Raw genomic sequence first — 72,089 nt, forward strand, 5'->3', positions numbered from 1 at the left:
ACTTGAAATAATTCTAACTATAGCACGTGAATTTCTATGGTTTTGTATGTTCACAATGTGAGCCTAACTATAATGTCACTGTAACCTATGTTTTTTTAAGTAAATTGCTATTGTTTATTTAATGCTATTTCCTAACTAAATCGTCCCTGTAACCTTTGGTTATTTCAGTGAGTATCTATTTTTTTTTAATGTAAAGTAATTTTAATTACTATATGTTAGATCTGACAGCCTTAGGATGGTCAACCCTAACTTTTTGCCTGCCTCCCTCCACTTTGAAGATACTGTTTTTGTTGGTTTTTAGACTCTAACCAGTGCTAAAGTTCATATGCTCTCTCCCTTTAAACATGGTAACATTGGATCGCACCCAATTTGGCTATTTAATTTACTTATAAGTCCCTAGTAGAGTGCACTATATGTGCCCAGGTCCTGTAGATTAAAAGCTACTATTGGGCCTGCAGCACTGATTGTGCCACCCACTTCAGTAGTCCCTTAACCATATCTCAGCCCTGCCATTGCAATGCCTGTGTGTGCGGTTTCACTGCCAATTCGACTTGGCATTTAAAAGTACTTGCCAAACCAAAAACTCCCCTTTTTCTACATATGAGTCACCCCTAAGGTGTGCCCTAGGTAACCCCTAGGGCAGGGTGTTGTGCAGGTAAAAGGCAGTACATGTACCTGTGTAGTTTTCATGTGCAGGTAGTGTAAAACTCCCAAATTAATTTTTACACTACTGTAAGGCATGCTCCATTCATAGGCTAACATTGGGGCTGCCCTCATACATTGTTTGAGTGGTAGCTGCTGATCTGAAAGGAGAAGGAAGGTCATACTTAGTATGGCCAGAATGGTAATACACAATCCGGCTGACTGGTGAAGTTGGATTTAATTTTTCTATTTTAAAAATACCACTTTTAGAAAGTGAGCATTTCTCTGCACTTAAATCTTTCTGTGCTTTACAATCCACGTCTGGCTGGGTTCAGTTGACTGCTCCTTGTGCATTCATTCAGACACACCCCAAACACAGGATACTCAGCCTCACTTGCATACATCTGCACTTTAAATGGGTCTTCCTGGGCTGGGAGGGTGAAGGGCCTGCTCTCACACAAAGGACTGCCACACCCCCTACTGGGACCCTGGCAGACAGGATTGAACTGAAAGGGGACCTGGTTCACTTCTAAGCCACTCTTTGAAGTCTCCCCCACTTCAAAGGCACATTTGGGGTAGGGCCTCTGCCATGCTGCCTCAGACACTTCCTGGAGAAGAAACCTGAACCAGAACCTGCACCCTAGCAAGAAGAACTGACTGGCTGCATTAAGGACTCACCTGACTGCTTTCTGAAGAGCACTGCTGCCTTGCTGTTGCCCTGCTGTCTTGCTGCTCTCTTGCTTTGCTGCAGAAGAGCTCTCCAAGGGCTTGGATAGAGCTTGTCTCCTGTTCCCTGAAGTCTCCGGATCAAAAAGACTTCTCTCCTGCATCTGAAATCCCCGTCCGCTCGCGGTGAAAATGTCACTGCACGCTGAGTACGGAATGACGCAGCCTAACTTCATGACAGAAGATCGACTCAGCACCACGACACGCCTGGAACTACAGGATCGACGCAAACCGACTCAGAACAATGACGTCCGACTTCCTGAGAGGAATCAACGCAACAACTGCCGCGCGGAAGAAAATTCCACGTATCGCCTACCGGAATCAACGCAGCCCCTGTGACTTTGCTCCACAATCCCAGGATTCCACGCATCGTTCCCGGGGCGTCTGCAAACCCCGTAACCCAAAGAGGATCTAAGTCTGTGTACCGGATACTGATGCAACGCCTTCCCCGTGTGGAAAATAACGCAAGTCCGTGTGTGAAGGGGCGAAACTGACGCACACTCACTGTTTTCCATGCATTTCCTCCTCTGCGGGCCCTTGCGAGGATTTTTTAAACGCAAACCAGGTACTTTGCCCTGTGAGAGACACTTGTTGTTTCTAGGAGAACTTAAGACACTTTTTGTGCTTTTACAGTAATCTTTTAACTCTAAAGAAACTTGATTTCACTTTCAGTGATATCTCTACATTTGCTTATTTCATCTTGAATCGTTTTGACCTGCATTTATCCAGATACATATTATAGATTTTTCTAAATACTGTGTGGTGTATTTTTGTGGTGTTATATTGTGGTATTGTATGGTTTGTTGCACAAATACTTTACACATTGCCTTCTAAGTTAAGCCTGACTGCTCAGTGCCAAGCTGCCAGAGGGTGGGCACAGGATAATTTTTGGATTATGTGTGACTCACCCCTAACTAGAGTGAGGGTCCTTGCTTGGGCAGGGGTTAACCTGACTGCCAACCAAAGACCCCATTTCAGCGTTGAGAATAGGACTAGTATTTGTGCAGTGATACAGTAGTTGAGTATTTCACTACCTTCTCACAGTTGAAAGTCAACTTGCTATTTCTCTCTTTTTGCAAATTTGTTTCTTTCCTGACAATTTTCTAAACTTAAACCCTCACTCAACATGTCTCAGGCTGGGTCTCAAGCAGGAGATTTTGACCTGGCCCTGTTGGAGACATACACTGTCAAACAACTAAAAGGGTTCTTCAAGGAGATGAGTGTACCCACACAAGGGGCCTCCAGGAAGTGGGACTTTCAAGTGGCGCTGAGGGCCTGGGCAGAAGCCCATTTAGAGGATGATGCTGAGGATGAGGAGCCAGAAGGTGGCCCCTCAGAGGATTTTATGCCATCAGTGGATGAAGTTACCACTGCAATGGTCAAGGCCTGACCACAGAGGAAAGGAGAGAGGAGAGGGAGTTCCAATTGCAAATGGCAAGACTGAAAATGGAGGCTCAACAGGAGGAAATGAGGGCAGAGAGAGAAGCGCAAGCAGCTGAGAGAGCCTTGGCTGAAAATAAACTTTTGTTGGCTCATGAACTGAGTCTCAAGGAGCTGGATCTTAGGTGAAGCAGTCTGAATCCAGCAGTAATGGTGGCAGCATACAGGCAGAATCTGCTGGAGAAAAGAAGGTTCGTACACCCGAAAATGTGGTGCACAGTTTTTTGGTGGGAGATGACATAGATAAATCGCTAGCTGCTTATGTAGTTGCACTAAGGGCTCATGAGGTTCCTGAAGGGCAATGGGGTATAGCTATGTGGAGTTATGTGTCAGCACTGGGGAGGGACACACTTCTCACATTGGACTCAAAGGATCAAAACACATATCCACTTATGAAAGCCATTTTACTTGCCAAGTTTGTGCTGACCCATGAGAAATACCATAAGAGGTTCAGGGACAGCACCAAACAGTCCACACAAACATGGGTAGATTTCTTTGACTTTTCCAGTAAGGCACTGAATGGATGGGTGAGGGGCTGCAAAGTAGATGATTACATAGGATTGTATAATTTGATTCTGAGAGAGCATATGCTCAGTATTTGTTTTACAGAGTTGCGCCAGCACCTAGTAGACAGTAAGCTGACTGATCCCGGGAAGCTTGCTGAGGAGGCGGACCTCTAGAAGCACCAGAGTTTCCCGAAAGGTATCTGGGGGTACCCACAAAGGTGGTCAGGGTTCCCATCAGAGGAAAGAGGGGGGAGAAAAACTTAAAAACAAGGAGTTCTCAAAAGGCACCCAAAATAGTTCCCAAGGGAGTAGTGGTAACCAGTCCCAGTCTGATTCCAAAAGGAGAGGTTTTACTGACCATAAGACAGGGAGGTTTGTACCCCAATGTGCAGAGTGCAATAAGTATGGGCACTCTGAGGGTGACTCCAAGTGTCCCAAGAGGGCACAGCCCCCCAAAGGAAGGCAGACACCTGGGTTGGCGAGTGTAACGCTCGGGGAGGAGATGGTCCAAGACAATTTTGGGGCGCAGACAGAGGTAACCCTAGTGTCTCTGGGGGATGCAGAGGTGGTGCCAAAAACCCACATGCCCACCAATACTTCCAAGTATAGGCAGTAGGTCACCATCAATGGGCAAAGAGTGGAGGCTTTGCGTGACACAGGAGCCAGCATGACTAGTGTCAAGGGTCTGCTGGTGTCAGCAGAGTAGATCCTCCCAAATACATTCTACCAAGTCATAGTCGCCCACAATTGTGAGAGTCACCTACCAGTAGCTCTGGTTCCCTTTGAGTGGGGGAGTCTCTGGTACTCTAAAAGTAGCTGTGAGTCCTGCCATGCCTGTAGATTGTCTTTTAGGCAACGACCTTGAGCACACTACCTGGAAGGAGGTAGAGCAAAGGTCTCACTTCGAGATGTTAGGATTGCCTGAGTGGGTCTGCATGACCACACGGTCCATGGCTGCCCGGGAGGGAAGTCAAGGGCGTCTGGAGCCTAGAACAATGGCCCAGACAACTGCCAAGAGGAGGGGCAAGGGGTGCGGGAAACCAGTCCCAGAAGTTCCTGCAATGGTTGACGGGGTTCCTGAGGAGGAGGCCCACGAGCCAACTGGGGAAGACATTGCTGCCCTAGGTGACCTACCTGAGCTTGCTGGCTGGCAAGTTGAGGGTGTGCCTACCAGGGAGGAATTCTGCAAGACACAGAAGGAATGTCCCACTCTATGGGGCATGAGGAAGCAAGCCTCAGCCCAGATAGCAGGTGATTCCTCTGGCGATCACCACATATATTGGGAGAATAATCTCCTTTACAGTGAGCCTAAGGTTCCGGCCATTGGGGCAGAGCGTGCGCTGGTGGTCCCCCAGTGTTACCGAACCTTCCTACTGGGACTGGCTCACGACATTCCCCTGGAAGGACATTTGGGGCAAGACAAGACCTTCGCCAGGCTTGTCACCCACTTCTATTGGCCCCGAATGAGGACAAACTCTGATACATTCTGTAGTCTGCTCCTACCTGCCAGGCCAGTGGTAAAATAGGAAAAAGGGTTAAGGCTCCCCTGATTCCACTTCCTGTCATTGGCACCCCCTTTGAAAGGGTGGGCATCGACATTGTTGGTCCATTGGACCCCAAAACCGCCCTAGGCAACAGGTTCATCCTGGCTTTGTTGGACCATGCCATCCGTTACCCAGAGGCAATCTCTCTGAGGACCATAACTGCACCGGTGGTGACCAGAACTCTAATGGGGATATTTACCCGTGTGGGATTCCCAAAGGAGATAGTGTCTGACAGAGGCACTAACTTCATGTCTGCATATATGAAGTCTATGTGGGATGCATATGGTGTAACCTACAAGTTCACCACACCCTATCACCCCAAATCTAATGGTCTTGTGGAGAGATTCAACAAGACCTTGAAAGGCATTATCACAGGCCTTCCTGAGGTGTAAGTGGGACGTCCTCTTACCATGCCTTCTCTTTGATTACACAGAGGTACCCCAGAAGGGGGTAGGGTTCAGTCCCTTTGTGCTTCTCTATGGGTAGGGTCAGGGGACCCTTAAGCATTGTCAAGGAGAGGCACCGCGTCTGGAAAATGGCCAAAAGTAACCTTGAGGCCAGTCAAGAGGTAATGAAATGCTGGTATGACCAGAAGGCCGCCCTGGCAGAGTTTCAACCTGGAGACAAAGGGGCATATTTATACTCTGTTTGCGCCGGAATTGCGTAGTTTTTTTTTACGCAATTCCGACGCAAAACTAACTCCATATTTATACTTTGGCGTTAGACGCGTCAAGCGCCAAAGTCCATGGAGTTTGCGTAATTTTTTAGCGTGGACACCTACTTTGCGTTAATGATATGCAAGGTAGGCGTTCCCGTCTAAAAAATTGACTCCGAGGCATGTGCGCCGTATTTACACTCCCAGGCAAAATTCACGCCCGGAAGTGGGCGGGTCAAAAAAAATGACGTACGACCGCTTTTGCGCCGTTTTTTTAGCGCCTGGACAAGGCAGGCGTTAAGGGACCTGTGGGCTCGGAAGGAGCCCAGAGGTGCCCTCCCATGCCCCCAGGGACACCCCCTGTCACCCTTGCCCACCCCAGGAGGACACCCAAGGCTGGAGGGACCCATCCCAGGGACATTAAGGTAAGTTCCGGTAAGTATTTTTTAAATTTTTTTTGTGGCATAGGGGGGCCTGATTTGTGCCCCCCTACATGCCACTATGCCCAATGACCATGCCCAGGGGACAGAAGTCCCCTGGGCATGGCCATTGGGCAAGGGGGCATGACTCCTGTCTTTGCTAAGACAGGAGTCATTTCTATGGGGGTTGGGAGTAAAATAAAATGTCGCAAATCGGGTTGAGGCGAAAAATTTGCCTCAGCCTGACTTGCCCCCTTTTTTGGCGCCCAAGCTCCATATCCCCCTACGCCGGCGCTGCCTGGTGTACGTCGTTTTTTTCCACGCACACCAGGCAGCGCCGGCGCTATTTGTTTTGACGCAAAACTGCGTTAGCGCAGTTTTGCGTCAAAAAGTATAAATATGGCCCAAAGTGTGTTTAATGGAGCCAGTAGAGCCTCGAGCTCTCCAGGACCGCTGGTCTGGCCCATTTGAAGTAAAGGAGCGGAAAGGGGAGGCCACTTACCTAGTGAACCTCCAATCCCCTAGAAACCCCCTAAAGGTGCTCCATGTCAACTGACTGAAGCCTCACTTTGAGTGGTCTGAAGTCAACATGCTTCTGGTGACAGATGAGGGTATAGAGGAGGAGAGTGAACCTCTCCCCGACCTCCTCGCTGCCAAGGAAGGTGATGGGTTAGTGGAGAGTGTCATTCTCTCTGACTCCCTGACCCTAGACCAGAGACGGGGCTGCTATCAATTACTGGAACAGTACTTCTCCCTGTTTTCTCTCACCCCTGGACTCACATACTTGTGTGTCCATGATATTGACACGGGAGACAGTCCCCCTGTAAAGAACAAAATTTACAGTTTGTCAGACAAGGTGAAGGTCAGCATCAAAGAGGAAATCTCCAAGATGTTGGCTCATGGGGTTATTGAGAAGTCTAGTAGGCCAGCCCTGTGGTGCTGGTACCCACGGCTGCTGACCCTGGTGCCAAGCCAGAACTTTGGTTCTGCGTGGACTACCGGGGTCTCAGTTCAGTCACACGGACTGACGCTCACCCCATCCCCCGAGCTGATGAGCTCGTAGACAGACTAGGCGCTGCCAAATTCCTCAGTACTTTTGATCTCACATCAGGGTACTGGCAGATCGCCTTGACTGAGGGGGATAAAGAGAGATCAGCATTTTCCACACCTGGGGGCCATTACCAATTCTGGATGATCCCTTTTGGGTTGAAAAATAACCCTGCTACCTTCCAACGGTTAGTTAACATGGTCCTAGCTGCCAAGAATGCCTTCTGCGCAGCCTACCTGGACAACATTGCCGTCTACAGTGACAGCTGGGAGGAACACCTGCTCCACCTCAAGGAGGTGCTTCAGGCTCTCGAACAGGCAGGCCTGACCATCAAGGCCAGGAAGTGCCAGATTGGGCAGGGTTCCATGGTGTACTTGAGACACCTAGTAGGTGGTAGCAAGGTGCAGCCACTTCAGGACAAGATTGAAACTATCAAGGCCTGGCAACCACCTAGAACCCTAACAGAGGTGAGAGCCTTCTTAGGCCTCACTGGTATTACCACAGATTTGTAAACGCTATGGAACCACGGTGACACCCTTGACAGAACTCACATCCGAAAAGTAACCTAGGTTGGTGAATTGGACAGAGGCTTGTCAGAAAGCCTTTGACTCCCTGAAGGAAGCCATGTGCACGGCCCCCGTGCTCAAGGCTCCTGACTACTCCAAGGAATTTATCGTGCAGACAGATGCTTCAGAGCATGGCATAGGGGCGGTCCTAGCACAGCTAAATGAGGAGGGCTGACCAACCAGTAGTCTTTATTAGCAGAAGACCACGGGAACAGAGGTGGAGTGCTATTGAAAGAGAAGCATTTGCTGTGGTCTGGGCACTGAGGGAGCTGAGACCGTACCTATTTGGGACTCACTTCCAGGTTCAGACAGACCACAGGCCCCTCAGATGGCTCATGCAGATGAGGGGTGAGAATCCTAAACTCTTGAGGTGGTCTCTTTCCCCACAGGGGAATGGACTTCACGCTGGAGCATCGCCCGGGGATTGACCACGCCAATGCTGATGGTCTCTCCAGATACTTCCGCCTTAGCGCTGCGAGCTCCCAGTAGGTTGGGTAGCTCTCCCCACTTTCAGCTTGGGGAGACACATGTTAGACCTGGCAACCTTAGGGTGGTCACCACTAACGTTTTGCCTGCCTCCCTCCACTTTTAAGATACTATTTTTGCTGTTTTTTAGACTCTGTGCACTTTACCACTCCTAACCAGTGCTAAAGTGTATATGCTCTCCCCCTTTAAACATGGTAACATTGGATCACACCCAATTGGGCTATTTCATTTACTTATACGTCCCTAGTAGAGTGCACTATATGTGCAAAGGCCTGTAGATTAAAAGCTACTAGTGGGCCTGCAGCACTGATTGTGCCACCCACTTCAGTACCCCTTAACCTTATCTCAGGCCTGCCAGTGCAAGGCCTGTGTGTGCAGTTTCACTGCTAATTCGACTTGGCATTTAAAAGTACTTGCCAAACCTAAAACTCCCTTTTTTCTACATATAAGCCACCCCTAAGGTGTGCCCTAGGTAACCCCTAGGCAAGGGTGCTGTGTAGGTAAAAGGCAGGACATGTACCTGTGCAGTTTACATGTCCTGGTAGTGTAAAACTCCTAAATTAATTTTTACACTACTGTGAGGCCTGCTCCATTCATAGGCTAACATTGGGACTGCCCTCATACATTGTTTGAGTGGTAGCTGCTGATCTGAAAGGAGTAGGAAGGTCATATTTAGTATGGCCAGAATGGTAATACGCAATCCTGCTGACTGGCGAAGTTGGACTTAATATTACTGTTTTAGAAATGCCACTTTTAGAAAGTCAGCATTTCTCTGCACTTAAATCTTTCTGTGCCTTACAATCCACATCTGGCTGGGTTTAGTTGACAGCTCCTTGTGCATTCACTCAGACACACCCCAAACACAGGATACTCAGTCTCACTTGCAAACATCTGTACTTTATATGGGTCTTCCTGGGCTGGGAGGGTGAAGGGCCTGCTCTCACACAAAGGACTGCCACACCCCCTACTGGGATCCTGGCAGACAGGATTGAACTGAAAGGGGACCTGGTGCACTTCTAAGCCACTCTTTGAAGGCTCCCCCACTTCAAAGGCACATTTGGGTATAAAAACAGGGCCTCTGCCCTACCACTTCAGACACTTCCTGGAGAAGAAACCTGAACCAGAACCTGCACCCTGACAAGAAGAACTGCCTGGCTGCCTAAAGGACTCACCTGACTGCTTTCTGAAGAGGACTGCTGCCTTGCTGTTCCCCTGCTGTCTTGCTGCTCTCTCTTGCTTTGCTGCAGAAGTGCTCTCCAAGGGCTTGGATAGAGCTTGCCTCCTGTTCACTGAAGTCTCAGGACCAAAAAGACTTCTCTCCTGCGCCTGAAATCCCCATGCGGTGAAAATTAGACGTACAACCTGCCATGAACGACGCACAGACTGCTCATGGTGAAAAAATCACTGCACGGCGAGTCCGAAACAAGGCATTCCGACTTCGCGACAGAAGATCGACGCAGCACCAGCGACACGTCCGGAACTTCAACGCTTGGCCCTACTGTATCGACGCAAGCTGACTCAGAACGACGCCGCCTGACTTCCTGAGAGGAATCAATGCAGCGCCTGCCATGCTGAAGAAAATTCCATGCATCACCTACAGGAACCGACGCTGCCCCTCTGACTTCGCTCCGCAAGCCCAGGATTCCATGCATCGTCCCTGGAGCGTCTCAAAAACCCCACAACCCAAAGAGGAACCAAGTCCAAGTGCCGGAAATCGCCGCAACATCTTCCCCACGTGGAAAATAATGACGCAAGTCCGTGTGCGAAGGGGCAAAACCGATCTACACTCACCATTTTCCACGCATCTCCTCCTCTGCGGACCCTTGCGAGGATTTTTCAACGCAAACCAGGTACTTTGCCCTGCAAGAGGCACTTGTTGTTTCTAGAAGAACTTAAGACACTTTTTATTGCTTTTACAGTAATCTTTTAACTCTAAAGACGCTTGATATCACTTTCAGTGATATCCCTACATTTGCATATTTCATCTTGAATCGTTTTGACCTGCATTTATCCAGATAAACATTATATATTTTTCTAAACACTGTGTGGTGTATTTTTGTGGTGTTATATTGTGGTATTGAATGGCTTATTGCACAAATAGTTTACACATTGCCTTCTAAGTTAAGCCTGACTGCTCAGTGCCAAGCTACCAGAGGGAGCGCACAGGATAATTTGGATTGTGTGTGACTTACCCTGACAAGAGTGAGGGTCCTTGCTTGGACAGAGGGTAACCTGACTGCCAACCAAAGACCCCACTTCTAACACTATACGTTAATCCAACCTCTGCGTCTGCAACGGGGGTTGGTAGAAGGACCTTGCAACAAACCCCCTTTAACCACCAACCACCCACCACACATGGCATTATAACCACCCTTCCATGCGCAGCAGGGGTTGGGTCTCAGCAGCAGTTGACAAGAAGAAACCCACTCATCACAGTAACTACAAGTGATATTGCGCTCGAAAAAACAAGGATGCAAACATCTCCATCAACCAGAGTACTTTTTACTGGGTAATTACTAAGTGCTACCTCGTTTTGTATATGTGTAGTGCATCTTCGACACTACAACTGCTTAAAAGATGTCATGATAAACTCTCCAGTGAGTGTGTATGTAGCTCTGCCAATCTTATTGTTCTTGAGCGTCTTCATCAGATAACCTTTCAAGGTGGAACTGCACATCTGCAGTTCCACCTGGAAAATATATTTATTTACTTTTTATCTCAGGGCCTGCAGGGGGACCCTCAAGGTCCCTGTGGTCCCAGCCACCTCCGATCTCCTGCGGGGAGCTGCTTTAAATAGTAGCACCCTGCTTGCAGGAGTAATGTTTTCATCTTTTTCCCTGAACGCATGTTAGCGTACAGGGAAAGAGATTAAAACTCTGCTTTCAGGAAGCGGGAGCTTTTTGACAGCTCCTGCTTGCTGAAAGCCAAGTTATGTTTCGTATTGCTTGGCTGGAGCTGTCAGCTCCCACCAAGCACAAGCAAACAGCTACCTCCCGAGGGTGGACACCTCAGGAGGTAGCAGGAGCCAGCCCTGGGGGTGGCGTTCCCCAAGTCCATCTATGGCTCTAAGAGGGGGGCTACATGGCCCCCTCCATCTTTTAACTTTTGCGCTGGGGAGGTGGTGGTTCATCGGGCCAGGGTCCACAAAGGCCCCCCTTCCTATATGTAATTGTACTCTCAGAAATGTGGTGGTCCCCAGGGTCGAGGGGGTCGACAGGACCTCCTTATTATTTTTTTTCTTGTTTAGCCCCAGGAAGGTGGTAGTCCCAGGGGTGCACACCCTACATATTTGCAACACATTGCCCCGGGGTGGTGGCGGTCCCCAGTTCCAGGGGGGGTCTGCAGGACCCCCCCCAGTAAATGTTTATGTTGCACAGGGAAGTGGTGGTCTCCAAGGCCTGAAGGGGGGGTACATCTAAACTTTATTTTTTGCCCTGGGAAGGCGGCAGTCCCTGGAGCCTGGCTGTTGCATTTTACATTTATTCCTGGGAGGTGGTGGTCCATGGGGCTTTTCAAAGCCCAAGCAGGAGGACATGGCCCCCCCCCAGCATATTTTATAAACATAGCCACAGGGAGGTGGTGGTCCCTGGGCCCAGGGTGTGTCCACCGGGCCTCCCCATTATTCCATTTTAAAACTAACCCTGGGGAATTGGTGGTCCACAGGGCATGGGGTGGCCACAGGTCACCCCACATATTTGCAACACATTGCCGTGGGATGGTGACAGGCCCCAATGGGAGTCCGTAGGTCCCCCCTATTAAATTAATATGTTGCCCCAAGAAAGTCGTAGTCCCCAGGGCAATGAGGGGGGCACACAACCCTGCATCTAAACTGGCCTTTTGCCCTGGGGAAGTGGCAGTCCCTGGTGCGGCGCAATTTACATTAATCCCTGGGGAGGTGGTGGCCCCTGGGGCTTTTCAAAGCCCAAGGAGGGGGCAGTGCGCCCTCCCTTAATATTTGTGCAAACAGTCCATATCAGAGCTATAATCTCTGCCTATTCTTTTGTGGCGAATATTCCTTCTTGGGATTGGGTCCCTAACTTTGGGATACCCATACATCAGGGAGGAGTGGAGAAGGGGAGCCTTGCAGTCACACAGTCGTCAACGGTCACCCCGTGCCTAAACACCTATCTATTATTCCTTTTGGGGAGAGAAAGTTAGGGACCCAATTCCAAAAGGAAATGTTTGCTAGAAAGGAATGGCCAGAAATTATAGATCTGGTAAATACTGTATGTGCATAAAAAGTGTGTATGTGTGTTACGAATACCGAAACAAGGGTCACATAGGGTCTGCTTGGTCCTGATAAAAGCCCTGGATCCCTTGGAGGACCACATAAGGGCTAAAAAAGTTGACCTAAGGGGAGGGGGACAACGATATCATAATTGCCCGCTGTTTGTTTTAATCATTCCTCCTTCGCCCCTAAATAAAGTTTAGATTGCACTTCTGATAGGTGGTAGGGATCTTTTATTTGGATAGCCTATTTTTCTCTGATGTTCCCTAGCTAGTGCCCCTCAGTTGGACAACAGGGGCCCACCCACCATTAGAGTTTGCTTTGGTGAGCGCAGGATGGCAGATGATAAAGCATGATACCAGGCGGTATGTGAGGCCATCCTGAACCTTTTTGGCAAATGTCCTCGTCCTTTAACAGTGAGTGACAAGTTCACATAGTAGGAATAACTCACTTCAACATGTCGATAACAATATCCCATTGTGTCAGACTCTTACTAATCCTGCGATGGAAGTAGCAAAAATTCAACAGTAACAAGTATTTTTGTCTTCTCATACTGAGTGGTTAGACAAAACCACATTTTCTGCCTTGTTTAACCAAACACACAAATCATGTGGTTCACAATTAAATTCAATATGAGAAGAAGGGGTACATATTAGCTAAGTGTGAGATGTGTGTATGTTCCATAGTGTATCAAATCTGGGTTATTAGTTAAAGTTCCATTAAAGTAGCGGGTGTTGAACAAATCCTGTGTTCCTAAGGAAATGTGTCACACATGAAAGCAAATATAGAGGTTGACCAAAGTATCGGGAGCACAAATGGAAAAATAACTTATAAATTCCATGTATGTCATGCCCTTTAAGTGTAGCATCAAATCATGCGTAAATGTCAACTGAAGCTATAGATATAACAAAAGTACAAAGTTCACATGTGTTTTAGCCATTCCAACATTCTAGATCTAAACATATATATTGATAAAAATAAACATTGACATGCTTCATCAATGTGATAGGTGACCAGTTTAGTGGCTCAAGTTGCCTACATTTCCTACATCTCAGTCCATCTATGTAAAAACAACACAGTCGCTGAATATGTTGTTCAATATTCCATACACTGGGAAATAACATAGGAGGAAAGGTAACCAAGGTAGGGTATTATAGTATACTCAGGAATCTAAATGAACCGTCTCATGCTACATCAATGATGTCAGAATCAAGGCTCATAAGTATTGGTCATCTGCAAGGCAACATCACATACATACATGTGAAAACCGAAAGTGTTGCGTATAGATCTATATCATAGTTATCTTTATCCACATCATGTTGGCTCATATGAGAAAGGCCCACATTGCCATACCTATGTATCTAACTACAGTACAACAACTTACCATATAAAAAACATTAGCTGATGTTTGGAAAAACAAAATTATATATCCATGTCACATGTTTGAAATTGCTTCTATTTACTAAGCAACTAGCCATGCGAAATTACGTAAACAAATCAAAGGCTGTGAAAATGTCATGTAGGCAATGAAAGACAACACAACATAGGTGACAAAAGGACAAAAGTATGTGTGAGTGACAAGAATGTTAGCACTGTCACAAGCTATATAGGCCTCAATTTATGCAAGAAATTCTGATCATAAGTTTCTTACTTTGCAGACATATTGAGTACAAACAACACAGAGCTGATAAGAACATTCAAAAGTACTTATCATAGTAATCTATTGCCTAAACTTGAAAGTTATCATGTAGATGTGTTCTATGTTTCACAACATGGACAATATGTGCAATAGAAGTTGTACATGCATGCGTAAAGCAAAGGTCAACAGTACCTAACACATTTGTTAAAAGTGAAAGAAATGTGTATGACTTTGCCTGCATACATAATACACATGTTCAGTTATGTCTAAGAAACAAAGTACAAAATCATTTAATGTTGGTATGTTCCACTTTTTAGGTGACCAAGGATATGAGTTGCAGTCAATGCTCATGATCCCAGTCAACAATCCACAGACGGAGGCTAAAAAAAGATTTAAATCTGCTCTGAGAAAGACATGGAATGTTGTCGAGAGGATGTTTGGGGTCCTGAAGTCCTGGTTCTGCTGCCTAGACATGTCAGGAGGAAGGCTTTTGTACTCGCCTCCTGTGGTGTACAAAATCTTCCTTGTGTGTGCAGTGTTGCATAATATCTGCTTAAAAACAAAAGTGCTGTGAGACTATGAGCCACAAGTTCCACAGGAACTGAAAGAGGATGCATACAATGATGTAGACATATGTGAAAAATAGATTTCTTAATTTGTTGCGAGGGATCCATTTTGTCCATTTGACTGTACTACGAACAGAATTGTATGCCTTCATCACCTGTTTAATTTCATTTGTTGCAGATATGAAACTTTATAGATGTGTTAAACCGCCCTATGTTCTAGAAATGATATCTTTGTGTTTGAACATCCTGTTCTTGTGGTTTAAAGGTGCTACATGAAATGTTTGCTTGAAGGCGTCTGGGAATTGTGATGCATATATGGTGTGGTAAAGTGGGGGGGGGGCGTTTTGCAATAAAAGACATCAAAGGCTAAGGAAAAGGTCGGTTGCGTTGGCCAAAGGGTTTCATTTTGATACTCTTTGGAGGTGACGGCTGCAGCCAATAAAATGCTATCTTGAAGCATAATCCAAATCCTTGTATTCTATCTTCTACAGATTCAGTCTTTTTACAAGAAGAGACTCATACATTTATTTCACAAACTTGGTGGCCCGACGGAGACTCATGGAGAGAAATTTGACAGACTAAAATGCTGTGACAGAGGAAGGAGACCGGAGACCGCGGAATGTGGGGGCCCCTGCTAAAAGAGAAGTATCTTGCAGCTGCCATCTTACGTCCCCAACTTCCATCCCCTGTAAAGAATTTCTCCCACTGAGACACAGTAGGAGGCCGAGGAGACATTTGAACTCAAGAATACGAGGATCCAGGCCCGACATATTTGGTGAGACTGTTCTATGTCACTTGTAACTTGTAAACTTGTAAACTTGTAAACTTGTAAACTTGAATCCTGGTATTGACGTCATATTCATCTTGGTATTTGATCTTGGTACTTGTTTGTAACCTTTTTCATAGGCAAAGTCTGCAATTAGGACTACCATGTGTAAGTTCAAGTAATGCATTTCTAAAGGTTGGTCTTGTTTCTGGACTCTTCGCCTGGACGAGTCTATACCCCTGCCAACTGAAGGTGGTCCAGCATGGATAGTAATGAAAAAATATGGTGCGTGCCCGACCCTCTGGGGTCCAGTTTGGCACAAGAATACAAAGAAAGGGGGAGACAGACAGTGGTCATTAAATGGATCCTTTGACGATGGCAAATTACATTTTTTACAACAGACATTATTTAAGGAAAATGTTAGACAGACAATGTGGGACAGTTATTAGACCTGGGAAAAAGAGGCTAGAAAAAGGGCCATGAGAGAGGCCAGGAATTTGAAAATAAATAAATAAATGAATAAAAAAAAAAAAGGTCAGCCTTGTAACTGAGAGAACGTTAAAAGAGGGAGACATGGAATTTAGAATGACTACAAACAAAATGTATCGGTCAGAAAATGACATACGACTAGGGACTACATAGGACGAAATGTTGGAGAATATTTTGGACAGTATTCCGCCTTATGTTCCCGTCCAGTCTAATGCTCCAGTGCAAACTGTTAACATTAATATCCCTAATCTCTTTCCTCATGTTACAATTCCTCCTCCCCCTGGATCAGCCCCTAATGTCCCCAAAATTGGCCATCAGGTTCTTGGCCTTCCAATATTTAATTGGGCCCAGACTATAAATATTCCTCTCAACCCAGTCCCCATACAAGCTACACAAAATGCTGCTATACTAAACCCTACAATTGGAGGAATACATCAATTGAATAATACTCAAAGTATAATGGTGACTCCACAGATTCATTCTAACATGCAACAAGGAACTATTTTGTATACTTCGCAACGGTCACCATACATTGGTGACACTGTTATATAAGAAATACAAGAAGGGACACAAGCCCTCTTCTGTGGGACACACTTCAGACACCACTCCATGTATTGCTCGGAACGACCCCCCTGTGACGTTTTCTTGCATTATTTTGCAAGATGGTATCCTTTCTGAAGGAGAAGGAAGAAGTAGATCCCGAACAAATGGAATGGCCTTGCCGGTTACTGTAAACAGGTGAATGACGGATGCTCCATATACAAATTCAGCCATCATTTTACATGAATTTCAAAAGTATAATGATTTTCAGCAACATTGTCTTTTGGACTTAGGCCCTCATTACGAGCCTGGCGGTCTATGACCGCCAGGCCCGCGGTCGGCGGGAGCACCGCCGACAGCCTGGCGGTGCCCCGCAGGGCATTCTGACCGCGGCGCTTTGGCCGCGGTCAGAAGAGGGAAACTGGCGGTCTCCCGCCAGTTTCCCGCTGCCCCATTGAATCCTCCAAGGCGGCGCAGCTTGCTGCGCCACCGAGGGGATTCTGACACCCCCTACCGCCATCCTGTTCCTGGCGGTTCGCCCGCCAGGAACAGGATGGCCGTAGGGGGTGTCGCGGGGCCCCTGGGGGCCCCTGCAGTGGCCATGACAATGGCATGGGCACTGCAGGGGCCCCCGTAAGAGGGCCCCGCTCAGTATTTCACTGTCTGCATTGCAGACAGTGAAATACGCGACAGGTGCTACTGCACCCGTCGCACCTTCCCACTCCGCCGGCTCGATTACGAGCCGGCTTCATCGTGGGAAGGTTGTTTTCCCCTGGGCTGGCGGGTGGCCTTTTGGCGGCCGCCCGCCAGCCCAGGGGAAAACTCAAAATACCCGCCGCGGTCTCGCGACCGCGGTACGGTATTTTGGCGGCTCCCGCCAGGCGCGCGGTCACCGCGTCCGGCGGGAGTCGTAATGACCCCCTTAATGTCTAAATGGATCAAAGGGAAATGTTTAACATGGCCCCTAGTGATAGAATAAAGGCAGTTGAGGAGCAGACTGGCCAACAAATGTTTGCAGATAAATTCATTAATAACATGCAAAAGGACCTCTGTGATTATTTAAAATACTGAAAATATGTGGCCAACTAGGAGCCCGTCAGACTTTCTAGTTATGGCCACGTATTATCAAAATGTGTCCAAAAACAAGACAGTGGTTTGTGATAAGAAAAATTGATTTGAAGACAAGAGCGTTAATGCCACAGGCCTCCCTAATCAGGCCCAAGGTACAGGACAGATGGAGAGTGCAGGAGGACATGGACGGTGGGTTGGCAGAGGGCAAATAAATACTCCTGCGCAACAGGGAATGAGAGTCATAGGATATAATACCTGTGCATATTGTAAACAAGAAGGGCACTGAAAAGACACTTGTCCAAAATTACAAAATTCTGGCTAAGGAATGCAGAGAGGAATGGGAAATAGAAGAAAACAGGGAGGAATAGGTGAACGATCTAGACAAGATTTTGCTGCACATTCTCAACAACAGATGCATTCTAATTACTTTGACAATATGGACTAGGGATGCCCACGAGAGGGAGAAGGGAGATTGGCAATTCCGGTAGATCAGCGGGGACCGTATGTAGACATGCAGGTGTGTGATGAAGAGCAGCCTTTTTGTTAGACACTGGAATTACCTGCACCTCCACCATCCACAGCCATTTTCCTGGGGCTCCCCTCTCTGGGTCTCTTAATATTTCACTTGGATTTGCTGGAATGCCTGTACGAAGTCCCATATAGAAGCCTAGGATGTTACTATTAGACCTTACAGTTTTCCCCATTCATTGATTTTCACTGAAGCCTCTGGCGAAATTTTTTGAGGGTTGGGTTTGTTAAAGAACGTGCATGCTCCTATTTATGGTTCCCTGATGGAGTATATGTGACAATTGCTAATCCTTCTATTTCAAAAAGTTACCCTGTTCTTTATGCATCTAATATGCCCAAGGAGTTGTCACATATAGATCCGTCTCTTTGTGCTACAGGTAAAAAAGATGTGGGTTTCATAAACATGGAATCAGTCAGGATATGTGTTAAAGAAGGCACATCCTTACCCCTCATACCACAATACACATTATTCCCTGAAGCTGAGGAAGGACTTTTTTCCGTAGTACAGGACCTCCTTGATAAGGGTATTGTGAAGGAGAGTTATGGTAGTCTCTGTAATAGTGCCATACTTCCCGTCATAAAAAAAAGTCCTATTGGACAACAGACAGAACATAGATTGGTTATTGACCTGTGAGTTATTAACAAGATGGAAGTATCACAATACCCAGTTGTACACCAGATGTCACTACACTGTTCACATGATTTCACCCACTGCCATATTTTTCTCTGTAAAAGATTTAAAGAATGTTTTCTTTAGTATATCCATTGCGCTCTAAAAAGCCAATTGGACACTTTAAAATCACCAGAGGACAATGTTGTTTTACAACACATTGATGAACTTCTCATTGTACCTGACACACTTGAAGAATGTGAACAGGCCGCATCAGAATTGCTGTTACATTTAGCCACACATGAAAAAAAAAAGGTCTCCCTATCCAAGTTGCAATATTGTCAAACGACGTGTTCTATTTAGGGCACAGAAAGATGTTTGAGGTTTAAAAGGTATTACCTCATTTTGCAGACAATAGATACCTAATTATTTCCTCATGGCGAAACCTTTGGTTGCCCTCACTCTCAAAGATATACATGTACCAACCACTTGGAATGATGAATGTGAAAGAGCGTTCTGTGAATTGAAAAAGGCTTTGTATAATGTACCTGTGTTAGCCACCCCAGATTATCAGAAACCATTTACCCTATTTGTACCTGAAAATTAAGGTTGCAGTCTTGCATTATTGACACAATCACACGGAGACAAAAACAGACCATGGGGGTCATTACAACATTGGCGGTAAAAGGCGCTTACCGCCGTGCAGAGGACCGCCAATACACCGCCGCAGCGGCGGCATTCCGCCACAGCTATTATCACACACATCTTGGAATCCGCCGAAATTCAGACACCCACGCAAGACCGCCACACCAAAGGTCAGTGATAAACTGGCGGAAACAAATCCTCCACCTCCACACCAACAGAAACACGCCCATGCTATTACGACCCACGAATCCACGCTGCGGTCTTTCAACCGTGGTATTCCATTGGCGGTACACACCGCCGCGCTCAAAATACACACACATATACAAAACACCGCCACATTGGACAATTCCAAATACACACACCTGACACACATACAAACAACACACCCACACACCCAATACAATATAAAACACACACCCACATCACCCACAAACACCTACGACCAAAAATTTGAGACGAAGGCGACAGAGAGAGAGCACAGAATAGACAACCCCACTACACAGAGGCACACAACACCATCACCCACACAACATCCACGCACAAAACACCACACACCACTACACTCACCACAACCATCACCACATACACCACCCCACACATCACCCACACCACCCCATGTCACGCCAAAGACACCCCCGCTTCTCCGAGGAGGAGCTCAGGGTCATGGTGGAGGAAATCGTCCGGGTAGAGCCACAGCTATTTGGCTCACAGGTACAGCACACATCAATAGCCAGGAAGATGGAGTTATGGCGCAGAATAGTGGACAGGGTGAACGCCGTGGGACAGCACCCAAGAAATAGGGAGGACATCAGGAAGAGGTGGAACGACCTACGGGAGAAGGTGCGTTCAACGGTCTTCAGGCACAACATCGCGGTACAGCGGACTGGCGGCGGACCCCCACCTCCTCCCCCACAACTAACAACATGGGAGGAGCAAGTCTTGACCATCTTGCATCCTGAGGGCCTCGCAGGAGTCGGTGGAGGATGGGACACTGGTAAGTCAATTCTTAACTATCATATCCCCCACCCTCCCTGTATGCTATCACACACCCCCTCCCTCGCCCCCTCCCCTATCACTACAACTCCTCACTATTGTACCCATGACACAAACCACCCATCCCAAACCCTGCATGACACAACTAAGCATGGACACCCCTCACTAAAGCATGCCCAAGGCACATACCCAGTACACCCCCCCAACCGTCACCACACAACCCCACAGACAGGAATGCTTGCACTCGGGTAAACAAACACCCACCCATTGCACACCATTACATACACACATGCAATAATCATGCTCTTATGCCCCTGCAGGAACCCGAAGGACCGTCACCACACCAGAGGGTCCAGACAACACCACTCCACCCCCAGAAGAGGCCCACAGTGATGAGAGCAGCTCTGCCCTACTGGATCCTGATGACCAGCCCGGACCATCGTGGGTCTCAGGACAGTCGGTTCCCCTTGCACAGGCACAGCCCAACACCGACCTTCCACCCTCTGGTAACACCAGCACAGCACCCACCCAGCGGGCCCAAACCTCCCTACCCAGGACAGGTCAATCAGTGGTGTGTCCACCACTACAGGGAACCCAGGGTAACCCACCACCCCGACAACAACAGGGACCTGGGGGCAGTGGTAGTGGGCACACGGTTCAGGGGACGGAGGCCCAGGAACACAGGGGAACTGGGAGGGCTGCTGTGCGACAGGGGGCGGACAGGCCAAGGGAACCCACTCTCCACGAGGCCCTCTCCTCCATCATGGGAGCATACCACCACTCCCAGGAGACGATGGCAACGGTCCTGGACAAGTTGCAGGAGACCCTGCGCCTGCAGGACGAACTGTATTTGGGGTTCAGGGAGGAGCTCAGGACCATCAGCTCCGCCCTGGGCACCATCGTAGGGGTGCTGAAGGACATACAGCAGACCTTGAGGGACACCGTGGTACTCCAAGGGGCCCCTGACACGAGCCAGGACGATGAACTGGCCACCACCTCCGCCGGCGCTAATGGACAGGACGCCCCGCCACAGGACCACCACACCAGCACCCTGCAGACGGACAACCACCACGCAAGCGGTCCCTGAGATCCAGGAACAGGACAGAGCAAGATGGCAAGACCCCCGCCAGGAAATGAGACCACCCTGATTGTCCTCCCACTGTCCCACTTTGTTACCTTGTCCATACTTAAACTGCCCCAGCTCCACTTCCTATGCCCAGATGGGCAGTGCACCTGTGAGACTAATAGACTGGACTCTGCCATGGACATTCCTCCGCCATCACCCATCCTCATTTTACAACCCCCTCCCATTTCTGAGCACTTCAATAAACACCCTTGAAACACAAAACAATCTGGAGTCAGTCTGTGATTTAGTAAAAATGTATTATCAATGACAGTGTCATAATGGGTGTACCATTGTAAAGCTAACATACCTATGTCACACATCACAAGCCCTTGAAGGATGCAAGCAGTTGACACGTAGGTAACCACACCTGTGAAACCGTAATGGAAGGGTACAACTCAGTTACCAAATAGTGATTTAAATCGAAAAACAGGATAGAGGTAGACGTGTGAAAGTTAATGTAATGCTAAAAATGAAAATGTTCTCACCTGTGTCTCATTGGAAATATTGCTGTATGACTGACTCCCTATTATCGTTGTCTTCTTCCTCAGCTTCCTCCTCATCACTGTCCACAGGCTCCACAGGCTCCACAGCTGCTACAACACCGTCATCTGGATCATCCTCCTGCAGAAAAGGCACCTGGCGTCACAAAGCCAAATTATGGAGCATGGAGCAGGTGATGATGATGTCGCACACCTTCTTTGGTGAGTAGAATAGGGATCCACCTGTCATATGGAGGCACCTGAACCTGGCCTTCAGGAGGCCAAAGATGCGTTCGATCACCCTCCTAGTCCGCCCATGGGCCTCATTGTACCGTTCCTCTGCCCTGGTCCTGGGATTCCTCACTGGGGTCAATAGCCAGGACAGCTTGGGGTAACCAGAGTCCCCGAATAGCCATACAATGTGCCTCTGGAGTTGACCCATCATATCAGGGATGCTGCTATTCCGCAGGATGTAGGCGTCATGCACTGAGCCAGGGAACATAGCATTTACCTGGGAGATGTACTGGTCTGTCAAACAGACCATCTGTACATTCATCGAATGATAACTCTTCCGGTTCCCGTACACCTGTTCACTCCTGGGGGGGGGGGGGGCAGAGCTACATGGGTCCCATCAATAGCACTTATGACGTTGGGGATATGTCCAAGGGCATAGAAGTCACCTTTCACTGTAGGCAAATCCTCCACCTGAGGGAAAATGATGTATCTCCTTACGTGTTTCAGCAGGGCAGACAACACTCTGGACAACACGTTGGAAAACATAGGCTGGGACATCCCTGATGCCATGGCCACAGTTGTCTGAAAAGAGCCACTTGCAAGGAAATGGAGCACTGACAGCACCTGCACGTCAGGGGGGATTCCAGTCGGATGGCGGATTGGTGACATCAGGTCTGGCTCCAACTGGGTACATAGTTCCTGGATTGTGGCACGGTCAAACCGGTAGGTTACGATGACATGTCTCTTTTCCATTGTCAACAGGTCCACCAGAGGTCGGTACACCGGAGGATTCCGCCATCTTCTCATATGTCCCAGCAGACGGTGCCTACGAAGGACAACAGCGAAGAACCAGTCATTATTCCTCCAGGTATGTACCCACAGTTACACACAAGACTACACCACTCACAAAACCCTTCCTGTATGTGTGTTGAGTGTAGGCCTAGCTATGTGTGACGCAGTAGTAAATGAAGCCATGTGGGCCCCTGAAATGGCGGCTGCCTGACCTCTAAACTGGGACAATGGGATTGTGGGGTAAGTGCGCTGGCGTTGCACACCGTCGCGGTAGGCGGTCGTAGACCGCGGCGCAATGCTGCATTGGTTAACATTGGACCCTATGGGTGATGATGATGATGATGCGCACCGCCGCGGACGTCACCGCCGCGGAAGTCACCGCCATTTTCTATCTGTTCAATCACTAGATACTTGACCTTCGACAGGAGAGGTCCTACACTGCAAGTGCTGCTGTGACCTCGGTCTAGAAGGGACGATGGCGCTGCGTCTGGGGAAAGGGCCCCTGCCTTCAGCTACCCTGGCTGATTAGGGGTGAAACCCCCAAACCGGTCCCGGGATCCTTGTTTCCGGTCCAGGGAGAACCTGGCCTGGCAGTTCGGGCTGGACTGTTCCCATGAGGAACAGGGTCAAGACTGATTTGCATATGGCTGGGTTCAAACTGGGGTGGCATGGTGAGCAAAATAATGGATGGATTAAACCCAGATCTGTGACTGGGGGTGAATGTTTGATTGGTTCCGCATTCCGTCCATCCAGTTACGCTATCCAACAGCGTTTGTGTTTTGCTTTGCCCCTGCCTTCACTGCACAGGAGTTGGAGAAACTGGTAGACGGGGTCCTCCCCAAGTACACGCTACTCTACGGTCCTCCAGACCAACAGGCTAGTACACAGGGAGCACGTTGTATGGGCTAGGCCTGGGTGGAGAGGGCTGGTTGGAAGAGGGAAGGGGCCAGAGTTCATAGAACATTAATGCATGGGAATGAATGGGCCAAATGGCCAGATTAGGGAGGGGGCCACTCACAACGACGGTGCAGTTGGTAATGACTGTTCCTCTTTCCTTGTGCATGTCATGTAGGTCAGCGCCCACCAGAAGAGGGACATCTGGCGTGCCATCGCCAAGGAGGTCCGGACCCTGGGGGCCCACCAGAGATGGGGCACCCACTGCCGTAAGAGATGGGAGGACATTCGCCGCTGCAGCAAGAAGATGGCGGAGGCTCAGCTGGGGATGGCCTCCCAATGTGGGAGGGGTGCCTGTCGCACCATGACCCCCCTGATGTTCCGGATCCTGGCGGTGTCCTACCCGGAGTTGGATGGGCGCTTGAGGGCATCACAGCAGACACAAGGGGGTGAGTACACTCTCATTCTGCGGACTTTGCGTGCAGTGGAGGTGTCTGGGTGGGGGAGGTGGGCTGTGGGTGTCCCTAGGTCAGGGCGAGTTAGGTAGGCAAGGCCCCTCCGTAATGTAGGCCATGTGGCACTCTACCCCACCTCAGCAGAGTGCCAAGTCGAGGTATAGTTGCTCCTGTGACATCCATGTGCGCAGATGTCCACCATTGCCATATAGGCCATATCCCATAAATTGCATGTGCACAGGGCAGGAGCACGGCGTAATGCAGGGGGCAGCTGCGTTTGTCTTGTCTGCCAACGGTAGCGGTATGCCATGCACTAAAACTCTCTTTCTTCTGTCTCCCCCCCTTTTTCTGCTCTCCCTGTCCTTTTGTACATCAGCATCAACAGGCAGAGGTACAGTGGCACCAGAGCACGAGGGAGCTGCATCCCACATGGCCATGGAGGGCCACACCACGGACTCTGAATGCACCAGTGGGACGGAGGGCGAGGGGAGCTTCACGTCGGCCACCAGATCACCAAGCAGCGACACGGACTCGTTCGACGATGTGGGCTCCCTTGTGGTGGCGGCACCATCTGTGCCCCCCACCTCTACAGGTACAGCTGCCACCTCCCCTACCAGCACCGCCCTCCCAGCAGCCCCTCAGCGTTTGCCCCGTGCCCGCTCACCCAGGAGGGTGGGCATCACCTTCGCCCCAGGCACCTCAGGCCCTGCCCCAGTCACCCCTGCTGCCCTCAGTGAGGAGGCCATTGACCTCCTCAGGTCACTCACTGTTGGGCAGTCTACCATTGTGAATGCCATCCAGGGTGTAGAACGAGAGTTGCAACACGGTAATGCATTCCTGGAGGGCATTCATTCTGGTCAGGCTGTCCTTCAGCAGACCCTGCAATCTCTGGCCTCAGCACTGATGGCAGCCATTGTCCCTGTGTCTAGCCTCCCCCCTCCAACTTCCTCCACCCAGACCCAATCTCCTGTACCCCAGCCCATCCCAAGCGCACCTACAGACCAGCATGCACACAAATCAACACACACAAGTAGCTCAAGCAAACATAGGCACCACACACACCACAGGCACTCACGCAAGCCTCACCCCATACAGACACAACAACTTCCACTGCCTCCACTGTGTCCCCCTCCTTCTCTTCTCCCTCCTCCCTCCCAGTCTCGTCTACACACACACCTGCATGCACCACTTCTACAGGCACCATGAATCGCACCAGGACACCCAGCACCACAAGCCGCTCACCTGCACTCACTACCTCCACTGCCATTTACACGTCCCCTGTGTCCTCTCCCAGTGTGTCTGTGACGCCCCCTCCCAAAGTACACAAACGCCGCCAATCACTCACCCAACATCCATCCACCTCACGACAGCCTCCAGTACCTGCACCTGCACCCAAAACAGCTAAAGTGACACCTCCGACAACCACCTCCTCTTCCTCCACTCCCAGACCCCCTCCAGCTACCCATCCCGGTGTTCGTCAGAAACTGTCCCTCTGTAAAGTTGACCTTTTTGCCCCCACCGCCCCTCCAATTCATCAGTCCCGTCGTAGCGCCTCAGCCAAAAAGCCTCCAATACCAGTGGTGCCTGTTCAAGGTTTGTGGAGTGCACCGGCCACCAGGGCAGGCAGTAGGACCCAGAGCCAAGGCACTGGCAGCCCACCCCCTGTAAAGGCTCTAAAATTGGAGAGTGGACGACGGGACCGTGTTAAGACTCCTGGTGGGAAAACAACTGACATGGGTTCCAAGGGGATTGGAGAGTCAGCTGTGACTCCACCAAAGGTGGGGAAGGGCCAGAGGAAGTCTCCCCAGCCTGTTGTGAGTTTCACTGCGGAGAAGTGCGCCATCATTTCCGGCAGTCGAGACACAACCGCCAGCACCGTCATCACTGGTCCAGAGACCATCGCCAGAGTCACAGCCCAGGAGGGGCCAAGTATCGTCACTGGTCAGGAGACCACCGCCAGAGTCAGTGCCCAGGAGGGCACAAGTATCGTCACTGGTCCGGAGACCACCGCCAGAGTCACAGCCCAGGAGGGCCCAGGTTTTGTCACTGGTCAGGAGACCACCACCAGAGTCACAGCCCAGGAGGGCCCAAGTATCGTCACTGGTCCAGAGACCACCGCCAGAGTCACAGCCCAAGAGGGCCCAAGTATCGTCACTGGTCCAGAGACCACCGCCGCCGCCGGAGTCAGTGCCCTGGAGGGCCCCGGCTACCACAGCCCCACTGGGCAATAATGAAACCTCATGCCACACACCAATGTCCAGTGTAGAGAACGTCATGCCACACACCAATGTCCAGTGTAGAAGACGTCATGCCACACACCAATGTCCTTATCAGAACCGCCATGTCAAAGCACCGCTGAACAGGGCAAAGACCGCCATGGCAAAGCACCGCTGAACAGGGCAAAGACCGCCATGGCACAGCACCGCTGAACAGTCCTGAACTGCCATGGCAAAGCACCGCTGAACAGGGCAAAGACCGCCATGGCAAAGCACCGCTGAACAGTCCTGAACCGCCATGGCAAAGCACCGCTGAACAGGGCAAAGACCGCCATGGCAAAGCACCGCTGAACAGGGCAAAGGCCGCCATGGCAAAGCACCGCTGAACAGGGCAAAGACTGCCATGGCAAAGCACCGCTGAACAGGGCAAGCACTGGGTAGGAATGAATGGACCGCCACATCAGGCGTCCTTATCCCATGTGCAGCTGGGACAGTGACAGGACACGACCTTTCACTGGGAGACTCATCCAGTCTGGGCACCAGTCCCCCCAGTACCAGTAGAGACCTGCATCAACTTGAGAGACTGTGGCTTTGCACTCCCCAGGATGGCACAGTGGGCAACCCACCCACTGTATTGACTTGAGAGACTGTGGCTTTGCACTCCCCAGGATGGCACAGTGGGCAAACCACCCACTGTATAGACTTGAGAGACTGTGGCTTTGCACTCCCCAGGATGGTACAGTGGGCAAACCACCCACTGTATAGACTTGAGAGACTGTGGCTTTGCACTCCCCAGGATGGCACAGTGGGCAAACAACCCACTGTATTGACTTGAGAGACTGTGGCTTTGCACTCCCCAGGATGGCACAGTGGGCAAACCACCCACTGTATTGACTTCAGAGACTGTGGTTTTGCACTCCCCAGGATGGCACAGTGGGCAAACCACCCACTGTATAGACTTGAGAGACTGTGGCTTTGCACTCCCCAGGATGGCACAGTGGGCAAACCACCCACTGTATAGACTCTAGAGACTGTGGCTTTGCACTCCCCAGGATGGCACAGTGGGCAAACCACCCACTGTATAGACTTGAGAGACTGTGGCTTTGCACTCCCCAGGATGGCATAAATGGCCACGGAGCCCCATCGTGGATCTGGCTTTGCAGTCATCCGGCTGAGGTGCCCCCCCTTCCATTCCCCCTGAGGTGCCTGTAGTATTTCTATCTGATGCCCCGGCAGTGTTCTCTCCGATTGTGGTCAGGTATCGTTTGTGGGCCTCGCCCATGCATTTTTGGACTGATGGTGCACCGACATTGTTATGTACATATCTGCACTACTTCTCGTATTGTATATAATTATGACTGATTTTCAAATATATATCTGTATATTTTTGTATGACATGTATATTGGCACATTACATTGTTTGACCGATTTTCGCTTTGTGTTTTCATTCTTCCGGGGGGATTGTGCGTTGTTACTGTGATTTTTTTGTGAATGCATTGGTGTGTATGTTGTAATATGCGAGGGTGGGGGTGTTTGGTGGGTGTCCCCATAACTTTTGCTTCCCCCATGTCATAGGTGCAGTACTCACTGTTGTCTTCGGCGCCTACGTAGCTGTTGGTCATAGAGGAGCAGAAACACAAGGGCAGGGAGTATTTGGAGTTCCGGCTCCATGGATTCCTCGTTCCTCGTGGGATATGTTCAGGTGACCGTTTTCCCATAGCAAAAGATGTTTCCACCGTGTTTTTATCCACGGTGAATTCGCCCCGGAAAAGGTGGCGGATTGGCGGGTTGTAATAGTGTGGGCGGTACATTGTCTCCCGCCTGTCTGTTGGCAGTGACCGCCGCGCTGCTTGTCTGTACCGCCGTGGCGGGCGAAGTGTTAAAGTGGCTGTCTTTGTTGGCGGTTTCCGCCAGGGTCATAATTCCCTTTTTTTGTCCGCCGGCCTGTTTGCGGTATTTCCGCAGCTTTAACACCATCCGCCAGGGTTGTAATGACACCCCATGTGCTTATTTTTCATTCAGTTTAGACCCAGTAGCATTACCATTGCCACGTTGTCTCAGGACTGTAGCAGTAGTAGCAACAGCAGTAAAACAGAGTGAAGTATATGTACTTGGATATCCACGAACAGTGATGGTACCCCATGCTGTAGATGTCCTGCTGAATGAAACACAGACACAACATTTGACAAATGCTAGGTTGACAGGCTATGAACTCACTTTGTTTTCTCCGCATATCTCAATATGGAGATGTAATGTTTTGAACCCAGCAACTATGTTACTATTACTTAATGGAGTGTTACTAGAAGAAATACATGACTGTATTACCAGAACAGAACAAGAGACCAAAGGTAGAGTGGACCCCACTGACAGGCCATTGGAAGAGTGGAATGGCAAATTGTATGTTGATGGTTCCTACTCAAAATTATCTGATGGGACCACAATTGCAGCCTATGCTGTTACTACATAAAGATACTTTACAACTATGCGCAGCCTGCAGAATTGATAGCCTTGATGCAAGCAGGTGAATTGAGTGATTGTTTAAAGGTTAACGTGTACACTGAAAGATAGTATGCTTTTGGCGTAGTATATTCTTTTGGCAGTTTGTGAAAGAAGAGGGGTTTTATGGCTTCTCATGGAACACAAATACGTCATGGTAAACTCATTGTAAGGTTGTTAAATGTTTTAACGTTACCTGAGAACTTGGCTGTGGTAAAATGTTCAGTTCAGAAGAAGATTGAGAATGATATAAGAAAAGGAAATGCATTTGCAGACAGGACAGCGAAAAATACTACACAAACTGAGTACAGTATCATGTATGTGACAGGGACAGTTAGATGGTTACCAGAAGTTGGCACGATGAACCAGACAATAGATTGTGTAAAGGATATTCAGAACGCACCTACTCCAGAGAAAATATAGTGAAGGATGCTGGATAGACAAGACAAAGAAAAGGAGATGGATGTTACCTAATGCTTATGTGAATGCCATAGTTTCCTCAGCACATGTACCTGCACACATTAGCGCTCAAGGAATAATGGATACATTGGATCATGTATGGCATAACAAGAACATACCAAAATATGCACATTCTCATGTACAAAGGTGCATCACATGCCAGACATACAAAGTAGGAAAAGGCACTCTTGTCCCTAAAGGAAATTTTGCACCATGGGACTTGCCATTCGAAGTCCTGTGAATGGATTTTGTAGAAATGGAACAGTGAACAATAAAAGGTATATGCAGGCGGTAATATTTACCTTGTGTAGTTAACTGAACAATTAGGTTCTATCCATGAACAGGTAAAAAAGGCACTGCCCAGGAGACTTGAGGGCTCTGGACACTCCATCAAGCCAAGAGATTGGATCTTTGTAAAGAATTTCCAAAAGAAAAGGAGCCTTGAACCCATATGGAAGAGGCCCCTGCAAGTTCTCCTGGCCACCCAGACTGCTGTGAAATGTGATGGGAAGAAGAACTGTATTCATGCATCACATGTAAAAAAAAAGTGCCTTTTGCCTTTACCTTATGACCAGTGGGTATTAGACAATTGCCTGGATACTGAGACTGAGCACATTCCATACCAAGTTCCTTTTGGGAATGGGGAAGTGATTTTAAATGGTGAAATCAGGACACCAGAAGAACACACTGACAAATCTTCTTCTCCTGAACGCTTTGATTCTGAGATATGTGGGGATAGATACGATTTGAGGAATAGGGTACGGTTGAACTATAAAAAGACTTAAAAGAAGAAACGGTCCCAGGAGAGCTACACCCCAAGCCGGTGGTCAAGACTGCCAACGTCTGGACCAATACATAAGCTTGCCAGTGAGGCTTGGAAGTAAAGGACACTGGGGATTATTATATCTTTTGTCTGTTAGAGTAGATAGGGAAAATGGGTAGGTATGACAATATTGTGGAGGAGAAAATGGTAATGAACGAAGAAAAGACAGGGTATCATAATATTTGCTGCACTGTTTTTTTTTGTTTATTCATATTGTTGACGTTTCTATTACTTGAATGGTAAAAAATGTTTGCCTCACGGTAAAAAGGGCGGTTTGTGAAAATAGATTTCTTAACTTGGCATGAGGGCTCCATTTTGTCCATTTGTTCTGTACTACGAACAAAATTGTATGCCTTCATCACCTGTTTACTTTAATTTGTTGCAGGTGTGAAACTTTGTAGATGTGTTAAACCACCCTATGTTCTAGAAATGTTACCTCTGTGTTTGAACATCCTGTTCTTTTGGTTTAAAGGTGCTACAGGAAATGTTTGCTTGAAGGCGTCTGGAAAATGTGATGCATGTATAGTGTGGTAAAGTGTGGTGGGGGGCTTTGCAATATAATACATCAAAGGTTAAGTGAAAGGTCAGTTGCTTTGGCCAAAGGGTTTAATTTTGACACTCTTTCGAGGTGACGGCTGCAGCCAATAAAATGCTATCTTGAAGCATAATCCAAATCATTGTATTCTATCTTGTACAAATTCAGCCTCTTCCAAGAAGAGACTCATAAATTTATTTCACACATATAGCACACAAAGGCAGGTCGGCAGAGACAGAACCAAATAGTGTCAAATGTTTTTGAATAATGTTTAGCAAATGATGTTTATTACTGACAGGAAATATGTTGACTTACCATCCAATAAATATGTTTTTGAAAATCATCAATTGCATTTTGTATGTGGGAATGTCCATGTATATACCTAGTCACTCACATCTTCTCAACTAGATGTAGGCCTCAACATGTATGAATAATGATTTCTGATCTGTTGATAACGATGCAGCCATATCTCCAAACGAGAAAAAATCAATGAAGATAGCCAATGTGATGCACTGCATAAAAGGATCATTGCTACATATCTAAATAGATATGGGTCATGCCTGCCCTCCCTCTCTCAAGCAGTGGAGTGCAACCCAGCAAGCTGTCTTGCTGTAATCTACTGCATCAAAGTGCGTTTCAGGTGGCACTCAGTGTATGCTGGATCACAAATCTACCAAAAAGACATTTCTTGAAGCAATCTAATAATTGAGTGGTGTCATACATATGAACTAGCATGCAGAATGGCAACACTTTGCTAGGGCAAATATTGCAGAAGATACCATCACAGATCGTGGTTGACGCAGCAGTCATGGACAAAGGTCTAGTCTCATGTGTAGATGTCAAAATGTCATTTTGTAAAAAATGCATTCATGCATATGTGGGGATCCATGAAACAGCACACATTAACACCTTTCTGGGCTGATTGATGTTAAGCCTACATTTGCCCACACTTGATTAAATACACATTTACCATGCTTTGCAGAGCAAACTAAGAAGGCTCAAAGGCTTGTAACAAAACGAAATAAGCTGCTAAAGTAGCAATGCATGGCATTTTTCGGAGAAGTGAGACAATGGAGATGTTTGCCAAAAATCACATCACGTCAGGAAGACAGAGATGGGTAATGTGTGAACCGTGTAGGTCAAAACGCAACTTCAAATGGTTGTAGACATACACATTTAATATTAAATATGGTGCATTCGTGTTTTTGAGTAGGGAATGTGCCTTGCATGATAAGATTTGTGTATCCCTGGCCTGAGTGCCAGACTGTATTGTTGTCTGGATCACTAATGCTGGTATGTTGCCATAGGGTAACATGGAATGTGCATGTGTGCTCTGACAGATGCCTGTGTAATGGATTTCAGACTGGTTGGACCAGGAGAGCCACCGAAAGCACTAATGCCATAGTTGATGTAAGCTACTTCCTTCCCCGGGAGTGAAACAGAGTAAATGTGGGGCTGAAGCATACTGTGTAGTGATCAGTAGTAGCGAACATGACCATTCAACCCTGGGTCATTGCAGGGAGACCTACTCGCTCAATTACCTCTTTTAAAGTCATGCTGCAGTGAGTTTAATTCACACTTTCCCAACATCGGGTTGACCTAGAGATGTGTGTGCGATAAAATCAAGTGCAGAATGCATGCGCCTGTGCAAGACATACACAGCACAAGTTGAAATGTGGATCATTATGCACATATGTGTGCTGTTAGTGTGTGTTCCAAGAGACACACACTAGTACAGTACAAAGAGACTGTAGTGCAGGACACTGTGCACAAACTGAGTGTGTGTGCTGCATGTCAGTATACTGCTATTAGTATGAAACATGTGGATTATAGTACTGGGCACTGAATATGCTGTGTCAAAGTTCCTGCACTGCTACAAATCATGAAGGACCTTGGTTTTGTTTGTGGATACGTTCCTGGCTGCCTGGGGAGAACATGAGAATTGGAGAAATAACACCAGCCAGAGTTTGATAGTCCAGCAAATCTGCAAGCTGGGTGGAACTACACTAGTATGGGGGAGCCAACCTGTGTCTGTGGACTTGGGGCTGCTATAACTGCCCATCTACAAGTCCGCACATTTAGACGGATAATCTACGGGTGCGGCAGCAGCTTCTGATGCTCAAGTAACATCGGGCATATGCATATAATATGTAGCAGAGGTGCCTGCTCTTTGTTACAAAGTGTTCATTGTATCGCAAGTGGTTGAGTGCACCACTTCAGGCGATGGTCCATAGTTGGAAGGGCTCCAAGGCGAAATGCCTGAAGTCTATTTTATATATCTTTGATGATTTGCTCCCAGCTAGTGCTGCTGACCCGAATGGTTACATGAGGATAAGATCATCCATGCATGAGATCACCAAGACAGAGTTTCTTTGCAGCCATTGTGCACAGGACCTGGGCACTCACATTCGCCAATTTCCTGAACTCAATATGGGTTTTTCCCAGACTCCTACCTCACGGAGGAATAGGTCATCCAAAAATGTGCTTTACCGCTGCCATTCTTTGGCTCATTTCATATCATACAATTGAATGTGTTTTTCCAGGACATCACCTGATGGGGGCGGACAAACTATAAATGACCCAGGGCTGTTTAGGCTGATTTTGGAAGTTGAACCATGTCTTTGTACATTTTTTATATCAAAGCAGCTAACAATTTTGTGTCTTTGCCTGCATAATTTAACTTCCATATGAAAGAACTGATACAGCCTTTGCCTTTATGACCAGCAATATCAGGACCATGCTGGTACCCCACAACTGTTTTCCTAAAGTTGACAGAGCGGCCTGGAGGGCTTGTTCCTTATTTTGTATTGACGGCTTTGCTTCACATAGGACCCATTTTCATCTAGCCAAACCCCGAGGTATTTATATTCCAACACCTTTTTGATGTTAGATCCGCCCCTCTTCCATGTTCCTAGTTTCTTTTGTCTCCTCCCAAAGATTATCATTTCTTTTTTTTCAAGTTCACCTCCAATTTGTTCTACTTTGTATATTCAAATAGAGCATTTAAGCTTTTTGTAAACCCACTTGGGTACTGCTCAGCAAAACCAGATTGGTTGGGTAGACCAAGTTGGATAAAGGCTGTTCTCAAGGATTGGGGGACGCAAATTGATTTTATCCAACCTTTCAGTGAGGTCGGAGATGAACAAATTAAAAAGCAGGGGGCCAAAACACACCCTTGTTCTAGGCCTTCTGTGGTGACAACTTTTCTTGACAGGGTGCTCCCACTCCCAACTTCGTTTGCAGCCTAGTTCCAGTGTATAATAACTGTATTGTTCTCAGTAGCTCCATCGGCACCCCTAAACTTTCAACTTCTCCCAGAGTCTGTTTCTTGAGATTCAGTCAAAAGCTGCTTGAAAATCAGTGAAACACACATATAGAAGTGAGCGAGTCTGGGTTGCACGATCCATTAACATTGAAATAGCCATTAGGTTTGATAGACAGCCCTGGTATTGGCAGAACCCCGTTTCATCCAGAGGAATGATCCCCCAATTATTGGCCCAGTACTCGAGATCCTTTAAGAGTAAGGTTGTGAAATATTTGGCCTCAATAACCATCAGGGTAATCAGGCAATAGTTATTCGGTTTTGTTAAATGCCCACTTTTGTGTATTGGGTGATCTATTGAGCCCTTCCAGGAATCAAGAAGTTATTCTCCCTACAAAATGTATTTGTACAGCAAGGCGAGACTGTTGGCCCATAACTTAGGTTCTTTTGTGAAGAGTGCCTGCGGTAGCTGATTTGGGCCTGGCACACAATCAGTGCGTGATTTAGAGATGATTTTCTCAATTTCTTCATTGGAGAACCCAGTATGATATGTGGCCTGTTGGATAACATCTATTGAACTGCCCCTGGTATCAGCTTCCATACTACCGTCTTGATTACTTCTGCTGGGTTTGGCGTGAGACTGAGAGGCATTTCAATAGGAAGGATACCCAGGCCTGCCCTGTCATGTTTGCTTTTTTTTGCTTTTCAAGGTCCATGCTCTTTTTTTATTGCTCATGCGGCAAATGTTTGCAGTGTTTTTATCCTTGCTGGCACAAGCAAGTTTTGCCTAGTAGTCATTGTGTTTTGCCTTTTATTATGCACAGAGCTCCATCTTAACTCTGTTCCTCTGATGCTTCATTGCCACCTTTAATAGGGGGCATTGTGGAGAAGCTTTTAACTGCTGCATTAGCTTGTTCACAATAATTTTAGAGTATCTCACTTCGGGTGGTAGCCAATGTTTTATCTGAACTGTCAGAGCATGCCCTTTGTTGTAAGTTTTCCTCGGATATCGGTGTGTGATGTGTTTTACGAAATCTGACCAGGCATCCATAGGATTGTTTTGATCTAAATTATTTCGCTTAAATGTGTTACAACAGCTGAGGCTATCTGGGGCTATGGTTTTGTCCCATCTAATCCTCCTCAAATTGACCGTATGGCCGTCAGACAGAAAAGAATACTCTGGGTAGGTCTAAGTGTTCTTTAAGAGGGCTATGATTTGGGACAGTTGATCACTTCCTGCCCACTGATCCGCACAAAACTGATGTGGTTGAAGAGGGCAACATTCAACAGTGTGTAATGCTGGTACGAAACAGTTTTACGTTGCTCTTGTCCATGCAGGTGGTTTGCCATCAGGAAACCTGCCACTGAGAACCCTCAAGCCTACTGAGGTGCAGACGTTAAATAAAGTTTTCTTCAGTTTCTTGGGACGTTTTACTGGCTGCAGAATTGTATCGGCATCACTTCTCTGATGCCTATTTCATGTATATCCGTGTCTTCTTCTTGGTTGTGAAATATGTCCAAGTTAAAATCCCCTATCAGGATTATATCTACATGAAAGTGAGCTGGGTTCAAGTCTGATAATACTTCACATAGTTTATCAGCCTCAGAATCTTGCTGATCAGCGCCTCCTGCTTCCTCCTGAGGTTTCAGTGTCCATCCCTACTGTGGCGCATCATGGTTAAAAGACAGCTTCCTGTCTGCGGCCCATGTTCATCCACTGGCTACAAGCTTCTTCGAATATTTTGTTTTTAGTTTTCATTTTGCACTTCTTAAGAGTGCATGTGCTTCCAGGAACTCTCTACATCTCCCGGCCCTCCCACCCGCTCCTCATTTATCCCATCCCCTGCAGCAATGTTGTTGCTTGCCCTGTCCCTCCAATGCCCTACTGTGACCTATTTGCGTGTACCATCTCTCCCACATCTCGGCTATATCCTTGGGCTTTTCATTTGCCAGCATTTCCACAGCATTTTCTGATGAAGAAAACAAGGTGACTTGGGCCTCTTGCACATGTGTTGACATTTGGGTTAATGATTAGTGCATGTCCGTATTCACAAAAACAAGAAAAAAAGCATTGGGAAAGCCAATAGGTTGTGCCTATGTTATAGCTATCAGTTTTGGCAGTGTTTATGTATACATAAAATGGGGCCATCTCCAAATTCCTGTCAGGTAGAGAAAACCACAATAATTTCTGCTTCTGTTACTGTATGAAGAATTATATTACACATACCAATGTTAATGACAAACATTTCACTCATACAGAATCGATCAAAAGCCCATAACAATTATTTCATTGTAATGGGAGTTCTAGACGCATTTTTCAAATGCTTCATTTGCAATAGTTTCTGAAGGCACTGCACATGCAAGACGGAAAGTGGGTCAAGGCTACACTGTAAACCTTTCTACGAGTGTCAAGAGCAAATCTCCTCCAAAACGCAGCAGTACTAACCCCTTCTGATCCCTCCATGTTAGTACTTTCTACATTTTCAGTGAGGCACCCATATCTTTATGGCAAAAAAGAAAAAGGCCACATATGTTTGAAGAGTATCAAGACTAGTACCAATAAAATGATGTCAGGCAGTACCGCTGTCCAGCAGAACTTGAGTCCAAGTCGAAGGTCTGGCTCTCTCCCTGAAATGTGTCACCACCCATCAATAGGCACAATCAGTATTTAATTTATGAAATTGTAAGTGCCAGGGATATTTCTCGGGAGGCAACTGCAGCTTTCACCACGCACTCTCTTAGTCAGCGCCGCCAAATGCCAGTACCAATGCTACCCACTTAGAATCATACTCCTACAGATGGGACAATATGGACTATTCCTGGCTATCCACAGCTGTAAGAATAACCTGAAGGTGCTGGCATTATTATTTTTAAATGTATTTTGCATTGTTATATCTGCTGATGTGTAAAAGTAAGCAGATAGCTCCACCGCATGTTAGACTGTCAGAAATGTATGCCGGTGTCAAGAAATAAATGCTGCGCCGATCACCGGCAAACACCAGCACACTTTGGGAATAGTGTAGCACAATCATGTTTCAAAGAGAACATGAACGCATGGCTGCCTACGCAACTTAGACAGCTACAACAACACGCATTGACAATGGCATTAGGTCTGGTTTATAAATGTAATTGCATTTTCATTCAATGGTGGGCACCCAGTAGATCATCATACATTCACTGTGTCACACATCGTGGTTCTCATGTAACCGATTATCAACCACGACACATTCTTGCATCCACCCACTTATCCATCTATAGTAAAAAATACACACACAATCTCAACAAGCCTATGCAAGATTAAACTAAAAGAATGAAAATAGAAAAAAGAAAACATGCTGCTACCTGATACTTGCAGTAAAAACTAAAACTAAAACTAAATCTGGCAGCCATATTCCTCTGACATTACACATAGTCTATCACTGTTTTAAAGGTAGATGTCACGTAATACAATATCTGCCTGTACGTTTTAGCACAGTATAAGAACAATTCCCCTTTAAGGCCCTTTTGGTTCAACATGTGCTATGCTTTTGTTGCAACTTTGCATAATAAACAGAGCAGACCTATAGCATCTAAAATAACGTTTCCAATGTGATCTATAGTCCTTTAGTCTTTATCACTGAATTGTCGCCATATCGATTGTATGTCTAGTGTATTGAGAATACACTTCCCTACAAGGTAAGAATTAGGTATAACAACCTCATTCCTACTTTGTAGCAAAATGCATAACCAGATGCTCCAAGACAGATAAATAACAGTCATCTTTAAAGGCCAATTGGCTCTAACATATGCTTCATCACTTTTTATAAGAAACAGACCAGACCTACAGCATGTAAGAAAGCTGTTCCTAATAAACCAATCTGGCTTAGCCTTTCTAGTTGGTTGTCATAACCAAGCCTGGCCCACTGCATGTAACATATGATTGGCAACTACTAGACACAAAGTCATGACATTACATTAGAGGTGGGAAAACAATAGACAAAGGTCTTAACATTAATTACCAAGAATTCTCATATGCAAATTGTCTAACTTCAGGATTTGTCAGAAGGGTGGCCAACATCAATCCTCTTGCCTCCTCCACGTTATAAAATGGATCACTGACAGAATGTTGGAACCAAAAATATTGTTTGGACAGAATATTGTGCCAAAAATATTGCAGACCAAAATATTGAGAAGGTTGTTGCAAATATACAAGCATATACAGTATTTACTATCCTTAACTCCACATCCCTCGAAGACATATGTACCTCCAAGGTACATATAAATGGAGTTATAAATAGTTAAAGGTTTCTTACCTATAGAAACTTATCTTCGAGATATTTTTGTCCTCAATATTCTTGATATGATATTTTGTCCAATGATGTTATTGGTTCCGATATTTTATCTAAACACATAATAAAATACCAGTATACAGGCTTTACATAGTGTAATAACAATCCACCTGTAAAATCCAACTGCTAGTGTCATTCCTTTTAATAATAAACAGATCAGACTTGTGGCCTCGAACACCAGTCAAGCTTGCAGGCTTCATTATTGACTTGCCACCATAACCAACTCCTCAAGCATCAGTGGAGCAACCTCTATTCCCCAAAACCTGGGTATTAATTTGTATAAACAAACAGTTCTGTTGGAGCAAAAATTAATGTTGTGCATGCAGTTATTTAATAACTGCATCCAAAATACATCATTCTCTGTTTCTTTTCGGACCACAGGTAACTTTAAGATAAAAAGTATACACAATTATATAGTATGCACAACTGTTTGTTTATACCATAACCAACTCAGGTCTACCTTACTGCACATAAGCTTGCAACTATCAGGCATATAGGCTGTCATTATGACTTTGTGCTGGCGGTCTTCCGCCCACCATATTACGGGTACTGCTGGATTTCTGCCCTTTTTGGGCGGAAATCCAGCAGTAGTCATGCTGGTGGGTGGAGGCATTCTGGCAGTTCCACCACATGCCCCGCCCCGCCAGAAGGACTACACCAGCTGCATTATGAGCAAGAATGCGGCCTGGCGGTGTCCTGCTGGCAGGGTGCTGCTGGCGGTGGAAGCACCCCTAACCATTCCCTGCCGGAAGACCTCCTCCCGGACGAGGTAAGTTGATCGTTGTGTACCTCTGCCCCTGTGCCCCTTCTGTAATCCCCTTCGTTTTTCATTAATTTGCTGTGCTCGCCCGTTTTTTCAGCTGGCTCTCGCCGGTTCCGTTTGCCCTGCCGCTGCGTCCCCTGTGGCACCGCCCCCCTCGTGCACCAATTGGCCCTTCCCTCCCGCCTCCCAGCTGCTCCACCCTCCCACCTCCCCGATTAATGGCACCCGCTGCGCGGAGCCCTGTGTGACTCCCTGACCTGGTTCTGGCCAGGAGTCCACTTGGCTCCACCAGGCTGCCTCCGTGCCCCTGACCCTGCCAACTGCCACCTGGACTAAAGTTCGAGGCCCTCCACCACCTACAGGCACCCACCTGTGCCTCATCCCTAATGCCTAGTGGTAAGCATATCTTGCTGTGCTCTGCTATTAATTTTCCCTGTTTTTCGTTTTCGTTCTAAAAGCATTTTTTGCTTTCTGCATTGTGTATTTTTGCCCCCATTGTGTTTTTCTGCATTGTGTATCTCTGCTCCTGTGCCCCTTCTGTAATCTGCTTCATTTTCAATTCATTTGCTGTGCTCACCTGTTTTTTTAGCCAGCTCTCACCGGTCCTGTTTGCCCTGCTGCTGCATCCCCTGCGGCCCGCTCCTCTCACACACCCGTTGGCCCTTCCCTCCTGCCTCCCCCCTCCCAGCTGCTCTACCGTCCCACCTCCCCCTCTTAATGGTGGCTGCTGTGCGGCTGCGCAGCGGGCGCGCCAGAGGCAAGCCTGTCTGCGCCCATTTGTACCTGGCCTGCGCCCAGCGTCAGTCCTCCTGAACCTCGCTGGCCCTCGCAGCCCCGACACCCCCAAGGCAGCATTACACCTCCACTATACTCCACGCCCTCAACCCAGGACAGCACCTTGCCTGCGCCCAAGCCAACCCCAAGCACACACACGGACCTTTCACATGTCATGCATGCTGCTTCTCCTGCACCCCCACAAGCACCAAAAACACTAACACGCTCCACACCAACTCTAACATGCCACAGACCAACACTAACACACCCCACAACAGCACTAACACGCTCCACAACAACACTAACACACTCCACAACAACACTAATTTGCTCCACAACAACACCAACACGCTCCACAACAACATCAACATGCACAACAACAACAACAGCCCCCAGAACCACCTTAACTGCGTACTCCTAAACACCCGCTCCATAGACAAGCACGCCATCGAGCTCTGGGACCTGATCACAACACACTCCCCTGACATCGCCTTCCTCACGGAAACTTGGATGAACCCCTCATCTGAACCCGACATGGCCATAGCCATCCCAGAAGGCTGCAAAATCTCTTGTAGAGATCATCTATACAAACCGGGAGGAGGCATCAACATCATACATAAAAACACCATCAAGATCACCACCAACACCCACGACACCCTAGACAGCGCAGAACACCTACACTTCTTAATTCACATAACAGCCAACACCATCCTCAGAGGAACCCACATTTACAGACCACCAGGACCTCGTCCCCCTTTCTGTGACGCCATCGCTGACACCATCAGCCCCGATGCCCCCACCTCCACAGACTACATCCTCCTTGGTGACATCAACTTTCACCTGGAAAACACCCACAACCACAACTCCACAACCCTGCTAGACAACCTCAGGAACCTAGGACTCAAACAACTGGTCACCTCACCCACTCACTCATCAGGACACACGCTAGACGCAATTTTCACCTCCAGCAACCACATAACCTTCACACACTCCACCGAACTCCACTGGACCGACCACCACTGAGTCCATTTCTCCTTCACGAAAACCCCCACCCACTACCGTCAATACACCACACCCTACCGTATTTGGGACAAGACCCCACAGAACACCTGAACGTTAAGCTAGCACAAGCTCCTCCCTCCCTCACCAATGACCCCAACATCGCTGCCCAGAACCTCACACAATGGCTTATTACCTGCACAGACTCCCTCGTCCCTCTGAAAAGCAACAACACCACACCCAACATCAAGACGGCCCCCTGGTTCACCACTGAACTCCAAGCCTCCAAGTGTGAATGCCGCAAAACCGAGAAAGCTTGGCACCAAGAACCCTCCATGATCAACTTCTCCACCCTCAAATCCACCATACACAAACACCACCAACTCATCCAAACCACCAAAAGGGCTTATTACAAAGAACTCATCGATAGTAACTCACATAACAGCAAGGAACTTTTTACCATCATCAACCGACGATGAGGAAACCGAAAAAAACATGAACTCCATACACTCAGGCTCCTCCACAGACCCCTGCACCCACCACATCTTCAACAAGGCCAGCCCAATCATCGCTCCCCAGCTTTGTGCCGTAATCAACAGCTCCTTCTACGCCGCCACCTTCCCAGACTCCTGGAAGCATGCTGAAGTAACCGCACTCCTCAAAAAACCCAAAGCAAAACCGGAAGGGCTCACAAACTACCGCCCCAACTCTCTTCTCCTCTTCCCCGCCAAGGTCGCTGAGAAGATAGTGAACGCCCATCTGTCTCACTTCCTAGAGGAAAACAACGCACTTAACGCATCCCAGTCTGGATTCCGCAAGAACCACAGCACTGAGACCGCCTTCATCTCCTGCACTGAGGACATCAGAACCATAATTGACAAGGGCAAGACCGTTAAACTCATCCTCCTGGACCTCTCTGCAGCCTTCAACACTGTTTGCCACCAAATCCTCCGCACATGCCTTTCTGACGCAGGAATCTGACACAAGGCCCTGGACTGGCTCACCTCCTTCCTCGCCGAAAGAACCCAGAAAGTTCGCCTCCCTCCCTTCCAGTCCCCAGCAACCAAGATCATCTGTGGGGTCCCCCAAGGGTCCTCCCTCAGCCCTACCCTCTTCAACATTTACATGGCCCCCCTCGCCAACATCCTCCGCCCTCACGGAATCACCATCATCTCGTATGCAGACGACACCCAACTCGTCATCTCCCTCACCAGGAACACCACCACCGCCATGACAAACCTCCACGCCAGACTCCTCGACACCGCCAAATGGATGACAACAAGCCACCTCAAACTCAACTCCAACAAAACAGAAATCATCATCTTTGGCCCCAACAAGACAGTATGGGACAACTCCTGGTGGTCCACCGCCCTAGGACCAACCCCAACACCCTCCACCCACGCACGCAATCTCAGCATCATCTTAGACTCATCTCTCTCCATGGCCCAGCAAATCAACTCCATAACTTGCTCCTGTTTCAACACCCTTCGCATGCTATGTAAGACCTTCAAATGGATCCCCATAGAAACCAGAAAAACTGTCACCCATGCACTCATCAGCAGCAGACTGGACTACGGAAACGCCCTCTACGCTGGTACCACAGCCAAGCTTCAGCAGAAACTCCAGCGAATCCAGAACACAGCCGCACGTCTCATCCTGAACCTCCCACGCCATGAACACATCTCCGCCCACCTCAGATCCCTTCACTGGCTACCCATCAGCAAAAGGATCATTTTCAAAGTCCTCATCCACGCCCACAAACCCCTCCACAACACTGGACCAGCCTAACTCAACGAACGAGTGAAGTTCTACACACCCACACGTCTCCTTCACTCTGCTGACCTCGCCCTTGTCACAGTCCCCCGCATCCCACGCACCACCTCCAGAGGCAGATCCTTCTCCTACCTTGCCTCCAAAACCTGGAACTCCCTCCCCACCAACCTACGCAAGACGCAGGACCTCCTGACTTTCAGAAAACACCTCAAGACATGGCTTTTTGAGCAGTAAATCGGCATCCCCCCTTCCCCCCTAGTGCCTTGAGACCCTACCGGGTGAGTAGCACACTTAATACATTTTTTGATTGATTTATTGATTGATCGTCCAACAGGGGAGGGTAGTGGGATGGTGGGGGTGTTGTGTGTGCGTGTGTGGTGTCTGTGTGTGTGTATGAATGTGTGTGCATGTGTGTATGCGTGTCTGAATGTAGAAGTGAGTGTTTGTGAATGCATGAATGCATGTCTGAATGTAGAAGTGAGTGTGTGTGTGAATATTGAAGTGAATGCGTGCATGGATGCAAGTGAGTGAATGCATGTATGTAAGTGTAGCTGCATGAGTGTATGTGTGGTGTGTGTGGGTGAGGGAGAGGGGAGGGGGTGCTGTGTCTGGAGGGGGATGCTGTGTCTGGAGAGGAGGACGGGGGTGCGGTGTGTGGAGGGGGAGTGGGGTTGGGGGTGCTGTGTCTGGAGGAGAGGAGGGGGTGCTGTGTCAGGAGGAGGAAGGGATGGGGTGGGGGCACTGTTTCTGGAGGGGGATGGGGGTTCTGTGTCTGGAGGAGGAGGGAGGGTGCACAGTGTCAAGACAGGAAGGGGGAGGGGGTGGGGTGCTGTGTCCAGAGGGGGTGAGAGATGCTGTGTCTGGAGAGGTTAGGGGGCACAGTGTCTGGAGGGAATAGGGGGTACTGTGTCTGGAGGAGGGCGCTGTGTCAGGAGGGGGCAGGGGGCAGAAGGGGGGATAGGGAGTTTAGTGCTTGCTGGGAGGAGTCATCTACCAGTGACAGGGAAGAAATTCCCTGTCACCTGTAGCCTTTTCGCCAGGGTTTTCATGGCAGTGCTACCGCCGCCAAAAATCTGGTGGAAAGGCGGCTCCTAATACCACCAGCTGTCTTTTGTGGACCGCTGGGTCGGAAATTATCATCTCTAGCCCAGTAGTTCCGACTGCCATGGCGGCATGAGTGGGGATGTGGCGGTTTGGCAGCGGCCAACCAGCCACACTCATAATGTGGTGGTCTTCACCGCCAGCCTGTTGGGGATGGGACTGCCACATTTACCCTGGTGGTCAGACGACCACCAGGGTCATAATGAGGCCCATAGTCATAAGTTGAAAATATTCACAAAACTACAGTTAGCAAAATAATATATCACCCATTCTAAGAGGGTTTAGCAGACATTATGACAGTGACAATATTTCACTCCAAGGTTTCAGGAGGGATTGACAATATCAAAGTCTTTCCCCTCCAAGGTAATCTGTGACACTTCATGTAACAAACTGCATATATGCAGTCTTTCAAAGAGAGAAATGACAAGCCACTCTTAACATATGGACTTAGACATATGTTTTCACAATCAATATGTAAGGCCTATTGCATTTTTCATATGTTTTCATAATAAATAGACCAGACCTACAGTATCTGAAATACATTTTTATAGTGAATCAATCAGGCTTCTAGTTGTCACAATAAATAAGCTAGACCAACTATCCTTTGTCGTAACAGTTCTTAAAAAGCCAACAGACCTAAGAAATATGACATAACTTTTACCAGTGTACCAATCAGGCCTATAGGTTGTCACCACAACCAATTTAGGCCTACTGTTTTTTTGTGTAAGTGTTTCCACAAGTCAACTATCAGGCACACAGCCATAAAATTTGTAAGATATGCAAACTTACAGTTGGCTAAGCAAAATACTGTCTCTCTTCCAAGAGGGCCAAAAAGGATCCTCACAGAGCAAATCTTCTATGTCCACGGTTTGTCACAGAGGGAGCCAATACCAAAGGTCATGCCTAACATGGTAATCTGTCTGATTCCTTGTAATAAAATACTTACCTGTAAGAATAAATTAAGAGCAATAACAATCCATCCATAAATGCTTATGATATTGGCATGTGCTTTTCACAATTAATATGTTTTTCCTCCTGCCTTTATTGTAATGTTTCATTATAAGCAATTAAGCCTATAACTTTATCCTTGGCTTGCCATCATAACCAACTCAAACTCAAAGTGTTTGTCGTAGGTCTGTGCACAAGGCAGCCGTCACAGAGATATGCATTATATTATGTGACTAACACAAACTATTACAATAAATGTAAAAACTTCTGTGATAAGGATAAAAAAGTATTAATGCCATGAAAATAAAAAATACAAAAATAGACAATCATATAGTAATTCTTAAAACATTTATGATTACATGCAAAAAAGCTTCAAATGTGCTGACACAACATAACCAGAGAGGCATTGGGCTTCTTGCAAGTCTGACACTTGATCCATGATTTTCACAAAGTTACAATTTAGTTGAATATGTGAGTTGATCGAACACTGGATCAAGACTTGTCTGAAGGTTCTTATTTGTAGGGTGTTGAAGTGATTGTGGTGGAGCCATCTGCATGCGACTATCAAAGTAGGACACATGAACAAATATGTGAAATTGTTTTCTCTTTATAACCACAATGTCTGCAGTTTGGAGTGGACCAGGTCAGTAAGTACCTATTGGTGGGACAGGTCTGTTGTTGGAAAGGTGCCCATTCTGCAAGAGAGAATTTTAGTTTAGTATGAGCAGAATAGTTGGCATTCAAATATTGTTGATTGGCAGGTTGGATGTCGGTATTTAGCACCTTCAAGGCAACTCTGCAACTTGGTCTTCATCATGCGTCAGCGAGATTTTGTTTACTCTATGTGTTTACAAAACTTTTAAACCTCCCAGGAGTAGCATGTAAGTCCCAAAAGTCATTAAGGGCCTCGTTTAGAAGGAACTTGCACCTCTGCTGCATCTTTTTTTTTAATGCAGCGGCAGCGCATTCACTGCTCCATATTTACAAAGTGACACTGCAGGCATCCTCCAGGACATTGGCAGGGAACAGGAGTAGAGCGATATGTGGGTAGTTCTGGAGCTTCTTGGGATCTGCAGAGGGTTTCTTGAGGAGGGATCTGATCTCCGCATGCTTCGAGGCTTGGGAAAAGGTGGCTGTGGTAAATGAGGCATTGCCGGTGGTTGTGAGCTGGTGGCTGATCTCATCATTTATGAGGTTGAAGAGCCTGTTGGGGCAGAGGTCGGTGGGTGCTCCCGAGAGGATGGAGTTCATAAATATGGTTGTTTCTGTGTGCTGAGTTTTTCTCATGTGATGGGGGGGTGGTTGACTGTGGTGGTTGGTTGAATGCTGAGGACATTGGAGGGTTGCAGATCACAATTTCCATAGATGGTTTCTATTATGGTGTGGAAGTGGCCGGCGAGGCCTTCGCAGAGTTCCTGTGAGGAAGGGATAGAGTTGTCAGTGGCTGATGGGCAGGTGAACTCTCTGACAATGGTGAAGAGTTCCTTGGGGCCACATGTACAAATGTTTTCAATTGCAATTTCCTAATTGCGATTCCATGGAAAGACACCCACACAAGTCCGCCACACCAAAGGTCAGTGATAAACTGGTGATAACAAAACTTCCACCGTCACGCCAACAGGAATACGCCCACAGTATCATGACCCACGAATCAACGCGGCGGTCTTTCAACCATGGTAAACCATTGGCGGTACACACTGCCACGCTCAAAATACACACACATTTACAAAGCACAACCACATTGGACAATTTGAAATACACACACCTGATATACATACACACACCACTCCCACACACCCAATCCAATATAAAACACACACATCACCCACAAGCCCTTACTACCAATTTTTTGAAAGAAGGCCATAGAGAGACACTACCTAAAACAACACCAGCACCCACAGACACACAACACCATCACTTACACAACATCCAACACCTCAAACACCACACACCAACACATCCCCACACACATCACAGCCGACACCACCTCACACATCACCCACACCACATCATGGCACCTCAATGACACCCCAGGTTCTCTGAGGAGGAGCTCAGGGTCATGGTGGAAGAAATCGTCCGGGTAGAGCCACAGCTATTCGGATCACAGGTGCAGCAGACATCCATTGCAAGGAAGATGGAGCTTTTGCGCAGAATTGTCGACAGGGTCAATGCAGTGGGACAGCATCCAAGAACATGGGATGACATCAGGAAGAGGTGGAACGACCTACGGGGGAAGGTATATTCCGTGGTATCCAGACACCAGATTGCCGTACAAAGGACTGGCGGTGGACTCCTCCCCGCCTCCCCCACAACTAACAACATGGGAGGAGCAAGTCTTGACAAGTATGCATCCTGAGGGCCTCTCAGGAGTAGCAGGAGGACTGGACTCTGGTAAGACATATCTTTTCTACTTTATTCCCCACACCCCACCTGCACGCCATCACATATCCCCACCCTTACCCTCACACCCATCACCCCAACAACCCACAGATACCCCTCTAACACAACCCACACACCCCAAAACCAAGCCCTACGTGTAACACCAATGCATGGACACCCATCACCAAAGCATGTCCACTACAGAGACTCACTCATGCCCCAAAATCACCAATCACACAAGGACCAAGCCAATAATGCAAGCACAGGAGCAGAGGGTCACTCACCCATTGCACAAGATGGCACACAGATACAATAACTATGCATTTACACCCCAACAGGACCCATACCCAACGTCAGCAAACAGGAGGTGCCAGCAACATCCAGTCCCCCCACAGAAGAGACCCACAGTGATGACAGCGCTCTGCACGCCTGGATCAAGATGATCAGCCCGGCCCATCAGGGACCTCGCGACAGTCGGTTCCCCTGACACAGTCACAAGCCACCACAGAGCCTCCCCCTCAGGAAACAACAGCTCAGCACCCACCCAGCGGGCCCATCTCCCTGTCCCCAGGACACGTCAATCAGCAGTGTGTCCACCACTACAGGGAACCCAGGCAACCCCACTAAGACAGGACGATCAGGGACCTGGGACAGTGGCAGTGGGCACACGGTTCAGGGGACAGAGGCACAAGATAACAAGGAAGCTGGGAGGATTGCTGTGCGACAGGGGGAGGACAGGCCCAGGGAACCCACTCTCCTCGAGGCACTCTCCAACATCATGGGTGCCTACCACCATTCCCAGGAGACCATGGGCATGGTACTGGCCAAGTTTTAGGACACCCAGAAGCTGTAGGAGGATAACTGCCAGGGGATCAGGGAGGACTTGAAGTCCATCAACACCACCCTGGTCATCATTGTAGTGGTGCTGGCAGACCTTGTCAACACCATGGGGGGCACAGTGGCACACCAACGGGCCCCTGATACTAGCCTGGATAATGAACATCCCTCCACCTCTGCCGGCACTAGTGGACAGGAGGCACCGCCACAGGAACATCAGGACACCAGCACCCCACCCCCTACAGATGGAGAACCACCCGCAAACGGTCCCTGAGATCCAGAAACAAGACAGAGAACATTGCCAAGACCCCTACCAGGAAATAAGACCCCCCTGAATGTCACCCTTCTGTCCCACTATGTCACCCTGTCCATCCTTAAACTGCCATTGCTCCACTTCCTATGCCCCTTTGGACAATGCACCTGTGAAACAAATAGACTGGACTCTGCCATGGACATACATCCACCATCACCCCAGTCCATTTTACAACCCCCTCAACTTATTTGCACAGGAATAAACACATTTCAATCACAAAACAATCTGGAGTCAGTCTCTGCTTTCACAAATGTGTAATTGCAATATCAATGGAACATAGCAATGTCAATTTACTTGTTCACATACCAATTTAACACAGCAGTAGGCCAGGAGTAAACATAGCAGAGGGCATAAAGTGGGCCCCAGATCTGTGAAATGGAAAGTCAAAGTGACAAGTCAGTGTCCATACACTGAGTGAAAATGACAGACTTATGCTAGCTCTAACAATAGTATGAGATGTGTGAAGCAGTAACATCTTCTTACCTGTGTCTCACTGGAAGTATTGCATTATGATGTTGTTATGGTTGTGGATATCCTCTTCTTCTGCCTCCTCTTCTTCACTGTCCACAGGCTCCACAGCTGCCACAAGACCACCATCTGGCCCATCCTCCTGCAGAAAAGGCACCTGGCGTTGCAAAGCCAGGTTGTGCAGCATGCAGCAGGCCACGATTATCTGGCACACCTTGTTTGGTGAGTAGTATAGGGAACCACCTGTCAGATGGAGGCACTGGAATCTGGCCTTCAGTAGGCTGAAGGTGCGTTCGATTATTCTCCTAGTTTGCCCATGTGCCTCATTGTAGCGTTCCTCTGCCCTTGTCCTGGAATTCCTCACTGGGATCAGTAGCCATGACAGGTTGGGGTAACCAGAGTCACCTGCAAATGTGGATGGACAACTGTTAGACACACACTAACCCTTAGGGACAACCCCAGACACCTATGTCAACTGTATTGGGGCCTTGGCCTCACCTATTAGCCACACACAGTGCCTCAGGAGTTGCCCCATCACATAAGGGGTGCTGCTATTCGTCAAAATGTAAGCGTCATGCACTGAGCCAGGATACTTGGCATTGACATGGGAGATGTACTGGTCTGCCAAACACACCGTCTTGACATTCATAGAATGTTAGCTCTTCCGGTTTCTGTATACCTGTCTATTCCTGCGGGGTGGACAAATGCCACATGTGTACCATCAATGGCACCAATGATGTTGGGGATATGTCCCAGGGCACAGAAGTCACCTTTCACTGTGGGCAAATCCTCCACCTGAGAGAAAACGATGTAGCTGCGCATGTGTTTCAGCAGGGCAGATAACACTCTGGACAACACGTTAGAGAACATTGGCTGGGACATCCCTGATGCCATGGCCACTGTTGTTTGAAAAGACCCACTGGCCAGTAAATGGAGTACAGACAGGACCTGCACTAGAGGGGGTATCCCTGCGGGATGGCGGATAGCTCACATAAGGTCTGGCTCCAACTGGGCACACAGTTCCTGGATTGTTGCATGATCAAGTCTGTATGTGATAATTATGTGTCTCTCTTCCATTGTCAACAGGTCCACCAGCGGTCTGTACACCAGAGGATGCCGCCATCTCATCACCTGCCCCAGCAGGCGTGCCCTATGGAGGAGAACAGCGAGCAGAGAGTCATCCAACACTGAGATATCACAATGTGTTATTTGCAGAAACGTTAGTAATCCGATATGTGCCGGTATCTGTCTGTATTCCCAGCCAAGATAGGTGTGACGCAGTTTATTTCCATGCCATGTGGCCCCCTGAAATGGCGGCTGCCTGACCTGTAAGGTGGAACAAGGGGAAATGAGGTAACTGCGCTGGCGTTGTTCACCGTTGCGGTGGCCGGTCGAAGACCGCAGCACAATTCTGCATTGGTAAACATTGGGCCCTATGGGTTTCAGGAGCCAATGATGATGTATGCCGGCGGCGACGGTACGCACCGCCGCAGACGTGACCGCCATTTTTTGTGTCTGTTCACTCACTTGATACCTGACCTTCAACAGGAGAGGACCTACACTGCAAGTGCTGCTGTGACCAGTGTCTGGAAGCGACGATGGCTACACTGTCTGGGGAAGGGCCCCTGCCTTCACTTCGGAGGAGTTGGAGAAACTAGTGGATGGGGTCCTCCCCCAGTACACACAACTGTACGGTCCTCCAGACAAACAGGTGAGTACACTGTGATTATGCTGCATGGGCAATGCCTGCTTTGAGTGGTGTGGATGGAAGAAAAATTGGGGGCGGGCTGAGGCCTGCATGTGTGGATGGTGAGTGTATGTGCGCCAGGCCATGGGTGAGAACTGGTGGGCAATGAGTATGACGGTCCGGACGGCTGAGTAATTTCCTTTCCCCCTGTACCATTCCTCTAGGTCACCGCCCACCAGAAGAAGGGTATTTGGCGTGCCATCGCCAATGACGTCCGGACCCTCTGGGTCTACCACAGCAGGAGCACCCACTGCCGTAAAAGATGGGAGGACCTGCACCGCTGGAGCAAGAAGACAGTGGAGGCCCAGCTGGGGATGGCCTCCCAACGTGGAAGCGGTGCCCGTCGCACCATGACCCCCATGATGTCCAGGATCCTGGCGGTGGTGTATCCAGAGTTGGATGGGCGCTTGAGGGCATCACAGCAGCCACAACGGGGTGAGTACACTCTCATTCAGCTGACTGTACGCGCATAATGAGGTGTCTGGGTGGGTGAGGTGGGCAGTGGGTTCCCCTAGGCCAGGGCAAACTTGGTAGGCAAGGTCCCTTGTGAGGCAGTCTATGTGGCACCCCAACCCCATTAGTGGTAAGAGCCGTCTACACCTAGTCAGGCTCCTGTGACTTCCAGGTGTGCAGCAATTGGGCTTAGGCCTCGTACCCCATGGGCATGTGAAATTTCTAGGAACTGTTAGTGCATGGCGTAGTGCATAGGTCTACTCCCTGTGTGTTGTGTCCGCCAACGGTAGTGGTGTTTGTAGGAGGCTGGCCTGGCTTGTAGTGGGTACCAAGGGGTACTTACACTCTGTCCCAGGTCCAGTTATCCCTTACTAGTGTAGAAGAGGTGTTTCTAGCAGCTTAGGCTGATAGAAGGTAGCTATAGCAGAGCAGCTTAGGCTGAACTAGGAGACATGCAAAGCTCCTACTATACCACTGGTGTCATATGCACAATATCATAAGAAAACACAATACACAGATATACTAAAAATAAAGGTACTTTATTTTTATGACAATATGCCAAAAGTATCCCAGTGAGTACCCGCAGTATGAGGATGCAAAATATACACAAGATATATGTACACAATACCAAAAATGTGCAGTAATAGCAAAAGGAAGTAATGAAAGCAGTGTAAAGTTACAATAGATTGCAATAGGAGCACATAGGTATAAGGGCAACACAAACCATATACTCCAAAAGTGGAATGCGAACCACAAATGGACCCAAAACCTATGTGAGCTTGTAGAGGGTCGCTGGGACTGTAAGAAAACAGTGAGTGTTAGAAAAATATCCCATCCCGAGACCCTGTAGGGTAGGTGTAAAGGGCACCTACAATCCCCAGAGAGCACAGAAGTCGTGATAGGGGGATTCTGCAAGGAAAACCAACACCAGCAAAGCAACAACAGTGGATTTCTGGACCTGAGTACCTGTAAGACAAGGGGACCAAGACCAAGAGTCGCGACAGTGTCGAGAGTGGGCAGATGTCCAGGAAATGCCAGCTGAGGGTGCAAAGAAGCTGCCACTGGATGGGAGAAACTTGGTGTTTTGCAAGAACGAAGAGGACTAGGAACTTCCCCTTTGGAGGATGGATGTCCCACGTCGTGAAGAAGCTTGCAGAGGTGTTCCCACACAGAAAGACCGCTGGAGCAGCTGCAAATCACGCGGTGCCCAGCAATGCAGTCTAGCGTGGGGAGACAAGGACTTACCTCCAACAAACTTGGACTGAAGAGTCACTGGACTGTGGGAGTCTCTTGGACAAAGTTGCTGAGTTCCAGGGACCACGCTTGTCGTGCTGAGAGGGGACCCAGAGGACCGGTGATGCAGTCTTTGGTTGCCTGCGGTTGCAGGGGGAAGATTCCGTCGACCCACGGGAGATTTCTTCAGAGCTCCTGGTGACAAGAAGGAGGCAGGCTACCCCCAGAGCATGCACCAGCAGGAAACAGTCGAGAAAGCCGTCAGGATGAAGCGATACAAGGTTGCAGTAGTCGTCTTTGCTACTTTGTTGCGGTTTTGCAGGCGTCCTGAGCAGTCAGCGGTCGATCCTTTGGCAGAAGGTGAAGAGGGAGATGCAGAGGAACTTTGGGGAGCTCTTGCATTTGGTATCTGAAGAATTGTCCAAAGCAGAGACCCTAAATAGCCAGAAAAGGAGGTTTGGCTACTGAGGAAGGTGGATAGGCTAGTAAGAAAGGTAAGAGCCTATCAGAAGGAGTCTCTGACGAGACCTGATGGCACTGGCCACTCAGAGCAGTCCAGTGTGCCAGCAACACCTCTGTTTCCAAGATGGCAGAGGTCTGGGGCACACTGGAGGAGCTCTGGGCACCTCCCCTGGGAGGTGCAGGTCAGGGGAGTGGTCACTCCCCTTTCCTTTGTCCAGTTTCGTGCCAGAGCAGAGCTGGGGGATCCCTAAACCGGTGTAGACTGGCTTATGCAGAGATGGGCAGCATCTGTGCTCATCAAAGCATTTCCAGAGGCTGGGGGAGGCTACTCCTCCCCAGCCTTCACACCTATTTCCAAAGGGAGAGAGTGTCACACCCTCTCTCAGAGGAAATCCTTTGTTCTGCCTTCCTGGGCCAGGGTTGCCTGGACCCCAGGGGGGTAGAAACCTGCCTGAGGGGTTGGCAGCAGCAGCAGCTGCAGTGCAAACCCTGAAAAGGCAGTTTGGCAGTACCCGGGTCTGTGCTAGAGACCCGGGGGATCATGGAATTGTCTCCCCAATGCCAGAATGGCATTGGGGTGACAATTCCATGATCTTAGACATGTTACATGGCCATGTTCGGAGTTACCATTGTGACGCTATACATAGGTAGTGACCTATGTATAGTGCACGCGTGTAATGGTGTCCCCGCACTCACAAAGTCCGGGGAATTTGCCCTGAATGATGTGGGGGCACCTTGGCTAGTGCCAGGGTGCCCACACACTAAGTAACTTTGCACCCAACCTTCACCAGGTGAAGGTTAGACATATAGGTGACTTATAAGTTACTTAAGTGCAGTGGTAAATGGCTGTGAAATAACGTGGACGTTATTTCACTCAGGCTGCACTGGCAGGCCTGTGTAAGAATTGTCAGATCTCCCTATGGGTGGCAAAAGAAATGCTGCAGCCCATAGGGATCTCCTGGAACCCCAATACCCTGGGTACCTCAGTACCATATACTAGGGACTTATAAGGGTGTTCCAGTATGCCAATGTGAATTGGTAAAGTTGGTCACTACCCTGTTAGTGATAATTTGTAAAGCAGAGAGAGCATAACCATTGAGCTTCTGGTTAGCAGATCCTCAGTGAGACAGTTAGGCATCACACAGCGAACACATACATATAGGCCACAAACTTATGAGCACTGGGGTCCTGGCTAGCAGGGTCCCAGTGACACATAACAAACCTAATGACAACATAGGGTTTTCACTATGAGCACTGGGCCCTGGCTAGCAGGATCCCAGTGAGACAGTGAAAGCACCCTGACATATACTCACAAACAGGCCAAAAGTGGGGGTAACAAGGCTAGAAAGAGGCTACTTTCTCACAGTGTTGCATGCACTGAACATGTTTTTCTTCTGTCTTCCCCCCCCCCCCTTTTGTGGTCGCCCTGTTCTTGTGTGCAATAGCATCATCAGGCAGAGGAGCAGTGGCACTGGAGCAGGAGGGAGCTGCAACCCACTTGGCCCTGGAGGGTGAAGCAACGGAGCCTGAAGCCACCAGGGGGATGGAGGGGGAGGGGAGCTCCACGGTGGGGACAGGAGCATACACCAGTGACAGCAACTCCTTCTCTGATGGGAGCTCCCTTGCGGTGGCGGGCACCTCTGTGCTCACCGCATCAACAGGTACAGCTGCCACCCCCCCACCAGAACTGTCCTCCCAGCAGCCCCTCAGCGTGTGTCCTGTGCCCGCTCACCCAGGAGGGTGGGCATCTCCTTCGCCCCAGGCACCTCAGCTCCTGCCCCAGTCAGCCCTGCTGCCCTCAGTGAGGAGGCTATTGACCTCCTGAGATCCCTCACTGTTGGGCAATCTACCATTTTGAATGCCATCCAGGGTGTTGAGAGGCATTTGCAACACACAAATGCATACCTGGAGGGCATTCATTCTGGGCAGGCAGCCCAACAAAGAGCATTTCAGGCTCTGGCCTCAGCACTGATGGCAGACATTGTCCCTGTGTCCAGCCTACCCCCTCCAACTTCCTCCACCTAGACCCAATCCCCTGCACCTCAGCCTATCCCAACCTCACCATCACACCAGCCCGCACACATATCAACACAAAAGAGTGGCTCAGGCAAACATAAGCACCGCACATCCCACAGGCACTCACACAAGCTCCATCCCATGCAGACACACCAACATCCACTGCCTCCACTGTGTCCCCCGTCCACGTCTTCCTCCTCCCTCCCAGTCTCGTCTCCACTTACACCTGCATGCACTATATCCTCAGCCATTACCTCCATCACCAGCACGCCCATCACCACACACAGCTCATGTGCAATCACCACCCCCACTACCATTCACACATCCCCAGTGTTCTCTCCCAGTGTGTCTGTGAGCCCTACTCCCAAGGTACACAAACGCTGCCACACACCCACCCAACAGACATCCACCTCACAACAGCCTCTGGCCCATGCACCTTCCCCCAAATTCAGCAGACGTACACCTCCTACAACCACTACCTCTTCCTCCACTCCCAAACCCCCTCCATCTTCCCATCCCAGTGTGTCTAAAAAACATTTCTTTGCAAACTTTGAGCTCTTCCCTTCACCTCCACCCCCATCTTTCACCTAGGGCCAGGCTTTCCAGGTCCCAGCCCAGCACCTCAGCCACCAAATCCCCAGGCACAGTGGTGCCAGGAACTGCGGGGTCATAGAGTGTGCCACCCACCAGGGCTGCCAGTGTGCCACGTAGTGAGTGCAAGGACATTCCGCCACCTGCCAAGGTGAAAAAGGTACCCACATCCTGGAGGGTGAAGCCAAAACAACCAGCCACCAAGGCCTCAGCAAAAATAAAAGGGGATAGTGGCAAGACAACTGCAGCACCATCAAAGGTGGGGAAGGGCCAAAAGTAGAAGAGCAGGTCAGGAGAGGGCATAGTGGCACCGACTGAGGGACCAGTGTCACACCTTCTGTCCACGACCAAACCAACGTGTACGGCGGCGACCACCGCTAGCTGCCCCACCACCACAACCGTCACCTGCACAACCACCGGCACGTCTACAGCCGCTGCGACAGTCCCCAGCCTCTTCCCCAGTGGGCAGCCTTCAGAGGCTGCAGGAGACATCCTGCTGTGTCCCTCAGCAGGTGCTGACCCATGCACCGCTGCCAGAACTTCCGCCACAGACACCGCCTCAAGCACCGCTGCAAGCATCGCCACCAGCCCTGCGACGTGCTCGGACAGTGGCACCACCGCTGACATGGCTACCATCCCCAGTGGTCAGCCGTTCAAGTCTAGAGGAGAGTTTCTGGACCCTGGGCAACTTCCATGAGGAATGACTTCCATCACTGTTTGCACTTGCAGGTGGAAGGCGAAGCCGCAGCAGTGTGGGGTATGTTTCTGCCTCCATGGCGTATCATGCTACCTGTACCTCGGCAATCTCGTGGCACACACACCCAGGTGAGGGAATTGTACAGGCCACACTGCACATCGAGCACTCTGGGCTCAAAGCCCCCTCCAGAACCAGTGGAGAATCACATCCACTACCTCAGTCCTTGGCAGGATGAAGCACTCTGGGCCCAAAGCCCCCTCCAGAACCAGTGGAGAAAGACAGCCACTACCTCAGTCCTGGGCAGGATGAAGCACTCTGGGCACAAAGCCCCCTCCAGAACCAGTGGAGAAAGACATCCACTACCTCTGTCCTTGGCAGGATGAAGCATTGTGGGCACAAAGCCCCCTTCAGAACCATTGGAGAAAGACATCCACTACCTCAGTCCTTGGCAGGATGAAGCACTCTGGGCACAAAGCCCCCTACAGAATCAGTTGAGAATCACATCCACTACCTAATTCCTTGGCAGGATGAAGCACTCTGGGTACAAAGCGCCCTCCAGAACCAGTGGAGAATCACATCCACTACCTCAGTCCTTGGCATGATGAAGCACTCTGGGCACAAAGGCCCATCCAGAACCAGTGGAGACTGTTACCCACTTGAAAGACTGTGGCTTTGCACAACCCAGGACCAATCAATGGGCAACCCACCCACTGGTAAGACTTAAGAGATAGTGGCTTTGCACTCCCCAGGACCAATCTGTGGGCAACCTACCCACTGGTAAGACTTGAGAGACTGTGGCTTTGCACTCCCCAGGATAAAGCAGTGGGCAAACCACCCACTGGGAAGAATTGTGAGACTGTGTCTTTGCACTCCCCAGGATAAAGCAGGGGCAACCCACCCACTGGTAAGACTTGTGAGACTGTGGCTTTGCACTCCCCAGGATAAAGGAGTGGGCAAACCACCCACTGGAAAGACTTGTGAGACTGTGGCTTTGCACTTCCCAGGATACAGCAAAGGGCATGGAGCCCCTTCATGCAGCAGTGGCGTCGTGATTTCATCTGGCTGAGGTGTCCCCCCTCCCCCTCTCCCTGAGGTGCCTGTATATTTTCGGTGTGATGCCCCAGCTGTGTTCTCTCCGTTTCGAGTCAGGTATCATGTGTGGGCTTCGCCCATGCATTTTGGGCTCAGCGGTCTACGGACAATGATTGGTGCACTATCCGGACTTGTGTAGTTGGTGTACATATTTGTATATACTGATTTTTGAACTTTCATTAACCTGATTTTTCATGATTACAATTGTTAAAATCATTTCCTTTTGTCCTTGCGTTCTTCCAGTGGTTGGGGGGGTGTATATGTAATGTTGCTGCATGTATTTGTGTGTATGTTGTTGTGGGTGGAGGTGGGGGTATTGCGTGTTGCATGTGTGTTTCACTCTCTTTTCCCTCCCCCCTCCTCTGTGTTGTAGGTGCAGTACTCACTGTGGTCGTCGACGGCATCTGTCCTGGTCCTGATAGAGCAGGAGGAAGTCCAGCATGGGCAGGATGTGTAGTTTGGGCTCCATGGCGTCCTGGTTCCTCGTTGGGTGTCAAGAGGTGAGTGTTTTCCCTCCTGTGTACTGTTTCCACTGTGCTTTTGATCGCGTTGGTACTGCCCCGGAAAAGGTGGCGGATAGGCGTCTTAAAATACAGTGGGCAGTACTTTGTCCTCCGCCTGTCGGTTGGCAGTTACTGCCGCGCTGTTTGTTTCTACCGCTGTGGCGGTTGGAGTGTTAAAGTGGCTGTCTATGTTGGCGGTTTTCACCCTGGTCGTAATTCCATTTTTTTTTCCGCAGGCCTGTTGGTGGTATTACCGCTGCTTTAACACTGACTGCCAGGGTTGTAATGAGGGCCACAATGTCCGTCACTTCCTGAAAAGTATACTGCAGCCACAAGATTCCTAGTATAGCAAGTTATACAAATATAGGCCTAGATACCACAATCTGGTGATGCTGTGTCATACCACTCTTGGCCCATCAGGTGGCACAAGTTTCTCAACAATATCAATGAGATGTTGCATGAGCGGGGCACTGTTAAAGCACTACAGGATTTGGGTATCGCTACTATGTGAGACATGTTTGAGGAAAGTCATCCACGAGGCTGGGAAAAGGTGCAACAAGACAAGGCCAATATCACAACTCTGAGTAGGTTTATTATTTTGGAGAATGTGCTGAGCTGTGGGAAATATTGGGGGACAATCTTCTCAAACCTCCTCCGTTCCTCTCTCTGACATTGCTGTTGCAGTGCTCTGCGCCAGGTCATGTAATATCGAGATTGTATGCCGGAACGTGGTCAGCGCATATGTCAGAGGTATCTAAAGTGTGACTTGCATGGCACAGGGACTTGGGAATCATTATAGATGATAAGCAATGGCGGTATTGTTGTTCTGTAACTAAAACCATTTCCCTTAATGGACCCCACAGGCTCACACACTTAAAATACCATAACCAGGTTTATTACACCAAGTCCTGAGACAGTGCAACGTACGCTAGATGCTCGGAGGATGTAGCCGGTTTCATACATGTGGCATGGGCTTGTCCAGGTGTACAGCTTTTCTGGCAGGCAGTCTTCGGAAAGTTGGGTTTCATCACAGACATGTTGGTGGAGCCGGACTCCATGCTGGCATTGCTAGGATATGATAAGCGACTATCACCCGTGACTAAGCCATTAATCGCTACGGGGCTTCTTCTGGCAAAGAGACGGGTGGCTATGCACTGGAATAGGGGCCCTTTGCCGACGGTGGGGGAGTGGACAAGGGATATGACGTATTGCAGTCTGCAGTCTGATGAATAAGGTGAACTCCTTCCTAGCTGCAGTTGCCCAAGGGATATTTGGGGCCCATTCCAGACTTACTTAGAGAGGCAAGAGCAGGCACAAGGAGCAAGATTGGCACTCATTAATCAGGAGTAGGAGGCCCTGGGGCACTGGGCTCCCTGGCTGTGTTTGGGCGGCCTGCCGCGTCCCCACCGTTGGCGGGGTCTTGACAAGAGGAAATGAGAGTTAGTATTTGCAATATGTAAATTGTTATTGACCGGCTGCACACATGTCACAACAAAAGATGGGCTGCACAGGGTGAAGACATAAACAGAGATGTTAGGTGCATCATTTACTTAAAGAAGTTAAAGGGATAGTCCCTGTCATGGAGAGGGAATGGCCGCGAAGGATGGTCTCTGCACAGCCTGCTTGATTTTGATCAGTAGCGGGATTACATTGTAAATTCTGTGCTCCAGCCCTGCCCCTCTGAACTTCAAATGAGAAACTTCTTTTCTCATGTCCTGCTCAAATGTGGAAGTGGGACCTATTGTTGGAGCATGGTGAAGATGTTGTCTGATTTGCCTACCAGTGCAGGTGCTTAAAAGTGGTCCAGCAGACCCACCCTGGTCTGCCACTCCTGCCTTGCCTTTAGTAAGCCTGTCAACTATTGGTGGTCCCTGTGAGAAGGCTCACTGCCAAAGTATACTTTTCATTGATATCTGATTGTTTGTAATATGCATGTTATTTTTATTATGCACTAAAAATAATTAATAAAGAAATATGTAAATCAATAATAAAATAAAACAATATCAATGAAGCCATGCAAAGTCTAGCCATGTCTCTCATTCTGGACACATAGCAGTAGAATACTTAAAGGCACCCAAAGAAGCTCCCTAGAGTGTATTGCGTTGTCAGTGAATTATTGCTGGACAACCCCCATGGAAAATCAAGATGACTCATGTAAACTTATGGATGCAAACACAGGGCTGTAGAAAAGTCCCATACCTCCACCCAATCTGCTCTCAACTTGCAATCCAGTTCTCTCAACATTTTTATGTATATAAACTGTTTATGGAATAGTCCTTTATCATCAACGTGAGCAACAGAATGCAAGACACATGGAAACAGATGAACCAAGGTCACAAAAATGTATACATCCTTGTTCAGGCTCTACTGGGGATGTATGAAAAGTTGGAGACTGTGCCACGTCCATGTGAGTCCCAGTGCCTGTCACAGTGTCAAATTACATGAGTGTTGCATGTGAACACCCACTGTGACGCACAAGCAACACTGCCTTGATGCAGAGTGTAGTAATGGTCTGATGTACCCTGCCCAATGTTTCAAAGGTCACACCAAAGCATGCATGGTGGTCCAGCATTGCACCATTACCATCAGTGAGAATCATTTGCCCCCCAAATGATGAAAATGTGACTATCCTGGGCACCTTCAAATGCTAGCCAATTTGAAAATGGCACTTTAAGTGCCACAATATTCACACTAGGTGGTATTTGGTAGAAGTGTTTCAGGTGCACAATGGGCTTTTGCACACACTTTGTTGTCCCCTGGGGTCCCTGAAAATAGTTGAAGGTGCTGCACATGCTTGCCCCAACATTCATGACAATGCAGTGGTGTAGGGACACTTATAGTGGCTGTGGTATCGACAGAGGGTGCACCCTTTTGTGCATGGGTGCGTGGGCCCATGATAATGAGAAAATCACTCTGATTTCTGTTTGTAAGAAATGGGGCCAGAGGCAAAGTCAATTTCAGGAGGTGCACTGGCACTGCATCCCCTGATGGGAGCCCCCTGGAGGATGGAATGGGGGCATATGGCCTCATCCATACATCCCCTTCCAGGTGGGTCCAGACAATCACACTACTTGCCTGCAAGGGAACCTGTAACTCCCCCTCCCAAGTTGCCTGACAGCCTGCTGTCTGCACTGTGGTACATGGCACAGATTGGCAGAAGGCTACGTTGTCTTAGATGTGGGTGCGCTGACCCAATGCCTGTGCAAGTTTGTGGCATCCCTGGGGGTATCTCAAGCAATGTAATTGGTGCAATACTTATTTGGCACATGGGGCACCTCTTGTAATGTGTGCTGTGGCAATAACAGAGGGTTTGGACCCTATGCATATTATGATCCCAGTAATATATTGTAGGAGGCTAGGCTGGCCTGGCTTATAGTGGGTACCTTGTGGTACTTACACCTTGTGCCAGGTCCAGTTTTCACTTATTAATAGATTAGAGGTGTTCTAGCAGCTTAGGCTGATAGAGGTAGCTATAGCAGAGCAGCTTAGGCTGAACTAGGAGACATGCAAAGCTCCTACTATACCACTTATATCACTGAACACTATATCATAAGAAAACACAATACTCAGAGTTACTAAAAATAAAGGTACTTTATTTTAGTGACAATATGCCAAAAGTATCTCAGAGGATATACTCCCTTAGGAGGTAAGTAATATACAAAAAATATACACACACAAACCAAATCAGGTAAGTAAACAGTTAGAAAAGTAGTGCAAACAGTGAAGAACACAATTGAATGCAATAGGGAGAAATAGGCCTAGGGGCAACACAAACCATATACTCCAAAAGTGGAATGCGAACCACAAATGGACCCCAGGCCTAGTGTAATGTGTATAGGGTCGCTGGGAGTGTAAGAAAACACTAAGGGTGTCCAAGATACCCCATCCAAAGACCCTGAAAAGTAGGAGTAAAGTTACTCTACTACCCCAGAAAGACAGTAAAGTCGAGATAGGGGATTCTGCAAGGACAACAACTAGCTGCAAAGCACTGAATACAGATTCCTGGATCTGAGGATCTGCAAAGGAAGGGGACCAATTCCAAGAGTCACGCAAGTGTCCAGGGGGGCAGGAGCCCACTAAACCCCAGATCAAGGTGCAAAAGGGCTGTCTCTGGGTGGAAGAAGCCAAAGATTCTGCAACAACAGAAGGTGCTAGGAACTTCTCCTTTGGTCAGAAGATGTCCCACGGCGTGCTGGAGGACGCAGAGTTGATTCCACGCAGAAAGACCACAAACAAGCCTTGCTAGATGCAAGAGTTGTGGTTGAGGATTTTGGATGCTGGCAGGGCTCAGGAAGAACCAGGAGGTCGCCCCTTGGAGGAGGAGACAGAGGAGGTGCTCAGCAATATGGAGAGCCCATGCAGAAGCAGGCAGCACCCACAGAAGCACCTGAACAGGTGCTCAGAAGTTCTGAGGATGGCGGTCAACTCAGCGCAACAAAAGGGAGTCCCACGAAGTCGGAGTCCAACTCAGTGAGTTGGGCAATGCATGACAGAGTGCTGGGGACCTGGGCTAGGCTGTGCACGAAGGAAGTCTTGCAAGAGTGCACAGAAGCCCTAGCAGCTGCAGTTCACGCAATACACAGGATTACTGTCTGTCGTGGGGAGGCAAGGACTTACCTCCACCAAATTTGGACAGAAGGGCCACTGGACTGTCGAAGTCACTTGGACCCAGCTCCTGTGTTCCAGGGACCACGCTCGTCAGGATGAGAGGGGACCAAGAGGACCGGTGATGCAGAAGTTTGGTGCCTGCATTGGTAGGGGGAAGATTCCGTCGACCCACGGGAGATTTCTTCTTAGCTTCCAGTGTAGGGTGAAGGCAGACAGCCCTCAGAGCATGCACCACCAGGAAACAGTCGAGAAAGCCGGCAGGATGAGGCTCTACAATGTTTCTAGATAGTCTTCTTGCTACTTTGTTGCGGTTTTGCAGGCGTCCTGGAGCAGTCAGCGGTCGATCCTTGGCAGAAGTCGAAGAGGGAAGTGCAGAGGAACTCTGGTGAGCTCTTGCATTCGTTATCTGGTGAGATACCCACAGGAGAGATCCTAAATAACCCTCAGGGGAGGATTGGCTACAGATAAAGGTAAGCACCCATCAGCAGGGGTCTCTGACGTCACCTGCTGGCACTGGCCACTCAGAGCTGTCCATTGTGCCCTCACACCTCTGCATCCAAGATGGCAGAGGTCTGGGACACACTGGAGGAGCTCTGGGCATCTCTCCTGGGAGGTGCTGGTCAGGTGAGTGGTCACTCCCCCTTCCTTTGTCCAGTTTCGCGCCAGAGCAGGGCTGGGGGGATCCCTGAACCAGTGTAGACTGGCTTATGCAAGGAGGCCACCACCTGTGCCCTTCAAAGCATTTCCAGAGGCCAGGAGAGGCTACTCCTCCCAGGCCCTTCACACCTATTTCCAAAGGGAGAAGGTGTAACACCCTCTCTCAGAGGAAATCCTTTGTTCTGCCTTCCTGGGACTGGGCTGCCCAGGCCCCGGGGGCAGAGACCTGGCTGAGGGTTGGCAGCAGCAGTAGCTGCTGTGAAAACCCCGGAAAGTTAGTTTGGCAGTACCCAGGCTCTATGCTGGAGACCCGTGGATGCATGGAATTGTCCCCCCAATACCAGAATGGTATTGGGGGGACAATTCCATGGTCCTAGACATGTTACATGGCCATGTTCGGAGTTATCATTGTGACGCTACATATAGGTGTTGACCTATATGTAGTGCACACGTGTAATGGTATCCCCGCACTCACAAAGTCCGGGGAATTTGCCCTGAACAATGTGGGGGCACCTTGGCTAGAGCCAGGGTGCCCACATACTATTTAACTTTGCACCTAACCTTCACCAAGTGAGGGTTAGACATATAGGTGACTTATAAGTTAGTGCAGTGTAAAATGGCTTTGAAATAACATGGACATTATTTCACTCAGGCTGCAGTGGCAGTCCTGTGTAAGAATTGTCTGAGCTCCCTATGGGAGGCAAAAGAAATGCTGCAGCCAATAGGGATCTCCTGGAACCCCAATACCTTGGGTGCCAAGGTACCATATACTAAGGAATTATAAGGGTGTTCCAGTGTGTCAATGAGAATTGGTAAAATTAGTCACTAGCCTGCAGTGGCAATTTTAAAAGCAGAGAGAGCATAAACACTGAGGTTCTGATTAGCAGAGCTTCAGTGATACAGTCAGGCACCACACAGGGAACACATACAGGGCATACTTTATGAGCACTGGGGTCCTGGCTAGCAGGATCCCAGTGACACAGGCAAAAACAAACATACATACAGTAAAAATGGGGGTAACATGCCAGGCAAGATGGTACTTTCCTACACAACCCCGCCCCAAACGAGGGACAATAAGGCTAACCTTGCCCAGATGAGTCTTCATTGTCTAAGTGGAAATATATGGAGAGTCCATCTGCATTGGAGTGTGTACTCCCAGGTCTATGTTCCACTGTATAGTCCATTCCCTGTAGGGATATGGACCACCTCAATAATTTAGGGTTTTCACCTTTCATTTGTTTTAGCTAAAGTAGAGGTTTGTGGTCTGTCTGAACAATAAAGTGAGTACCAAACAGGTATGGCCTCAACTTTCTCAATGCCCAGACCATAGCAAAGGCCTCCCTCTCTATGGCAGACCAACGCTTTTCTCTAGGGGTCAACCTCCTGCTGATAAAAGCAACTGGTTGATCCTGGCACTCAGTATTAAGATGTGATAGCACTGCCCCAACCCCCAATTCATCAGCATCAGTCTAGACTATGAACTTTTTAGAGTAGCAAGGGCTTTTTAGGGCAGGTGCAGAGCACATGGCCTGTTTGAGCTCATCAAAAGCTTTTTGACAGCTAGCTGTCCACAATACCTTTTTAGGCATATTTTTACTGGTGAGGTCATTAAGAGGAGCTGCAATGGAGCCATAATTTTTAATAAACCTCCTGTAGTACCCTGTGAGGCCTAAAAAGTCTCTCACCTGGGTTTGAGTTGTAGGGGGAGCCCATTCCATTATGGTCTGGATCTTCCCCTGCAGTGGTGCAATCTGTTCCCCACCTACCAGGTTGCCCAGATAAACCACTTTCCCCTGCCCTATCTGGCACTTTGAGGCCTTGATAGTGAGGGCTGCCTTTTGCAGGGCCTCCAAAACTTTCCACAGGTGGACCAGGTGATCATCCCAGGTGGAGCTAAAGACAGCTATATCATCCAGATATGCTACACAAAAAGCTTCCAACCCTTGCAGGACTGTGTTCATCAACCTTTGAAAAGTGGCAGGTGCGTTCTTCAGACCAAAGGGCATCACAGTGAACCGATAGTGCCCTCCAATGGTTGAGAATGCAGTTTTAGGTTTTGCATCTTCTGATAACTTAATCTGCCAATACCCTGCAGTTAAGTCAAAAGTGCTCAGATACTTGGCAGAAGTCAGTGTGTCAATCAGCTCATCTGCCCTGGGTATAGGGTGAGCATCTGTCTTGGTTACTTGGTTGAGCCCTCTATAGTCAACACAAAACCTCATCTCTCTTTTTCCATCTTTACTGTGAGGTTTTGGAACCAGCACCACTGGGCTAGCCCATGGGGTTTCTGAAGGCTCAATCACTCCTAAGTCTAACATTTTCTGAACCTCTTGTTTAATGCAGTCCCTGACATGGTCAGGCTGCCTATAAATCTTACTTTTGACAGGTAAACTATCTTCAGTGTTGATTGTATGCTCACACCAAGTAGTGGTACCTGGTATCAGTGAGAAGAGTTCAGAAAACGGACTTAAAAGATTTATGCAGTTATCTTTTTGCTCAGCAGTAAGACAATCTGCAAGTACTACTTCCTCCACTAAGCCATCAGCTTCAGTGGTGGAGAAGAAATCAGGGAGAGGGTCACTCTCTTCTTCCTATCCCTCATCAGTTGCCATGAGCATGGTGAGATCATCCCTGTCATAGTAGGATTTCAGGCGGTTGACATGGAGCACCCTAAAGGGGCTCCTGGCAGTGCCAAGGTCTACCAAATAGGTAACCTCACCCTTTTTTCCACAATTAGATGGGATCCACTTGATTTGTCATGGAGTGCTCTTGGGGCCACATACTCCAATACCCACACCTTCTGTCCTGGGTGGTACTGAGTCAGGACATCCTTCTGGTCATGCCATTGCTTTTGCAGCTCCTGGCTGGCCTGAAGGTTTTTACTGGCCTTTTTCATGTACTCAGTCATTCTTGATCTTAAGCCGAGTACATCATCCACAATGTCCTGTTTAAGAGCTTTTAAAGGTTGTTCCCAACCCTCCTTAACAAGAGCAAGGGGACCTCTCACATGGTTCCCAAAGAGGAGTTCAAAGGGGCTAAAGCCCACTCCTTTTTGGGGTACCTCCCTGTAAGAAAAAAGGAGGCAAGGTAACAGGACATCTGAGTTTTTCAGGGAGTCCCATTATCATACCTTTGAGAGTTTTATTAAACCTCTCAACCAGACCATTTGTTTGTGGATGATAAGGGGTAGTGAACTTGTAAGTTACACCACATTCCTTCCACATTGCCTTGAGGTATGCAGACATGAACTTACTACCTCTGTCTGACACCACTTCCTTACGAAAGTCCACTCTGGAAAAGATTCCCAGGAGGGCCTTTGCCACTGCAGGAGCTGTAGTGGTCCTTAAGGAGATAGCTTCAGGGTATGTAGTGGCTTGGTCCAATACCACCAGGATAAACCTAATGCCTGAAGCTGTTGGAGGGTCAAGGGGGCCAACTATGTCAACCCCTGTCCTTTCAAAGGGCACTCCAACCACAGGAAGTGGAATTAAGGGGGTCTTTGGAGTGCCACCAGTCTTGCCACTGGCTTGGCAGGTCACACAAGAGCGACAAAACTCTTTTGTGTCCTCTGACATATGAGGCCAGTGAAACAGGGGAAGAAGCCTGTCCCAAGTTTTACTTTGGCCCAAATGCCCAGCCAAGGGAATGTCATGTGCCAAGGTAAGAAAAACTCTCTGTATTGCAAGGGGATGACCAATCTGCTGGCTGCTCCAGGTTTAGGGTCCCTTGACTCTGTATACAGGAGGTTGTCTTCCCAATGCACATTATGGCTATCACTGACATCCCCATTCTCTTGTTTGACAGCTTGCTGTCTCAAACCCTCAGGTGTGGGACAGGTTTGCTGTGCCACACTCAGCTCTTCTCTAGCAGGCCCCCCGTGTACCCAATAATTCAGCAGTGTCTGCTGCCAGCTCATCTGGTGTAGGTTCTGCACAGGGAGAGGATTCCTCTTCCTCAAAAGGGCAATCTTCTGGAGAGGGAGGGATAGTGTGCAAGGATTTACCTTTTCTACCCCTAGCTTTTGGGAGCATTTGGTCCATTGTTCCAGGATCCAAGTTTCGCTGTCCTTTTTGCTTTTTGGCCTGAGCCCTGGTTAAAGCAAAAACATGCCCAGGAATGCCCAGCATTGCTGCATGAGCCTCTAACTCCACTTCAGCCCAAGCGGATGTCTCCAAATCATTGCCTAGGAAGCAATCTACAGGTAATTCAGTGGCTACCACAACATTCTTTGGACCAGTAACCCCCCCCCCCCCCAGTTGAGATTCACAACAGCCATGGGGTGGCTAAGCGTGTTATTGTGAGCATCAGTCACTTGGTACTGCTGACCAACTAGGTGTTAATGAGGGTGAATCAGTTTCTCTATAACCATAGCTACACTGGCTCCTGTGTCCCTGTAGGCCTCAACCTCAACACTGTTGATTAGGGGTAGTTGCTTGTACTTACCCATATTAAGGGGACAAGCAACCAAGGTGGCAAAGTCAATGCCACCATCAGAGACTAGAACAGCCTCTGTGGTCTCCCTAACAAGACCAACCCCAACTACACTGCCAATAGTGAGCCCAGCTACACCCTTGGATGGGCTATTTGGAGTAGATTTCCCACCACCACTGCTATTACTAGGGGCACTAGAGGTTGAAGTTGGGGTTGTGGTGGTGGGAGGTTTGGTGTTTTTCTTTGGACAAGTGGAATCACTTGCCCAAATGGCCTTTTACTTTACATAAATAACACCAAGGCTTTTTCTGATTGTTAGAAGAGGATTTGGACCCACCACCCCCAGAGGATTTTTGTGGGCCTGATGAAGACTCAGAATGTTTTTTCATCTTTGTCCCCACCCTTGTCAGAAGACTTACCATCCTTCTTCTTGCCATCCTTGTCACCCCCTGTATGAACGTTTCTGTTCACTCTTGTTCTGACCCATTTGTCTACCTTCTTTCCCAATTCTTGGGGAGAGATCAGATCTGAGTCTACCAAGTACTGGTGCAACAAATCAGACACACAATTGTTCAAAATATGCTCTCTTAGGATCAGATTATACAGGCTTTCATAGTCAGTCACCTTACTGCCATGTAATCAACCCTCCAAGGCCTTCACTGAACAGTCTATAAAGTCTGTCCAGTCTTGAGAGGACTCTTTTCTGGTGTCTCTGAACTTAATCCTGTATTAATCCTGTATTGTTCCGTGGTTAAGCCAAATCCATCCATGAGTGCATCCTTCAAAACTTTGTAGTTATTAGCATCACTTTCTCTGACAGTAAGGAGCCTATCCCTAACCTTACCAGTAAAAGATAGCCAAAAGACAGCAGCCCACTGCCTTTGAGGGATCAACTGTACCAAACGGGCCCTCTCAAGTGCAGGAAACCACTTGTTAATGTCATCCCCCTCCTTGTAAGGAGAGACTATCTTATGCAGATTTCTGGAATCTTGCTTTCTAACAGGATTGCTATCAAAACACTGCTGCTGCCACCATGAAGAACTAACCCCAATCTCTGCCTTTCCCTCTACATCCAGAGATTCCCTGTCTAAGGCCATCTGCTGCTGTTTAAGCTTCAACCTGGCCTTTTCCAACCTCAGCTTTCTGAGTTCCCTTTCCATTAAGTTATCCTCAGGGTGGGAGGCTTGGGAATTGTGAGATACAGAGGAAATATGGGAATTGGCAGAGAGACACCTGTCCCTAACTGGCTGGACCCTAGTAACCTGGCCCTTAGGAGTGAATGGTGCCCTACTAATGAGTGACCCCCTCCCACTACCAGTGTCACTAGGTGGCCTGCTAGCTGGCAGGTCTTTGGAAGAACCCTCCCCAGCATCCTCGGGGGACTCCTCTGAGTCTGGCTGGGTACCCCCTGTTCCTGGGATGGGCCAGACTGGCTCTGGTCATTTTCTAGGAGAAGGCTGAAGAGAAAGTCTTTGGTAGGATTCTTGCCAATGCTTAAACCTCTTTCTATGCAGAGACCCCTCAAACTTTTAAAGTTTAACCTCTCATATGTTGCCTTAACAACTGTGGGAGTAAGCTCTACTGCAAACATGATAGAAAAGGTTTAGGACTGAGAGAGAAAAAAGTTTTTGGAACTTTTAAAAGAACAGAGAAAAACTTTTTCAAACTTTTTGAAAACTTTCAAAACTTTTCAGAACTTTTCAGAAACTTTTTGGAAGGTTTTAGAGAAGGAAAGTTAAACTGTTTAGTTCCATGTGTATATCTTGAAATATTTGGTAAATGTTTTTCTCATGAAAAGCACCAAATGACAAAGTGGTAAAGCAGTTACAAGTACTTATCCCACCGCTGCACCACCAATGTAAGAGGCTGGCCTGGCTTATGGTGGGTACCTTGTGGTACTTACATCTTGTGCCAGGTTTAGTTATCCCTTATTAGTAGATTAGAGGTGTTCTAGCAGCTTAGGCTGATAGAGGTAGCTATAGCAGAGCAGCTTAGGCTGAACTAGGAGACATGCAAAGCTCCTACTATACCACTTATATCACTGAGCACTATATCATAAGAAAACACAATACTCAGAGTTACTAAAAATAAAGGTACTTTATTTTAGTGACAATATGCCAAAAGTATCTCAGAGGGTATACTCCCTTAGGAGGTAAGTAATATACACAAAATATACACACACAAACCAAATCAGGTAAGTAAACAGTTAGAAAAGTAGTGCAAACAGTGAAGAACACAATTGAATGCAATAGGGAGAAATAGGCCTAGGGGCAACACAAACCATATACTCCAAAAGTGGAATGCGAACCACAAATGGACCCCAGGCCTAGTGTAGTGTGTAGAGAGCTGCTGGGAGTGTAAGAAAACACTAAGGGTGTCCAAGATACCCCACCCCAAGACCCTGAAAAGTAGGAGTAAATTTACCCTACTACCCCAGAAAGACAATAAAGTCAAAATAGGGGATTCTGCAATGACAACAACTGACTGCAAAGCACTGAAGATGGATTCCTGGACCTGAGGACCTGCAAAGCAAGGGGGCCAAGTTGAAGAGTCACGCAAGTGTCCAGGGGGGACAGGAGCCCACTAAACCCCGGATGAAGTTGCGAAAGGGCTGCCTCTGGGTGAAAGAAGCCAAAGATTCTGCAACAACGAAAGGTGCTAGGAACTTTTCCTTTGGTCAGAAGATGTCCCACGGCGTGCTGGAGGATGCAGAGTTGATTCCACACAGAAAGACCACAAACAAGTCTTGCTAGCTGCAAGAGTCGCTGTTGAGCATTTTGGATGCTGGCAGGGCTCAGGAAGAACCAGGAGGTCGCCCCTTGGAGGAGAAGACAGAGGGGGCGCTCAGCTATACGGAGAGCCGATATAGAAGCAGGCAGCACCCACAGAGGCACCTGAATAGGCGCTTGGAAGATCTGAGGATGGTGGTCAACTCAGCACAACAAAAGGGAGTCCCACGAAGTCAGAGTCCAACTCAGCGAGTTGGGCAATGCAGGGCGGAGTGCTACGGACCTGGGCTAGGCTGTGCACAAAGGAAGTCTTGCAAGAGTGCACAGAAGCCCTAGCAGCTGCAGTTCATGCAGTACACAGGATTACTGTCTGGCGTGGGGATGCAAGGACTTACCTCCACCAAATTTGGACAGAAGGGCCACTGGACTGTCGAAGACACTTGGACCCAGCTCCTGTGTTCCAGGGACCAAACTCGTCAGGATGAGAGGGGACCAAGAGGACCGGTGATGCAGAAGTTTGGTGCCTGCGCTGGCAGGGGGAAGATTCTGTCGACCCACAGGAGATTTCCTCTTGGCTTCCAGTGTAGGGTGAAGGCAGACAGCCCTCAGAGCATGCATCACCAGGAAACAGTTGAGAAAGCCAGCAGGATGAGGCGCTACAATGTTGCTGGTAGTCTTCTTGCTACTTTGTTGCAGTTTTGCAGGTGTCCTAGAGCAGTCAGCAGTTGATCCTTGGCAAAAGTCAAAGAGGGAAGTGCAGAGGAACTCTGGTGAGCTCTTGCATTTGTTGTCTGGTGAGATACCCACAGGAGAGACCCTAAATAGCCCACAGAGGAGGATTGGCTACAGAAAGTTAAGCACCTATCAGGAGAGGTCTCTGACGTCACCTGCTGGCACTGGCCACTCAGAGCTGACCATTGTGCCCTCACACCTCTGCATTCAAGATGGCAGAGGTCTGGGACACACTGGAAGAGCTCTGGGCACCTCTCCTGGGAGGTGCTGGTCAGGGGAGTGGTCACTCCCCTTTCCTTTGTCCAGTTCCGCGCCAGAGCAGAGTTGGGGGGATCTCTGAACCGGTGTAGACTGGATTATGGAAAGAGGGCACCATCTGTGCCCTTCAAAGCATTTCCAGAGGCCAGGCAAGGTAACACCCTCTCTCAGAGGAAATCCTTTGTTCTGCCTTCCTGGGACTGGGCCCAGGCCCCAGGGGGGCAGAAACCTGGCTGAGGGTTCGGCAGCAGTGGTAGCTGCTGTGAAAACCCGGAAAGTTAGTTTGGCAGTACCCATGCTCTATGCTGGAGACCCGGGGATGCATGGAATTGTCCCCCCAATACCAGGATGGTATTGGGGGGACAATTCCATGATCCTAGACATGTTACATGGCCATGTTCGGAGTTACCATTGTGACGCCACATATAGGTGTTGACCTATATGTAGTGCACACGTGTAATGGTATCCCCGCACTCACAAAGTCCGGGGAATTTGCCCTGAACAATGTGGGGGCACCTTGGCTAGTGCCAGGGTGCCCACATACTATTTAACTTTGCACCTAACCTTCACCAAGTGAGGGTTAGACATATAGGTGACTTATAAGTTACTTAAGTGCAGTGTAAAATGGCTTTGAAATAACGTGGACATTATTTCACTCAGGCTGCAGTGGCAGTCCTGTGCAAGAATTGTCTGAGCTCCCTATGGGTGGCAAAAGAAATGCTGCAGCCAACAGGGATCTCCTGGAACCCCAATACCGTGGGTACCAAGGTACCATATACTAAGGAATTATAACGGTGTTCCAGTGTGCCAATGAGAATTGGTAAAATTAGTCACTAGCCTGCAGTGGCAATTTAAAAAGCAGAGAGAGCATAAACACTGAGGTTCTGATTAGCAGAGCCTCAGTGATACAGTTAGGCACCACACAGGGAACGCATACAGGGCATACTTTATGAGCACTGGGGTCCTGGCTAGCAGGATCCCAGCGACACAGGCAAAAACAGACATAAATACAGTAAAAATGGGGGTAACATGCCAGGCAAGATGGTACTTTCCTACATATATGCACTTTCACATATGTACACTGTCAACACACACATTACACACCTGCAAAGAGAGTAAGGAGGTCACCTCAACTATTCACTGGCAATACAGCAATCCCTGTAAATGCTTACATGCATTGCACATCACATTACATAGACAAACACACTTTTGCACCATTGCATAAAAAAGACGCATTAACCTTATGCGTGTTTTTTACAGCCATTGCGTCAGCCGAAAATTACACATCCCACCGAAGCATCTGAATTACTGCATATTGC

The sequence above is a fragment of the Pleurodeles waltl genome, chromosome 9, assembly GCF_031143425.1.
Source record: "Pleurodeles waltl isolate 20211129_DDA chromosome 9, aPleWal1.hap1.20221129, whole genome shotgun sequence".
NCBI classification, from domain to species: domain Eukaryota; kingdom Metazoa; phylum Chordata; class Amphibia; order Caudata; family Salamandridae; genus Pleurodeles; species Pleurodeles waltl.